Raw genomic sequence first — 60,982 nt, 5'->3', positions numbered from 1 at the left:
CCCGAGTTTGTCACCAAAGCCTTCCACATTAATAATTAATATTTCACATAATACATACTAGACAAAGTTGACACATTGTCCTAAGTTCGTCCTTCATTAGCATTGCAACATCCTAAATGCATGAACTAAATTATCAAAAAGACCATCTTACAAATTTGAACATCATATGTTTCATGTAGCTATGAGATTCTTGACCTTCTAAAGCCCTCACCTTCAACCTCCTAAAGGTTTGATCTCAACAAAGATGGCATGGCATTATTAAATTGTCCTTTACCAACATTGCAAACCATGTGGCCTAGTTGATTTGTGCATGTTACCACTAGATGTCTTATAAATATTTCACATCAAGGGAACCTTTCAAAAGGTGAAGAAAACCACAAAAACACCAACCATGCACAAAGCAAAATAGTGAGCTAAATGAACAAAGCACATAGCAAAACATCATCTTTATATGCAAGCCTTTCTTTGCAAACAAAAGAGGTGAGGTGGTATGGAGATTATATCTCATTGTAGCACATAGAGCATTATAGCTCACGATATGAAATCCTTTTAGGTGCAAATAAAAGAGATGATACAATCCTAAGTGGATCTTGTGACCATTTTTCCACCATCAAGTGTTGTGTTTGCAATTTTCCTCGTTTGAGTATAATGAGGATGATTGTGAGAAAGGTGAACTAGGGAGTCACATTTTGGCTATATTTGATAGGTGCTAAAGACATCAAGTACATTGGAGGTCACAAAGAAGACATGTTCTTTGTCATGCCACAATAAAATATGTGCTTTGCACATGTACCCCTCCTACCAACTCCAATGATAGGATGAGTGCATGTGTTATGAAAGGTGTAAGGTTCAAAACCTCCTGGTGAGTGACTCCGAGATTGGGATTAAGCATAGGAAGGTAAAGAATATCTACCTCATCACGTGGACACCGATAATTAGCCCTCAATGTCTCCTTTTGTCACCCTTTGAAAATGGCCCCCTTTTTAAATGGCCAAAACACATGGCCTTGGTTCACCTTAATCACCCTCAATAATCTCAAACAACAAAATTCAAAACACAACTCTAATGGCATGATTTGGATTTTATAAATCTACCGAGCAACAAGTTCCAAAATCCTTCATTAAGCAAATTATCTACAATTCACTTCCTCATCATTTAGTACTTATATCATGTCAAACCTTTTATCCAATATTGCAAGAAATCCTATTCCAACCCCAACAACACTTTATCTCTAGCAACCGATGCAAGTCAACGACTACGAGGGGTGCATCCTCTTCCACTCTTAACGCTACCCTCGCAGCCATTCCCCCTCTTTGCTTCTGCTAAAACCAGCCTGTTGCCCTCTCCAAATAGGCCACCTCCTAACTCAAGCTTTCCCTCATCAAAAAACCCCCCAAATCCAAGACAAAGTACACAAGTGCTGCACCCTTGCAATTGCTGGCCCTTCACAAACCCTACCAACATCAGTATTTCCTTTAATTATTAATATGGTTGACAGAGTCAAAGCTGTCAATCATCCTCATTAGTTCCTTTGACCGAACTTATACTTGCATTATCAAAATTTTTTACTCATGACAGCAAAATACATCCCGCTTCATTGCTGCAAAATTTGTCAAACGGCCTGCTGATTGTGAAAATTGAATAGCCACCAACATGATTTAGGGGGTCATTGCTGCTTTAAAATTCGGGTTCACACTCTTAATTTTTCTCAATTATGATTGAAAAGCAGTGCAGAAGATGGGGCCTTTGCGTTTGTCTGATCATAATAAACAAAAATAGAAAAAACACTGAATACACTGTGGGTGTACATTCAACCAGAGACCTGCCACTAATTACTCATTTTGAGTGAAGGGGGTGATTGCTTGATTTTAAAGCCTCAAATCCTGTTAGAACTTGTTAGGCTTCATCTGCCAAAAACTACGAATCTGTCTTTTTGAGAATTGTATCAACTTTCTTGATGATCTTTAGATATTACAAGGAATAAGGGGCAACTCTTGTCCCCACAATTACAAGGAGAAAGGGGCAACTCTTGTCACCAGTACCCTTTCCATGTACAGTATTTTCTATGAGATCCAAGATCGTCCATCTTCTAGTACACTTGGACCATCAACTCTTCCAGTGCAAGTGCTCTCTTATTTCAAATACTTGCAGACAATCAGATGAAAGTAAAATGCCTGTCTGTCACAACACAAACACCCCGAAAGAATGAAGGATAAAGGGTTACATTGACCAGATTTTCTGGCTGTATGAAGTCGCCACTTGTAAAAGGCAGCTTGATTTTGTGCTGGGAGGTGGCTTAATTTTGTTTGAGAGCCACATTATACAAACTGACAGCTTTTCTTGTAAACTACTTAAAGCTCAATGCTTCGCAGCCATGCCTCATGTACCTAGCACCTCTCGATGCACTTGAGAATGTGCTCCAAAGCATGGCATGACAGATGAAAAAAGAAAACCCAGGAGACCTGCCTGGCGCATGATATAGTCATGTTGATGTTTCAAAGTCGTCCCTTCAAGATGCAATATACACAAAAAATTCTAGGAGAACGACCTCTGCCTGTTGTTAAACCATCACATTTGTTTGAGCATTTACAACAAAAATCCAGCTTGATTAACCAGATTACTTCGCATGGTTTTGCCACTCCTCTGTCAATCTGTGTCATCCCACAAGTCACAGAAGAGTATAGATGATTCAGCCTGATTAACCAGATTGCTCCTTCTGGTTTTATGGCCCCTCTGTCAATCTATGCATCATCCCACGAGTCACAGAAGAGTTAAGAAATGCTGAAGGCCAAGAAGGTGGATTCACGTTGCCTTCATCCTGTTCCTCCTTAGGCCTGAGAATCAATGTTTGTCCAAAAGATTCAGGCCCCTGTAAACCTGGCAGTACATTCATTCCTCCACTAATAAAACTTACTGATGCAGGGACCAAGATTGATGCAGGGACCAGCCTCTCTCCTTGGCTTTTGCTTGCCTGAACTGCCTGAACAGAGGATGCTGAGGTGTGCCTCAACTGTGCAGCCCCTGGATCCAAACCAATCGACCTTTCATCAGCCTTCAACCTGTCATCCAGCAACTTTCCCATGGAAATTTGATCTTGCACTGCAGAAGGTGGTCTATTCACTAGATTCGTATTGTGTGGAGGGAGAGAATTTGTGGTTGCATTTGATCCACCACTATCATGATTGCTGTTTCGTGCAACTGGAACATCATGATTATGTTTGCCCTCATAGGTAGTAATAACAGCTCTAGGATCTGCCGAAGATCGCTCTACATGTTTCCGCACCGAGCATCCAAGATTTGTACACTTGTAATAACTCCTGCAAGCACCGACAGTGTTACCTTCAACTAAAAATTACCACACAAACACCAACAGTGTTACCTTCAACTAAAAATTACCACACATCAGCATGCAATGTAAGCTTTAAAGGACTTTTACACATTCTCCACTACCATGCCCCAGAACCAAAGAGCACTGATTTACAATTTCTAAGATATTCCAGGAATCAAAGATTTGGGCTTTACAAGTATATCTCAGGTCGATAGCAACTCAAACTTACAGACTTAAATATACTTTCAAACACTGGCCAAACATCAAGCACCATCAAAAACATTACATTTACAGCAGAACAGAAGCTCTCGATGACTATCAGCTCAGTAAATGGAGATATCTACTTTTATCAACTATAAATGTGGAGGGAATGTGAACACATAATAATAACCTCAACCCATCAATGTATTTTCAAAAACAGCCACCAGTTCTGGTCGTCTCAATTGATGACCGCATTAGCTGTTGATGCCTGTAATCTGTCTATCCTTGTGTGTTGATGAAACATGCCCTTGTAATGCTAATCTGCATACTAATGTTCGGTTGGCATAGTTAGTGCCCCAGTTCTAGGTTCTTGTCAGTTGATGCAGCACTCTGCCTCATGCTGGTGTGCGCTTTACCAGTAGGTAAGCCTGATGCAAATGAGGTTAGAGTGCCTCGCGAAGAAAAGGCAATGCAAAAACTCCCTTGTTATGGAGATGACAGCAAGGATCTAAATTGATTTTCAGATACCACAAATAGCTTTGTATTGGGCAGGAAAGGCTTGATAAGGCTTAACTTCACCAAAAAAACAAAACATTTACTCTAAGATTAATTGTGGTTGCCTTCGCATGCCTTAGATACAAGTTGCCTTTTGCTCCTCTGCTTTCATTTCCAGGTGTTTTGAGTTTGTACGCTTTGACTTTACGGTTCACTTTCAAAGCTTTGGCACAATTTTTTCAAAAAAGAACGCGTCAGCCCTGAAAAGCACTCCAAGTTTGGGATCTTGGAACTACGAGTCTTCCTTCTTGATGATACTTTACAAACCAAAAATATGATTTTCAGGGCTTTGACAAATACCTGACCTTCAGATCCGATTTGTCAAAAATAAACAAGGTGATAAAAATCACAAGGGCCTAACTCGGAAGATATGGAGGGGTCAAATAAAATCATTTGAATTAGTCAATATCATGTGTATAATGTGACATAACATTTTGTTACCTATGCATAAAATACAATGTTCCTCGAATAAATATTTAAATGTTCCTCCCAACTTCATAACAAGTTTATGTATTGGAAAACTCAGGGCTGGCCTCTTCATGTGCAGCTCAAAGTGGCTCAATCTATCATGATTAGTATGGCCTCTTATTTTTACCCTTGCTTCCCCGGACCAAAAAAACTTCTCCCGGAATTGGTGCAGCCTATCTGCTTTTGTTGTGGAAAAGGAAAGGCAATGATTTGGGCCAGGTGTGGATATCTTGGCAGCATGTTACTACAAAACTATTGGGGAGAACTGCTTTGTTGGATGTCAATCTTCATATCATAGCCCTGAGAATGGTACTTTTGCAAACCCTATGTGTACAAAGTCATCCTTGGACTGATGAAGTAAAAATTTTTATCAAAGAGATTGGTACCTCCCATGGTCACATGGCTATCTGAGCATCTTGATGGCATGTGTTGAATTCTGCACAACCTCTTAAAATTTCACAATTATTTTTCCTAAATTGTTTGATTGTCTCTTGGCAAGAGTTTCTTCACTTTATAGTTTGGCAAGAGACTATTTCGTTATAAGAAAAAGTGTTGGCCTCTTTCAAGCTACTCGATTGGCCAAATAAAGAATTACACCGAGACAATTTAATCAAATGGCTAGATTGGGGCTGCCGATGGTATGTGATGATGTCATTCCTAGGCAATCCTATCTTTATTCTTCCATCGCATACGCCAATACTTTCGGGTGCCTTGAGGCTATAACCAAATTTGGTCAACCTTGCAAGAGCAACCTAATAACCTTTAGAAAAGGTTGGCTTATCAAATCTACCACAAGATGGTTGAGGATAAGAGCTGGGTAATTGAGAAAGACAATAAGTTTGGCTTGCTCAAGATAGCAAAGAGAAGTGTTGAGACATATTTCTTCAATTGTGGAGGTCCAAGATTCCTTAATAAGGAAAAGTTTTTATATGGAGACTACTTATCGTACGTCTTCCCACTAGAGATATACTTCGTACCCGCAAGATCTCACATGGTTGATGTATCTTTTGCACTACATGTAATGAGACACCAATTCATCCCTTCAGCTCTGCCCTCTAACAACACAGATTTGGAGCTTTGTTTCCCATGTGTGGACCCCCTATCTCTTCCATTTTCTCAATTGGACAACTCTTTGGCACATTTGGCGCACCCATGCTGCCTTTTATTTTGATTCAGCCTCGAGTATTCGTGGTCATGTGGCTCATGTTCGAGAATTACTATCATGGTAGATCTCTTCCATGGTTTCAGCAGACTTGGTCCTCCCCGATGTGGCTGCTCCTTGGTTGGATACTATTCGCTCTACTCCAATTGTGCCACCTACATTATATTTGTATGCTATGTTTTGTTAGCATTCTCGCTTGACTTATAATTGCTAGGATTCTCATGGCTGGTTAAAAGGTGTGATGTAAATACTTTTATTTAATTTAAGCTCCTTCTCCAACCCACCCACACCCACCAAAAAAAAAAACAAAAAAAAAATATTTAAAAAAATCGCTCTTGACTAAACAAGTGTAGCTCAGTTGGCTAAGTTGAACAAGTGGTGACCAAAAGGTCTTGGGTTCAATTCCTACATTCCGCACGGTCATTTAGTATAGGTTTTTAAAAAAAGGGAGATTTAAACCCAAGTCAATGGGTTAATACAATAAGTGGCTTATCTCCAAGGTAGCCACTTGATTACGAGATTAAAAAAAGAATAAAAGTAAATATCTTATGGATGACAAGTGCAAAAGATTAGTACTTTTTACTAAGTTCTCCAAACATTCAGCTAATGAGAATTTTAAAACTAACAAATCAATTATGATTACAGCAAATACATTGCACATAAGGAAAGACAAAAAATCCCAAGAATCAATGCAATGGTCCTACCTTTCATAGGCCCAAAATCTTGAACATAATAGTTTTGCATAGGTCTTACAAATCCACCAAAAAAGAAAGGTGATAGTTGCAACATTGAAACAAGCCATTTTTGCAAACATCAAACATTTCAACAGGATATATGTTAACCAAAATGCAAGGCTTGATCTCTAAATAAATATCCAAATAAATCCTTTACAGTACACTTTGGAGAGAGAGAGAGAGAGAGAGAGAGAGAGAGAGAGAGAGAGAGGAAGGGAGAGACATGCAAGGCTCATTTACGGAAAAAAAAAAAAAGACATGCAAGGCTCGATCTCTAAATTTGTACGTGTAAACAAATCTTTGTAGTGCACAAGTTGCGTGCATGTGTGCATGTGTGCACGCATTTTGGAAAAGAGATGTCATGGGAAGAGGGAGGTGTGTAATAAGAAACCTGAAGAGAGAAGATCCTACCATGCGCACTTTCTAATTAGAAAGTATAGACTATGTAAGGAAGTAAACCATTCAAATATTGGTTTTACCATTGTCACTTTTTTAAAAAGTAAAAAATATGAGAAGGCATTGCACGAACCAATCAACCATTTTCATATTTTCAAATTTTCTATTTCCTATTCTAAAGGAAAATGGTATGTCCCCCTTTTCGACTATAACTCCAGAGGGGCTAAACACCTAAGCTACCAAAAGCATTTGGGCCAAGAGAGCACATAAACAAACATTTTGTGTCACAACTCTCGCCCATCATGGAGAAAAGATTTATAACATCTTCATCGAGCGTTCTTCATCACCAAAGCCATTGTTACCCCTAGAGGGAACCTCCATCTATTCAAGCTCTCAAGGAGTGGTATAGCACACAAAATCATCTCTATCTATTGTGCCCATGATTCCTCCTTATATTCCTTTAGCTTCAGCTCCCCTTACTATAACATCTTGATCTATCCGAAACAAAGTTGGAGGGAGTTGCACCTTGATCAAAGCACTCAACTAGCAAGATTAAGTAGCTCCCACTTGGGAAAGGACAACCCACTCTTGCAACAATTGATGATCCTATGCCACAAGTATAAGATATTTCACTTGTACAAAGCTCTTTACTAGCTGAATCAAGCTCCCAATGCTTGACAAAACAAGAACAATGTAAAGATATCATACAAGAAATGGCATCTTATCATTTAAAAACATGAATACAATTGTATGTATGTGTGTACCAAGGTTCACGAGAAAACGTGCTTGTGTTTGTGAGAGTGGCAATGGTAATCAGCACCCAACCGATTACATCCTTGGACATCTAGATGGGCACTATTGACATTGGTCACAATAGTCATGAATTGACTTGGTGGAAATGCACTAAGGGCACTTTAGGGTTACAACAACAAAAGTAATTATGGGACTCAAGGCTCTATTGTGCACATCATAGAGTGATCATCCCTCTTGGACTCTTGGCCTATAGGCCAATGCATCTATACACTAGGGTGGTGTGGTCTAGTGATATGGGACACCCGCTTGTGGAAACTGGTCATGACTTGAAGTGTGGCTAGCTCCCACGCTTGGGAGTGAACTTATTTGGCACTATGGTAAGGAGGTGAGTCTGATGTCCAATCCCTTTATATTCATGGACATAGCTTGTGTCGTGTACTATCCTTGGATATCTGGATGGGTGCTAGTAGCATCGGTTGCAATGGTCATGAAGTGACTTAGTGCAAATGTACTAAGAGCACTTCATTTAATAGGACTCAGTTGCCCTAATCCTAAAGTGCCCTTAGTGCATTCACACTAAGTCAATTCACGACACTATGACTAATGCTACTAGCAGCCATCTGAATGTCCAAGGACATAACATGTCTATCTCTTGTGCAAGTTGGATCCTCGTGGATGTTTTATTAGTATTAGAGTGTCAACCTGTTATTTGGCACACGATTCAATGACATGCACAAAATCACTATTCGCTCATGGAACTGTGATGGTTCACATCTAACAAGTATGATTTTATCTCATTTAGGGTGGTATGGGACATTATAGGCGAGAGACGCATGCACAAGAGGCACATCTTGTAGGTGGTGGATGGGATAAGGTACACTTCTTGTTCAATACTCATGTTCAAGTTGGTGGTGGGGAGATGCTTGTGCACAAGGATTTTCACTTGTACTAAAGGTTGGAGCTTGGAAAAATGCCACTCCAAGGCTATGATAGACCATTACAAATAATTCAAATCTTGTAGCCGAAATAAACATCAACAAATTCATGTGACATTTAATGTTGTTATATCATTAACATTTAATGTTAAGTTCAAAATCACATTTGATTTTATTATTATTATTATTGTTTACAATAGTATTAATACTATTCATAATGTCATTAACATTATCTTTGACATTAATGTTTGGTTAATGTGTCAACGAGAGAGAGTGAAAGTTGGTGTCAAAGAGAGGGAAGACGTAATTGTCGAGGAGAGACAAGATACAAGAAGAGGTGACATAGAGAGAGAGAGAGAGAGAGAGAGAGAGAGAGGATTGTGCCTAATGCCTATGTGGCAAGATAATTGTCCAAGAGAGACAAGATACAAGAAGAGGTGACATAGAGAGAAATAGAGGGGGGACAGAGAGAGGATTGTGCCTAATGTCTATGTGGCAAGAAAATTGATGGGAAAAAGGGCTGCGTGCCTAATGGGAAAGACTTGGTGATAAGCTATTGAGCTATTAAATAGTCTTCAATTTCTCAACTCTCATCTCTCAAACATCTCCTACCCGTGTTTTCTTTTCTAAAATAATCTTCCACATCCTCTCTAACCCTCTCCATTCTCCACACCACTCTCTTCTATCCATACCATAGGATGCCTTCTTTTTTATGCAACTGTGAGCAAACCTCAACACATGGAGGATGCCTAATCAACTTCTTCCAAACCCGAATACAAGCACGCACACCATCCCAAAAGGATCTTCTTTCGTGAAGTCTGATGCAAATTCATCCCTTCTGGTAGTTCTGCAAGCTCAAATCAAAGACATTAAATGGCAATTGACAGAGTTGTGTACTCTTCATTTTCCATTTGAGCCCACAACCGTGAGAATGTTCCCTCTCCAATTCCAACTAGTCCTTTTAAAGGGGAAACGAAGAAATGCAATAAGACCAACATTTGACTTGTGGTGGCTGGCCAAATGGACAACTTATTTTATCTCTGTCAGTTTAACAACCCTCAAAGTATTGAACAAATATAGATTATGTTGCACGGGAAGGTGTATACTTAGTGGGCGTAGCTACATCCCAACTTGAATACATGGGTAGACTTTCAATCTCTTTTTCAAAAAGAGTTTGTGACCGATGACTAGATTGAAAATTTTTGCAAGTTGTTTGAGTTTGATATGGGAAAGAAGAACCTAGACATACATTCACAAGAATTTAAGGATCTTCTTCATAAAATAAAGGCCTTGGAGAACCCAGCAACATGCATTACTCTACATGCACTATCTCTTCGGGTTGCCGCCGCACTACCAAAACAAGGTGCTCTACAACCCTTTAAATTCTTTACAAGACATCTATAAGTACGCCAAGAATTTTGATAATACTTTGGATGCAAGTAGGGGCGATCGACAACTCTCATTGAACCACCTCTAACTTCAAGCCAGAGAAAACTTCTTCCCCGGTAGCATCTCATTAATCGCCTTCAAAGTCACCAAAGAAAAATGATGATTGTGCAAAGCCACTCGCAATGAGAATCACACTAAAGGTCATTGTTTTATATGCCATCAAACTGGGCATTTTCATAGAAACAAAGAGTATCCATGGTCCACAGAACAAAAAAATGAAATTGATTTCAAAGGCTTTGGTAAACACTATAGAACCTCCGAGTATTTCTTTTGAATTTTTTTACAAGAGGATCGCCCACTCTTAAAGAGAGGAATTATAGTATTGTCTGAGTAGCTCATAGGGAAGCCCTCACATACCGCTCTATTCAACATATATGCTAGTATGTCGCAAGCATGTGAGAAATGTTCAGCCACTAGCTCATCCTCATCCTGTGCTGCCCTTCCATTTTGTGATATGTAAATCCATTTTCCAGGTGAAGAAGGACCATGTCTTGGCCTATAGGCGTGTGGGGGCTGCATAGCTAACTATCCTTGTAGATCATACAACTATCTCCCATATTGAAGCCAAGCATCTAGTGATGTAATCTGTATGGGGGGGGCGGGACTGTCTTTCATGAAACATCTTCCATGCACTCTTATTGTCTCATCTCAAACCATGGTTCTTTTATAAATCCCCCTTTTATACATTGATTAGTGTGACCCAAATCCAAGACAAGCTTCGGCAAATGCAGTCTGCCCTTCCAGAGGCTCATCTTATTGGACTTGTAATCTCCAAACTCCATCCAACGTTCAACGAAGTGGCAAATGTTTTGAGGGCACAAACATCATGGACTCCTGTCAGTATTACATATGTGACCTTGATGTTGCTTGAGCATGAGGCATCATTGCAATTACAATGGAGGCTTTCATCAGGTTCTAGTGAGGCTCTTGCAGCTTCAAAGAGGGATTTGAAGAAGAAGTCGAGGACCCAGTGTTGCCACTGTGGGAAGGACGACCGTTTACGAAAGGGCTGCAAAGAGTTAGCGCCTTCCAGGAAGAAGGAGAAGAAGAGGAAGCGGGATGTGGACTAGACCGACGGGTCGTCTTCTGCCTCCAACTCAGACTCCGATCCTCTGACCAAGGAGAAGTCTAAGGCGCAGAAAGAATCAGCTTCTTCGGATCGCGGAAAGGGACTCCTGACCCCTTCCTCAATTGCTTTCTAGCAGTGGTGATGACGGCGTCCCTCACTACTCTTCGGTGCCAGAGAGGGAGTGTGAGAGGATAGTGAGATGGGGCAACCGCGCCTCATCTATACATCTATACATATGCATAAAATCCAAAGAGAGACTTCTCTGACGCATTGATTGAAGTCTGGAAGGTTCAAATCCCGAAGCTAGGATTGACATCCAAGTTCATGATGGGTTGTTTCATTAACAGAGAGCGGATTTGGTTCCTAGTCATGAGCTCACATGAGGGGACACTTTGGCAATCTAGCTAAAGGTGGGGAATCCATGGTCACATAAGTTCTAGAGGCCTTTTTGACAGGATGGTCATGTATGCTACTAAGAGACATTGGGACAGACATAGAGATATACTATGATCTTCTCTATTTTCAAGAGCTGGTACGATCAACATCGACCTCAAATTCTCTCCGAGGCACCTTGGCGGTGGCTTCATCACCCACTACTTAGATATCCATGGTTCTACTTTGTGGTTCTATGTTGTATGGTTCATGACTCATTCTCATTGTACCATTGTATTGTATCAGATCACCCACGATCTGAGAGAGGGTATTTGCAGATATGTCAACTCATGTGTGAGTCTGTGCATGTAGAGACTGGGGACATTATTTAGGATATTTAGGCATTTTTATTTGTGTCATTTTATGGTCATATTAAGCATTTATTGCTAACCAACTAGCGATAAATGTTGACCGACCTGATCATATTGAGGACATATTTTTATCCTATATAATCAAGCTCCTCCTCCTCACTCAATGACTCATCTATCATCACATGTGTTGAGACTCTGTGGAGAGAGGAGCCAGTGCCAATGCCCACGCAACCAGTGGCTCACTCTTGTATATGATTGTCTCATGTTGGATATATAAATTCCATTTCCCGAGCATACATCTGAGTTCTCAACTGTATTGCGTTTTTCAGTGCTCTTTCTTTCTCTTTCTCTTTTGTCTTGTATTTTAGTATTTTATTACAGCATATATTTATACTTCCATTGCTACTCCACTTTTGACACAACGCATTTCATTTCTAGCACAACAAACATTTTGTCAATGGATTGGCAACTAAAAAATCAAAAGAAAAGAAAAAGGTAAACCCACAAAATATAAAATACTTGGGCTCGCAGGGAAAGATAACCATTGCCTCTACAATCTTGGTAGGCTCTTGTATAGCTTGATGTACACCCATTGGTCGATGCCCTATTAAGCTCAAAAAAAAGCATTTCACATCAATCCTTACTTAGCTCATTAAACTACCCAAAACTCAAACTCAATGCACCAAAAGCTTGTGTCCAATAAGCAATCTTTCACTACTAGATTGGCTCCACATCTATAATAGATGGTGTACATAGTCACTTCGCATCCTACACTACTCCAAAGTCTAATCTACATCAACCTCATTCTTTCAACTGCTGTCATAGTGATCCTCAACTGACACCCATTAGTCTCGCTACTCCTGCAACCTACATTTCACTCTAGTTTCCTATCACCATCATCTAGAACTCCTACAGCAATCATCCTTAGTTATTGCCCTCATCTTTGTGACTCACACAACTTGTGTTTTTCAAGTATCCCTGAACACTTGTTGAACATTAGACTGGCATTAATTGATTAATTAACACCTAATCTCTAATGTCACTACTAACATTAGTGGCCAATAAGTTGGTCTAGGCCAAAATCTAACACCGAGTACCACCAAGTACTTGTCACACATAACTCATTACAAATTTTGCCTTTGGCATCAACTAATATTCCAAAGTCTTAGGTCCCACACTGTGAAATAATTAACTTACACCTCACATGTGCAAGTCACATTAGCACATTTGATTAACTTTTATCAAATGCTAAACAAAGCAATAAAAGTTCTTTATACCATTTCTTGTTGTCCTGTCTGTCCATTGCTTCCTTGAAGCAAGACGGTTCACCACAGTCTGTCAACATGACATACCTCAGCCACATTAATTGCACCGGGAACAAACCTGTCAAGTTGTCTAGTAGCCCTAGACGATCTCCTAACCCAATGGTCATTGTTTACTAGCTGTTCTTGCAAATTTCCATTTTCAGCATGCTGTCCTGGTATTTCACCCTACAAATCAGCATTAACAACTTGCTGTCCTGGCTGTTCCTGCACATGTAATGGCTTATTTTCATGGGCAATAGCTAGCTGATCATTTCCAGCATTTACAAGTTCATTTACAGCAGGTATTTGCTGCTGTACAGCGGGCACATTTTGCTGTCCAAAAGGTATTTCTTCCTGGAATACAACCCTACGGACCTCCTTAGTCTTTTCGGGTTGTTTGTGCATGCGATCTTCCCGGAAGATAACGTCATTGCTACGTACTACTTTCCTTTTCTCGGGATCCCACAATTTATACCCCATTTCACCCTCTTTACCATATCCTAGGAAAATGCATTTACACGACTTTGGCTCAAGTTTGCTGCGTTGTTCTTTACAAATGTGCACAAAAGCCTCGCAACCAAACACTTTCAGATGAGCATATGAAGGTGGCTTGCCCGACGACACTTCTTGGGGAACTCCCCCCCCCCCCCCAAAGACCTATTTGGTGACTGATTAATCAAGTGAACGGCTGTCATAACAGCCTTTGCTCAAAAACCATGGGGTAATGCAGCATGAGACAGCATCGTACGGACCTTATCCTGTATGGTCTGATTCATACGCTCTGCAACTCCATTTTGGGGTGGATTATGAGAGGCAATGAGCTCCCTCTTGATCCCTTTGCTGTCACAAAATGCCTAAAAGGCCTTGGACACATATTCCCCACCATTGTCAGAGCGAAGATACTTAAGTGTCTTATCTGTCTAATTTTCAGCCAATGCCAAGAATTTTTTAAACTTATCAAGCACTTCATCCTTGCTACGAATAGAGTAAACCCATACTTTCCATGTAGCATAATCAACCAAAGTGACAAAATATTTCTTTCCCCCTAAAGATAATCCCGGCATTTGAATAACATCTGAATGTACTAACTCTAGAGGAGAATATTTCAAAGAAAGAGACTTTTTATGTGACGTCTGTGCATGTTTGCCATAAATGCAATGATCACAATGCTCAAAATCAGCATAACGAAGACAAGGCAAGTAACCCAAACGAGAAAGCACTTTCATTCTGTTTGACTCATGTGTCCCAACCAGCCATGCCACAAAGAAACGCTTGGCTGCTCGTTCACAGAAACAACATGGTCACGCACACTTGATACATGAAGTGAATACAAAGTATCACTCTTGCATCCTCTAGCAATAACCCTAGATCCCTTACATATCTTCCATTTTCCATCACCAAAGGTGGTATGAAAACCATCATGATCTAGCTGCCCTGTGCTAATCAAACTCTTCTTAAGCTCAGGTACATGCCATACATGCTCAAGTGTAAAGACAGAGCCATGCTGAAACTGTAACTGCACACTGCCAATACCTACAATCTCACATGCATAGTTGACCCCAATATGGACAACACCATGTCGACCCCCTGTATAGGCGGAAAACCACTCACGATGAGGAGTGACATGAAAGGAAGCACTTGAATCCAGAATCCAGGTGTGCATGTCATCATCTGTATCTGCAAGTAAAGCATATACACCAAAGTGTGAAGAGACAAAGAGTACATCACTCCCACTGTCACTATCATGAGTGACTACATTCACCTCTTCAATTTTTACACTGCACTTCTTAGGCTGACTGTCCTTCTTCTCTTCCTTGCTATCATCTGTCTTCTTGCCTTTTCCTTTCTCTTTCTTTCATTTGTAGCAGTCACGTTTAAAGTGACCCTTCTTTCCACAATGATGGCATTCAACATTTTTGCCACATGATTTACTGCATCCCTTGCCATTATAATTGCCCTTTTGTTGTGATCTGCCCCTAGTATGCAAAGCACTGGAAGACTTACTGGATGCATTGTTCTGTCGATTCATCTCTTCCATAAGTAGAGTACTCTCTACATCAGCATACAAAAGGATTACATTAGAATTGCTCATAGCAATCCTGAATGTGTCCCAACTCTCTGGTAGAGTACAAAGCAAGAAAGTAGCCTTAAATGCCTCATCAATCATGAACTTCAAGGCAACCAGCTAGCTGAAAATGGAGTTAAACTCAAGTGAGTAGACATTGCTGTACCTTCTTTCATACGCAAATCCATAAGCTTGTTCAGCCAATACACTTTGCTTGCAGCACTCTTCTGTGAATACAGTTCTTCCACTCTAGTCCATATAGCATATGCAGAATCCAAACCTTCAATGTTGAATAGCAAGGCATCAGAAATCGACAGCTCTATGATTGAGCGTGCAAGCTCATTCAACTCATCCCAATCATCCTGATCCATGTCCGCGGGCTTTGCCCCTTTGGTTTTGATCGGCTTTGCCTGCTTCTTTTGTAACAGGATATTGTAGCACTGTTTTTGCCAAACTGCAAAATTGTGTGCGCCTTCAAGCTTCTTTATGTGTATCAGATTACTGCTGTCATTGCTGCAAGCCATGATTTTCAGCCCAAATGTGACCAACAAACCAGCAAATGAAGGCCCAAACTGTCACCCAAGTGACCAAGCTACAAACAAGTACCAATTAGCAATAAATGACTACGCAGAAGCACAGATTTCAGATCTGTAATTAAATTTTCAGAAGCGCCAAACCAAGTGATACATCATTATCCAACTGATTACAGCTGTTCCAAGGGCATGTGCATCACATTACATGAGAAATCCCAAAATTTCAGCTGCAATTTCTGTTGTACATGTACCCACAGGCATAAAATTTGACACGAACAGTCAAAAGCCCCAAAATTTTGTGCTCAAAAGCGTCAAACACACATCTACATTTCCTTTGTCACGCATAGGACTATCCAATTTTGCCAAAATAAAGCAATTTCAGCAAAACCCCCAAATTTTACCAAGTGTTGATGTCCAAATTGCACGGAATTCAACCTGCATGTACATAAAATGACCAAATGCTGCACAAATTTTGCCCAAATCGCAAAAGCCCCAAATTGCACGGGGTCCAATGTGCCTCAGTGTCAAGAAATTTGGTTAATTTCAGCCCAATTTGTGCATGTACATGAAAATCCCCAAATGTCGAGGACAATATGTCACAAATTCCTACAATTTCGAAGACAGATATCACTGTTGCATCTTGTTCACATCAAATCGGGCAAATCCCCAAAATTTCCAAGTTCTATGTGCACTAATTTCAGTGAAATTGAAGGAATTTCACTAAAATGTGAAAAGCCCCAAAATTCCCAGGCAAATGTGCACCGACTTTGCAATTTCTAAGTCAGATAGTCCAATTCTATGTTGAGATCCCCAAATTCGAGAAAAGCCCCAAATCTCTGGCTCAATTTTGCACAAATCTGCACACAATGCTTGCGCGCGCAAACACTCGGAGGAGAGGAGTTTTTGAACAAAATGATTTTTTTGAAGAAGAAAAGAAAAATTGGATGACGGGTTTGTTGACCCGTCAGGCCTGTCCTTGCCCCGCTGGTTCCGTCACGCGCTGGACCACAGTCGTTACCACGCCTGCTCTCTGTTCTGGTCGCTGCCCGCTGACCTTCAACTTGACGTTGGTTCCCTAGTTAGTTGGACTGCCCAATCGCCACACACGCCAGTTCCTTTTTTTTTTAGCACGACCTCAGCTACACAGGCCTTTTGCCTCACGACCTATTCAATGGATATCTACACGACCTGTCCACTGCTGCTCATCGAGTCCACCTGAGACTCTTGCAACACCTGAGCTGTCTCTTACCCGCTCTGATACCAATTTGTAGGGACCGGTTAGACACGGAGATCAAGGCAGACAGTCGTTACTACTTCCAAGTTGGCCTCGCATATGTATGAATTGCTCCACTGGCATCATTTGCTTATGCTCATTATCCATATTTGGAACATCATGCTACCATATTGACTCTTTCTTCAAAGAATCTTGTTGTAGCTCTTGGAAGAGTATTTCCTTTTCTTGCCTTTGTTGCCCTCTTTTAAGATGTACAAAAAGCGCATGAACTGAGGATCATTTGCCAATTGCATAAACATTTCAATTGTCATCCTTAGCTAATCTTCAAACTGATCATGAAATTTCCCTTTCTTTTGCTAATCATGAGCTTCAAGAGACCTAGAAGAACCCACCTCTTGTCCAATTCTCTCATTCTCAGCTTGTCAATTCTACATGCCTTGTCCAAGATCAAGCATTGCATTTTAGCAAACACTCAATTTTCACAATAAAGGGCATCATCCTTGCTTGATCACATCTTACTATCTCAAGACATTCTTGCTGTAACACTCAACTAAATACAATTTCAGCACTAGAGCAAAGCTTTTGACCTTCAATCAAGTGCCTCAAAGCCCACCAATTCAAGAGAATTGATGGTATCCCAGCAATGGAACCATGAAACTAGCCACTTACTGTCAAAACCACAAAAACATGAAACAAGCAACAAAAATGGGAAACAGGGACAAGGACGGTGAGGACGGGAATGCCAAACCTAGGGAATGGGAACATGGGAATAGAAACGACATGAGAAAAAGTAAAATTTATGGAAAAAAATTAATATTTCACTCATAATCCATGTGGAGTATTAAAACCAAGATATATTATCCACAAGGACAAATCATTTTAATTTTAACTTTGAAGATATCATGCATCATTCTAAAACTAGTCATTATAAATTAAATTACAACTTACAAGGCTCAAGAGTCAAGCTAGTCGATTATAAAATGCATATTACACATACCATAAATCAATGAGCAATGAACTAAACTTTAAAGTCTAAGCTGAAAGAATATGCTCATTGCCAAAAAAGACTACAAATATGAAGTCTAATCTCTAGACTGAAGCAAAATGCAACATGCCAAAACAGCCCAAAGGGCAAATGTAAAACTACAAGTACAAATATAATGTCAGTATGGCATAATGGCCCACGTATCACACTGTTATAAATGATCATATACATGTATCATGAGATTCATGATAAGCAAACTAAATCAAAGATCATCATCGTGATCTAAGGTTGCTCTACGTACTCCTAAAGAGCCAACCTCATCATCATGTCTACCATGAATTACTCCATCTCCCTCAACATCAACATGTGTCTGCTCTTTTTGTTGCATCTCCCACTCTGTGAATGAATCGGACTTTATTGTCATACTGTTACAACTTACATAACATCCTTAAATAAGCACTAATAGATACCAGATCATTTGCCCTCTCCACACCACGACAATTTCTCTTCTTTGAAGCAATGTGAGCGTATGTACTCCACAATTGCTCCAAACAAGAGGAGCTAACTAACTGACCCAAAATACGGATGACTAATTGCTACAACTCAGGACCATCCAAACCATAGTCCTCCCACCACCACAAATCTGCCCTGATATTGCAACTAAGAGAACCCCAAAAGGTCTTATAAGACGAAAGTTAGTCTTTAATCTTTCGTCTAATACCATGATCAAGCACTAGATGAGACAATATAAGTCTCCATGCATCCATAACCTCAGTGTCATTCTTTTGACCCTTGCCCTAGACCTCAAGATTCACAACAAATGCAAATGCATGCACGGGTGAGCTATAGGAGTTTCACCTTGTCACCACTAAATGACGTGTCTCCTCATATGGCTCATCATCTGGTGCCAACTCCTATAGCTTTTCATTCAGCCTATCCATGACCTCATATACCTTGCCAATGCGAGGCTACATAGTATCCATAACCCTCAATAAATTCACAATAGATGATACCATAGCATCTATCTGCTTTACATCATCCCAAAAAGCTAAGTTATTTGCTTTCTCCAAGCATAAGATACATGTAAGAGTATCTGCCAATGCTGATGAGGTGAACCTTATCACTAAGAAATAATTGCCTTAAGGCACCACTGCATTCTCTTAATCCACCTAGCTTCAAGAAGTCAAAGGCAAACCTAGTATCAAAGTATTTTAAAAGCATCTTCTTCAACCGCAAAGAGAATTGATGGCAAAGAAACTAGTGATTTAGAACAAAGCTAACCATTTGAGCACCTTGCTCTATGATAGGTGCAATCCATGACAAGTTACCAATAGCCTTTAGTAGGTTATTCAAGCAATGAGCCATACAATAGCACCCATAATAACTAAGAAAAGGGTTTCTTTGAGTTTGAAACCTACGAAACGTTTCTTAAAGTAGGAAACGTTTCTCAGAGTAAAAAACGTGGGTGTTTTTTTTTTTTGTGAGTTGGAACTCAAAATATGGTTTTTTTGACAAAAACTATTGGGCAATGTTAAACATGATGATTATAATCTGTAATGACTCGTGAGGGCTCAAGATTTTGGATAAGAGACTAATTTTTTTGTGATTTTGTTTAGTTATTGGACTTTGTCAATCTAGTATCTATTCTTTTCTTGAGATTTGAATATTATACAACTTTAGTCTCATTTATCAGTTATTTATGATATATTACAATTCATTCTTGATTTTGACATTTTGTCAATTTGTTTTGAAATGAGAATCATGATGTTGCAACTTGACTCAGTTCATATTATAGATAGGCTATCTACAAGTTAATTTCAATTTTCTTTGTATAATATTTATGAATCATAATGTTTGAGTTCTAAACAATAGTATAGCTTGTTCAAAGACTAACTTTGACATAAGTGAGAAGTCAATAATGGATCGTGGATATGTAACGTATAATGTATTATTCTCAATTGACTCTATTATCACTCCAGCTTAATTAGCCATTCTTTGTTTAAGAGAGAGTTCCATAGAGGTTTAGAACCTCTTTCCCCAATCAAAACTATTAAAAATCCCTATATAAAAAAACCCGCATTTCTTATTTTATCCCCTCTTGAAAGAAACTTACGAAACACATTTCAGACGTTTTGTTTTTAAACGTTTCTAACGTTTCTGGTTGCTATGATAGCACCTACTGCCCTATTTGCGAACTCTCCATTTGCAACAAATCCCACAACATGCTCTGAGCCAATAAGCTCAATACCTATAACCCACTTTGCAGCAAGTACATATGCGGACTTTCCTATCCCTGATACATGATATGAAGATATGAAATACATCTCTCTCTACGAGAATAAGCAACCATGCCATGAATGGATCGTCTACATGTATCACTCCAATCATCAGCAATCAATGAAACTCCATCTTTAGCCCACTGGCTCTCTCTAGTCACTGCTACTTACTCAACACGGCGTTTCTCCTGGTTTGTCGAGCAAGTGGTACACAAGGTCTCTAGTGATGGAGTACATACAAAGAGTCATACTCACCAATCTTGCACATCAATTTAAATTACTCTAATCTTGTTGAGAGTCATCCCCTACCATGCTAGTAGTGCCACATGGCAACAATTGAACTGTCCGCCGACTACAATCGGTTGCATTAAATGCAACCAATCTAATTATTTCGAGTATTTTTCAAGCATTCTTTTAAGCCTTTATAAGGCTGAGTTTGCAACAATCTTGGACACTCGTATCTGACAGATTTCAATCTGCTAGTGACGGAGACTGCACTCGGGGCTGACAAAGATCGAAGTCCTCAAGGTAGAAACATACGCAAATATTTTCTCTGCACCCATGTATAATTATGCATCCTTATAAAGCATTCTTCATTGCAGATTTTCTGTGTTTCACTATCTCTTTCTCTCTCTCTGTTCACTCTATTACACATACTCACTAACTCAATACATGAACTAGGTCATAGTGACCAAAAGAACTAACAACTGACTAACTATGGTTAGGTCAAGTACCAACTTATTGAAGGCACACACATGCTAGACAATTACACACACACCTAGGTGTCATGTCGGTATAGGTAGTAGGTAGATTGACTAAGCTTGCATATCTCAAACCTGCTCCTTAAGCTCAAGTCACTACTTGTATCCTGAGTAGCGATCTAAAATGAGTAGGCTTATATCTACCAAGTGAACTTAACTCTAGGTGTAACCACTGTAGATATACCAAACTTGCTGTCAAGACTCTCAGAAGAGTCATAACCTAAAGTCAATGCTTCACTGTCTATTTCTTGGCGCTGAAGTCGAAGGCTTTCTCCCACTTCGAGGATTGGCTTTTTTTTTAGAAGAACCGATTGGGCCTGAGATTGAAGACCTTGCAATCAAACCAAGGTCTTGAATTTATTTCTAATGAGTTTGCTCGTTTTTGTGGAGATAGAGGCATTCACCAAGAGTTTGCTAATATCAATACTCCTCAAGAGAATGGCATTTTGGAGCGGAAGAACCACAGTGTCATCGAGATGGCATGCACCATGATGGAGCACCAACAAACACCTCAGTTTTTGTGGGCCAAGGCAGTGGTTACTACAGTCCACATCCTCAATCAATCCCCCACTTCGGCCATTCACAGGATGACACCTTTTGAGGATTACTTTGGGACTAAGCCTGATGTCTCTTACTTCAGGATCTTTGGGTGTGACGCTTATGTGCATATCCCAAAGACGCAACGTGACAAATTTGAGGCAGCTTATCGACGACAAGTATTTGCTGACTATTGGGAATAAAGGCCTCGTGCCTTTAAATGTGCTCGGGTGTGAACACACCCTTAGCACTTGTACTTACACATATATATCTATCCAAAAAACCTAAAGGTACACACTCGTCATTGTACCTACAAACGTGCTCACTCTCTACTCTGCTCTATCTCACTCAATGTCTCTCGTTGCGCGTAAAGACTGACTGTCTCGATCTCCATGCCTAACCCGTCACTACAAACTGATATCAGAGAGGTGGTTACAAGGTTCGCATTTCCAAGGAGTGTCAAGCCACAGGACTGACAAAAGTCCACTCAACAAGTGAGGCAAAGTGGATCAAGTGGAAACGACATGTGTAGCATAGGTCATGCAAAAGACCAGCATGCAATCAAGCAGAAAACTAACAGCTCCAAAAGCAATCGGTAACCAACACGCGGATCCAGCACATGACGGGGGCAACAGTCGGCGCTTGACAAGCAACAACTGACGGCCAGCGAGCGCTAACGATGCGCGACGGCAAGCACGCGATGGACTACAACCACAGCAGGGCTCACGGTGCACGACTGACGGATCAATAGACCCGTCATCATTTTTTTTCTCTCTTCAAAATCTTTTGAAATTTTCCCCCTCTAACCAAGGTTCGTGCGCGCAAGCACAAAATCTCAGATCTGTGCAAAATTGAGCCAAAAATTTGGAGCTTTTCCCGAATTTTGGGATCTCAACACCGAATTGGACAATCTGACTCAAAAATTGCAAAGTCAGTGCACATTTGCCCGCGACATTTGGGGCTTTTCAAATTTTAGTGCAATTCTTTCAATTTCATCGAAATTAGTGCACGCGAGACTTGGAAAATTTGGGGATTTGTCCAGATTTGGTACCGGCAAGATGAATAGTGATATCTGTCTCAAAAATTGCAAGAATTTCGTGACATTTTGCCTCAGAAATTGCAAATTGGGCTGAAATTTACATAGTTTCTCGACATTGATGCACATTGGGGGGCTTTTGCAATTTGGGTAAAATTTGAGAAACATTTGGTCAGTTTATGCACATGCAGGTTGAATTCCACGAAATTTGGACATCAACACTTGGTAAAATTTGGGGGTTTTGCTGAAATTGCTCTATTTTGGTCAAATTGGCTTGTTCTATGCATGACAGAGAAAATGCAGATGTGTGGTTGATACTTTGAGCACAAAAATTTTGGGGCTTTTGACCGTTCGAGTCAAATTTTATGCCCGTGGGTACATGTACAACAGAAATTGCAGCTAAAATTTGGGATTTCTCATGTAATGTGATATATATGCCCTTGGAACAGCTGTAATCAGTTGTGGAATGCTGTAGCACATGGTTTCGTGCTTCTGAAAATTTATTTACAGATCTGAAATCTGTGCCTCTTCGTGGTTATTTATTGCTGGTTGGTACTTCTTTGAACCTTGGTCACTTGGGTGACAATTTTGGGCCTGCATTTGCTGTTTTTTGGTCACATTTGGGCTGAAAATCATGGCTGGCAGCAATGACAATAGTAATCTAATGCACATAAAGAAGCTTGAAGGAGCACATAATTTTGCAGTTTGGCAAAAGCAGTGCTACAATATCTTGTTGCAAAAGTAGCAGGCAAAGCCGATCAAAACACCAGGGGCAAATCCCACAGATATGGAACTGGACGATTGGGATGAGTTAAATGAGCTTGCACGCTCAGCCATAGAGCTATCAATTTCTGACGCCTTGTTGTTTAACATTGAAGGTTTGGATTCTGCATATGCTATATGGACTAGACTGGAAGAACTGTATGCACAGAAGAGTGCTGCAAGCAAAGTGTATTGACTGAACAAGCTTATGGATTTGCGTATGAAAGAGGGTACAGCAATGTCTACTCACTTGAGGGAGTTTAACTCCATTTTCAGCCAGCTGGTTGCCTTGAAGTTCACGATTCATGAGGAATTTAAGGCTACTTTCTTGCCTTGTACTCTACCAGCGAGTTGGGACACATTCACGACTGCTATGAGCAATTCTAATATAATCCTTTTGTATGCTGATGTAGATCCAGTAAGTCTTCCAGTGCTTTGCATACTAGGGGCAGATCACAACAAAAGGGCAATTATAATGGCAAGGGATGCAGTAAATCACGTGGCAAAAATGTTGAATGCCATCATTGTGGAAAGAAGGGTCACTTTAAACGTGACTGCTACAAATGAAAGAAAGAGAAAGGAAAAGGCAAGAAGACAGATGATAGCAAGGAAGAGAAGAAGGACAGTCAGCCTAAGAAGTGCAGTGTAAAAATTGAAGAGGTGAATGTAGTCACTCATGATAGTGACAGTGGGAGTGATGTACTCTTTGTCTCTTCACACTTTGGTGTGCATGCTTTACTTGCAAATACAGATGATGACATGTACACCTGGATTCTGGATTCAGGTGCTTCCTTTCATGTCACCCCTCATCGTGAGTGGTTTTCCACCTATACAGGGGGTCGACATGGTGTTGTCCATATTGGGGACAACTATGCATGTGAGATTGCAGGTATTGGCAGTGTGCAGTTACAGTTTCAGCATGGCTCTGTCTTTACACTTCAGCATGTACGACATGTACCTAAGCTCAAGAAGAGCTTGATTAGCACAGGGCAGCTAGATGATGATAGTTTTCATACCACCTTTGGTGATGGAAAATGCAAGACCTGTAAGGGATCTAGGGTTATTACCAAAGGTTGCAAGAGTGATACTTTGTATCCACTTCATGTATCTAGTGTGCGTGACCATGTTGTTACCATGACCGAGCAACCAAGTGTTTCCTTGTGGCATGGCCGGTTGGGACACATGAGTCAAATAGGAATGAAAGTATTTTCTCGTTTGGATTACTTGCCTTGTCTTCGTTATGCTGATTTTGAGCATTGTGATCATTGTATTTATGGTAAACATACACATACATCTCAAAAAAGTCTCTTTCTATTAAATCTTCTCCTCTAGAGTTAGTACAGTCAAACATATGTCAGATGCCAGGATTATCTTTAGGGGGAAAAAAATATTTTGTTTTAGGTTTAACCTATTCGTAGCAAGGATGTAGTGCTTGACAAGTTCAAAATATTCTTGGCATTGGTTCAAAATCAGATTGATAAGACACTTAAGTGTCTTCACTCTAACAATGGTAGGGAATATGTATCCAAGGCCTTTCAGGCATTTTGTGACAGCCAAGGGATAAAGAGGAAGCTCACTGCCCCTCATAATCCTCCCCAAAATGGAGTTGCAGAGCGTATGAATCGGACCATACAGGATAAGGTCCGTACGATGCTGTCCCATGTTGCATTACCCCATGGTTTTTAGGCAGAGGCTATTATGACAACCGTTCACTTGATTAATCGGTCACCAAACAGGTCTTTGGGGAGGGGAGTTCCCCAAGAAGCGTGGTCGGGCAAGCCACCTTCATATGCTCATCTGAAAGTGTTTGGCTGCGAGGCTTTTGTGCACATTTGTAAAGAAAAACATAGCAAACTTGAGCCAAAGTCTTGTAAATGCATTTTCCTAGGATGTGGTGACGAGGGTGAAATGGGGTATAAATTGTGGGATCCCGAGAAAAGGAAAGTAGTATGTAACAATGAGGTTATCTTTCGGGAAGATCGCATACACAAACAACCCGAAAGACTAAGGAGGTCCGTAGGGTTGTCTTCCGAGAAGAAATACCTTTTGGATAGCAAAATGTGCCCGCTGTACAACAGCAAATACCTGCTGTAAATGCAGAAAATGATGGTAGAAATGATCAGTCAGCTATTATCCATGATAATGAGCCACTACATGTGCAGGAACAGCCAGGACAGCAAGCTATTAATGCTGATTTGCAGACTAAAATGCCAGGACAGCATGCTGAAAATGAAAATTTGCAAGAACAGCCAGCAAACAATGATCATTGGATTAGGAGATCTTCTAGGGCTACTAGACAACCTGATAGATTTGTTCCTAGTGCAAATAATATGGCTGAATATGTCATGTTGACAGACTGTGGTGAACCGTCTTGCTTCAAGGAAGCAATGTACAGACAGGATAGCAAAAAATGGTATAAAGCCATGTTGTCAGAAATGGAATCTCTTGAGAAAAATGGCACTTGGGACTTGATGCAGTTGCCTAAGGGCAGAAAATACTTCCATGAAAATGGGTTTACAAGATGAAGGTCACTTCTGGTTCCTCATCAAAGTACAAAGCAAGATTGGTTGCAAAGGGGTACAAGCAAGAGCATGGAATTGACTTTGATGAGATTTTCTCTCTTATAGTCAAGATGACTACATTGAGAACCATTTTGGGCTTGGTTGCAGTTAAAGATATGGCGCTCATACAGATGGATGTAAAGAGTGCATTTTTTCATGGTGATCTCCGTGAGGACATATATATGCAGCAACCTGAAGGGTTTGTTGAACAAGGGAAAGAAAACATGGTATGTAAACTCAAAAGGAGTTTGTATGGGCTGAAACAAGCACCAAGAGAATGGTATCATAAGTTTGATACATTCATGCAGTCCCAAGGCTTTCATAGAAGTCAAGTGAATCACTGCTTGTACACCAAGAAGGCAGCAGATGGCAGCCTGATTATATTGGTTTTGTATGTTGATGACATATTGATTGCTGGAAGGGATACTCATGCCTTGGATTCACTGAAGCAAAGTCTTCATGGCACCTTTTACGTGAAAGAACTTGGTGATGCAAATCGCATTCTTGGCATGTGAATATTCAAAGATAGATCAAAAGGCTTACTCTATCTATCTCAACAGGAGTATATCTCCAAGGTTTTGCAGCGTTTCAATATGGAGGGGGGAAAAACGATTGGGCTTCCATTGCCTCCATCTGTGAAACTCAGTGTAGAGGACAGCCCTACATCTGATGATGAGAAGGCTGAAATGGCCAAGATACAAAGAAGTTGTGCATTTGCTTTGGGAAGCAAAAGGCATTTGTTGTTGGCTTTACGGATGCAAACTGTGCTGGTCATGCGGACTGCAGAAAGTCCACTTCTGAATATGTGTTTACTTTCACGAGAGGAGCAATCTCTTGGATCTCCAGGCTTCAAAAGTGTGTTGCATTGTCTACTAGAGCGGCACAATATGTGGCTACCACTGAGGCATGAAAGGAGGCTTTATGGCTTTCACATCTGGTGGGAGAGCTTGGTATCAGAGTTACATGTTCTCCATTGTGATAGTCAAAGTGCTATCATGCTAGCACGGAATCATGTCTTTCATGCAAAGACAAAGCACATACAGATAAAGTACCACTTCATTAGAGATGTACTTGACAGCAAGAGCATTGAGCCTGTCAAAGTGCATACAGATGATAATCCTACAGACCTTCTCACAACGAGTCTTCCAGTAGAGCGGTTTGCTCATTGCCGACAAATGATGGGAGTTGGATAGATATATGCATTTCAGCTTTGTACATACTAGACTTAGCTAATTCTTTTCTCCTCTTAAGGCACATTGCCTTTAGGTAGGAGGTTGTTGGGAATAAAGGCATTGTGCCTTTAAATGTGCTCAGGTGTGAACACACCCTTAGCACTTGTACTTACACATATATATCTATCCAAAAAACCTAAAGGTACACACTCATCATTGTACCTACAAACGTGCTCACTCTCTACTCTGCTCTATCTCACTCTCTCTATCTCTCGCTGCGCGTAAAGACTGATGAGCCGAGGTTATCGCTCCCAATCCCAAGGTTATCGCTTGTATGATCCCTAGGCAAGAGTGGGGTGAGAAGCACCCCATTCTTGGAGATGCAGGGAAGAGTTGGGCTCCCAAGACAGTTTCTTTGGAGCCAGAGCCTCTTGATGGAGATTCTTCTTCAAATTCCAAGTCTTCTCTTCCACCGGCCACCCCAGTGGAGATCCCACCGATGGATGTACATGAGTCTTCAATAGATAGAGAGCAACAAGGTGAGATTCGACCTCCTTCTCATTGGGCCCGTGACACATTCCGAGATTCAAGGATCGAGGGGGTCCCTGAGGAGTGGAAACCGCACAATGGATCACGAAAGTCACGGAGGCACCATGCACATTCTACGAAGCTTGTTTGCTCTAACTATTGTTTAATGTCCCGTGTTATGCAAGATAGAGAGCCTACATTAGTGAAGGAGGCTTTACAATTTGATCATTGGCGGAAGGCGATGGAAGCCAAGTTGTAGGCTATTGAGCGAAATGGCACTTGGTTCCTTGTGCCTCGTCCCTCTCATAAGAAGGTGATTGGTATCAAATGGGTCTTCAAGACCAAGTACCATAGTGCTGGCTCTTTGGAGAAGCACAGGGCTCACCTTATTGCTAAAGGTTTTGCACAGCGCCCAAGCATTGACTTCCATGATACTTTTCCCTTGGCTGGTCATAGGAGATGGCTTGTTTTTAAGTTGGATATGAAGTCGACCTTCTTGAATGGTGATTCGAAGGAGGAGATCTATGTAGAGCAGCCTCCTGACTTTGGTTCCTTAGATGGCAAGCTCCGCGTGTTTGGAACGAGAAGATTGATTCGTTTCTCCAGGCCAAGTTGAAATATCGACGCTCTAGGGCCGATCCGCAACTTTATGTGCACACTTCAGAGGATAGTCATGTGTTGTTTGTTTTGTATGTTGATGACTTAATTATTGCAGGTGATCATACCCAAAAGGTCGATGAGACGAAGACAGCCCTACATCAAAAGTTCAAGATGACGGATTTAGGACTTCTCCATCTCTTTTTGGGCCACGAGATTTATCAATCTCAAAGGGGGATTTTCATCTCTCTGCTGGAGCCCTTTAGTGACTTTTGAGATAGAGGATTGTCGGTCCATTTCTACTCCTATGGATCCAAACTGGAAGGCCACTTTACACGCAGATTCTCCTTTGGTGGATGCTACCCGCTATCGTCAGCTAATTGGATCTTTGATTGGGCTCCTGAACACACGGGTTGATCTATATTTTGCTGTAGGTCTCTTGGCTAGGTTCATGAGTGCCCCTCAACAAATGCATTGGCAGGCTGCTCAAAGAATACTTTGGTTTCTGAGGGGGATCTTCGACCTCGGGATTTTCTATCCAACCGGTACAGGTGCTTCTGATCTTGTTCTTACTGGTTGGAGTGATTCAGATTGGGCTAGTGATGTGGATCAAAGGCGGTCTACAACAGGTTACTATTTTACCTTGGGTGCTGGTGCTATCTCTTAGAGTAGCAAGAAGTAGCCCACAATAGCCCTATCTTCGATTGAGGTAGAGTATCAAGCTGCGTCTTCTACCACACATGTGAGGCAGTTGTTGAAGGAGCTTGGCTGCACCCACACTCGTCCTACTATTTTGCGATGCGACAATGAGAGTTGCATTGCCTTGGCACAGAATTCTATATTCCATGTCCGAACGAAGCACATAGAGATCCAATATCACTTCATCAGGGAGAGGCTTCTAGATGCAACCATTGATGTGGAGTAGTGTAAGACTGAAGACAATCTTGCAAATTTGTTTACAAAGGCACTTCCCCAAGCTTTACTTCATCAACATTCTAGATTCCTCTATTTGCTGCCTTGTCCAGGATCTGAGAGGGGGTATCAAGCGTCATCTCCTCCCACGTCAGCAGTGCCACGTAGCAATCTACCACCTGGCAGCAATCGGACTGTCCAACTACAGTCGGCTCCATTAAATGCAGCCGATCTGATTATTTCAGGTATTTTTTAGGCATTCTTTTCAGCCTTTATAAGGCTGAGTTTCCAGCAGTCTTGGACACTTGTATCTGACAGATTTCAGCCTGCTGGTGACGGAGACTGCACTTGGGGCTGACAGAGATGGAAGTCCTGAAGGTGGAGACAAACGCATATATTTTCTCTACACTCGTGTATAATTCTGCATCCTTATACAACATTCTTCACTACAGATTTTCTGCGTTTCACTGTCTCTTTCTCTCTCTCTCCTCTCTGTTCACTCTTTGTCACAGTCATTTGCTTCCGCATTGCTTCACTCTGACAGATCTAACTACATGAAACTAAATGTGGTCATGATAGAAAAAGCGTGCCACTAATATATCCACCTCTTGCTTTTTCATGGAATCCCAATTAGCATCAAGTGTACTCTATCTACATGCAACATGTGGCGTTGCTAATATCATGGCCAATGCAATGCCAACAATAGATGTGGAGGTAGCACTTCTTGATACTGATCCTACTCTAGACACATCTAATGGGGGTAGCATCACAGAAGTTGTAGGGTTAACTACAACATGTCGTGGTCTAGACAGAATATAAGCTTATTGACCTCCTACATAGTCACGAAGCTCCCTTTGCTTCTCCAAGGTTACATTAGGACAAATTTGCACCTCTAAATTTGGCTCATATAGGAGATGAGCTCAAAGCTAATTATGCATAAGACGAAACAAGCAACCATTGATATTCCATATTCTAATATTTAAGTAGCCTTGCCAAATCAAAATAAATAAATTTCAAAATAGAAATGCTATATTCAACAAATTGCCTTGTTTGCTCCACTAGTTCGCTTATCAAGTAAAGCTTGCAAGCCCATGGTCGAGATTGTCCACCACTCAATGGAAGGTTAGCATTTATTTTTTCCCACCATGACCAATCATCAGACCTTCTTCCTCAACCACCAACACGACATGTGAGATGAGAAGATGAAGCTATTTCAAGGTAAAATTTGAAATAAAAATGACTGAAGAAAAGCCTATAGGATTGACTGCTATGAAGAGAAAAGAAAAAAGGAAGAAAAAAAGAGGAGAAGAGAAGAAGAATAGAGAAGTGAGAGAAGAGAAAAGTGGAGGAAGAAAAAAGTGGCAAGTGGCAAGTTCGCAAAAAAAGAAAGAGAGAAAAGGAGGTGATGGCACTGCAGACGGGACCAGAACAGCAAAAAGGAGTGAGAATCACAAGAGTAAACAAGACCTATGGAACAGGAGCTAACAAGACTGATGGGCCGGCAAGAGCATACAGGCAAAGTCAAACAACAAGCACAAAACAAGAAAAAGGCGAAAGCCGGAGCCAAGTGAATTTCAGGGTAAGTGGCCTGCCACATGGCGTTCCCCATCCAAATCGGCTTCATGGTAAATGGCCTACCACATGGCATTCCCTATCCGTGCCTGACAAGGAACGCTATAGGAAACACAATGCAACAGAAAACGTATTCCCTGCTACCTTCCCTATTAGGAACCACATTCCCTACTCCATTGTTAGGGGTCAAAAAGCTTTCCCTAAATTAACCCAAAACAGACATCTCTCTGATATAAAACAAATTTAGATTGCAACTATTATCGGCCTTTCTGTCTTTGTCAAAACACACCATTGAACATCACTTCAACATACAGACTATCTTTTCACCAAACAGAATTCATTTCGCAATTCAGATACACTTTAAGCCGAGACAGGAAACATTGTATAAGACAGATCGAGACACAACAAGGTTAATCTGTTTTATTCTGAACATTAATTCTGAATCATTCCTTCCATCAACAAGCTCATTTCCGACCACACAGACTCCATTTCATAATTCAGATAGTCGATTACTCAAAACAAATAACAGTTTTGTATACAGAGAGAAACACACGCAGAGAAATCTGTTCTATTCCTTCATAATCACAACATCATTTTCAGAGTCATTTGTTTTCATGACGTGAACAGATACGGACAGATCTCGCGACTCCTCCGTCTAACTTCCCCAAAGAGACTCATAGTCTACTCATGACTTTTCACATCTGAACAATTACAAAGGCTCAAAACTACACTTAAAGACTACTTAATAGACCCCTAGGTTATGCCCTTACCCTGCATTTAACACTGGCACACCCGGTGGTTACTATTTTTCCAAAATAGTGGACGTGAACCCACAAAATCCCTTGATGTCATTTCAGTCCTCAGAATTTCATTCCTACATTAACATAGCTCCCATTGCAATATCAGAGGCATCTCCAAACACATGGAATGGTAAACTCCAATCAAGAGGCTGCATTATTGGTGCTACTTGTAACATCTTCTTCAATAATCTAAATGCTTTTTCATGTTCTTCTGTCCAGACATACTTCACATCCTTCTTGGTCAACTTGGTCAATGGAACACAAACATGAGACAAATATTTCAAAAATCTATTATGCCACTTGATCTGTCCAACAAATTTGCTTAATTCCTTCAAGTTTGCTGGTGCCTTGGCCTTTGGAATAGATACCATTTCCTAGGATCAACCTACATTTCTTCTTCTGAAATGATATGCCCCAATAAAATCCCTCTTTTAACAGCAAAAGCACATTTGGCTAGATTAAGACTCAACCTAACCATTCTGCATCTTTCAAAGTATAATTTGAGTTGATTAAGGTGATTCACAACCTTCCCAAACACACTAAAATCGTCTAGAAAGACTCTCATGAATGTTGTCAAGTATGGAGCAAAGACTTCCTGTACCCATTTCTGAAATGTAGGTGGAACATTTTTCAAGCCAAATACCATTACATTACTGGCATATACTCCCCACTCTGCAACAAAAGCAATCTTCTCTTTGTCTTCTTTTGCCATCAATATCTGATTATAACCACCGAATCCATCCAAGAAACTATACATCTGATGGCTTGCAACTGCATCCAACAGAGTATCCTGAAATGGTAATGGGAAAGGATCAGTTATAGTGGTTGCATTTAGTTTCCTGTAGTCAACACAGATTCTAAGTTTGCCATTCTTCTTTGGCACCACCACTATAGGTGATAACCATGTCACCTTCTCCAAAGGATAAATAAATCCCACTTTCAGAACTTTATCCAACTCCTCCTTGACAGCCTTTGCATAATTTGGGTTCATCCTGTATCTCTGTGAAATAACAAGGATTGCATCTCTTTTTAGGTTAATCCTGTGTATACAAAACCTAGGATCCACTCCTTTCATATCAGTGTATTTCCATCCAAAAATATCTTTAAATTCCTATAATAGCTTACTCATATCTATTTTGAACTGGCCTTCCACACGAGCACTAACTTTGACCATCTGAGGATCCTCTGCAGAACCTAAATTAAGATCCTATAAATCATCTTCTTAGACTCTAGCAGTTTTAGCCATCTTTTCCTCAAAAGCCTTTTCAGCTTGAATAATTTGCTGAATATGCATCTTTTCTTCCTGTTCAGACAACTTCCTGTTTATGTCTTCCTCTTCTAAATTTTCCTATTTACTTTCACTCTATTGTTGTGAAATTTTAGGTTTCTTCTGCTCCTTATAATGTTCTAAAATTTTGATCACATCTATATCAAAAATAGGTACTACTGATTCATTAACTTTAAGGAAAGCATCTTCTTCGTCATCATCAACTTCCTTCACCGTGTTAATACCCTATGTATACAAGGCTCTGGCTTCTTTGGGCAAGGTTGCACTAGGTACCATATTCATGTGAACTTTCTTTTTCCCCTTCCTGATTGTAATTTTAGCAACTTCCCAATCTTGTTTAACCTTAGCTTGCTTAAACCAGGGCCTTCCCAACAAAATTAGATACGGGTTGTCTCCTTCATCCATTTTCAGAACCACAAAATTCATTGAAAATGTGAGTCCTGAAACAATAATTTGTTGATTTCGAAGAATTCCTAGAGGCTAAATCCTCCTCTGATCTGCCATCTTCAGTTGGAGCTTCTTCTAACTCAGGTAGCTTTAATTTGGCATACAAGAATTCAGGTAGAATATTCACACCTGAACCTCCATCCAACAATGTTCCCTGTATTTCCTGATCCTGAAAATTAACAGTGATTTTGGGCGCTTTGTAGTCCACATCTTCAGCTTCAATCTGACAGGCTTCAGGTTCATCCACCTGTTCTTCCTCCTCACTCGAATTTCTGAGTACCTGTCTTTTGAACTCAGGAACCAAACTTTAAATCTGATCCATTGTAACAGTGGTATTCCTCAAGACTTCAGTTGTCAACTGAGCCTCCCTTGTTTCCTATTGCTGAATCTCCTCCTAAATACTTAATTATATATCAGGTATTTGCTACTACAAATTCTGTTTACCATAGTCAGTTCTCCGACTCTTCTGAATTTCCTTCAAACACCCCTGTCTAACCTGTCTTTGATTCTTCCAATACTGAGGGTGTTTCAACTCTTTATGAGATATAACAGGTTCAGCTACATATTGTGCACCTAATCTTGTAATGACCAGTACTGATGCTGATTTGTCAGGAATCTCCTCCATCTGCATACAGTCGGAACAATCACACTCTACATTCAGCACATCAAGATAATCATTATGTTGTCTCTACACCACAGCTTCATGAACCTGTTTGGCTTCTTCCACAATAACTACATTAGCCTTTGGTGGCCTATTCTGTTGTGCATGTGCAAGTGGTCTCGGATTGTTATATCTGATAATAGGAATACCTCTCTCCTCTATGTGTTTACACCACAATGAGCAATTAGGACCCTGCCTGTGATTCATTTCTCCACAATATGTGCATGGGTCATCATTAAGATTACCATTTCCTTGAGGATTAGGTTGTCCCTAGTTATTTCTCCCCTAAAATCTTCTAGGTGGACCTTCCATTGCTCTATTTCCGTCTCGTTCGATTGCATTTGCAGCTAGTGCATTTGCCCTTGGCACTTGCTGTCTCGGGTTTGCCCCACTATTAGGATTATACCAACAAGTAGCATCTATGTTCCCATGCTTCTGGCATGTATTACAATATAGTTTGTCCTTCTTCTGATGTTGAAATTCCCATACTCTTCAGAGTTGCAATAATCTACTTATTGAGATTCTGACCTTGCTTATTAATTTTCTGTTTACTTTGTTGTCCTTCTTTCCTTTACTTTTACTCTTGTGTTTCTATTTCCTTTTCTTTTTCCTACTTTTGGATTTCATGTCATCATCTTCTTAATCTTTAGAGTCTGAAGCTGAATTATCATCCTCTGAATCTGAATTTGAGTCAGACTCTAAATCTGAGTAGGAGTCTGAGTCTGAATCACTGTCTGAACCTATATCACTATCATACTTCTTCTTCTGTTTGATGGTTCCCAACCTTTTCTCTGCTCTTCTAGCAACTGCTACCAATTGATTAAATCCTCCTGCACCTCCACGAATATCTGTACTAACTACTGCAATTCTCAGGGATTCCCTCAACCCATTATAGAAATATTCCCCCAGCATCTCGTTGGTTGGCCTTTCGGGTGGTGCAAGTCTTCCATTTAGATCCAAGAGCTGCTGTGCATAATCTTCCACAAGTTGTTTTGGCTATGGCTACCATAAGGTCAAGTGGAGATGAAAGTGAAAAATGAAACCATGAGTTGGAGTTGAGTTGACCTGAGGTTAAGAGAGACTAAGAGAGCAGAGATGGCAGGAGCTATGGAGGTTGAAAGGTGAAGACTAAATTCATGTTGACATGGACAATGAGTAGACAACTGTTACACAAGTGAATTAGGTTCCAAGATGGAAGCTTGGACTCATAAAGACAATCTTGTGTATTAGATTGTCAATGACAATGACACTAGCTGAAAGAGGAAAGCATCATGATATTGTATTCATCATTATAAAAGTGATAGTCAAGTACAAAGCTTTATAGAAGTTGGGTTGTTCCACTCTTTTAAGCTTCTTCAGAATATCAGTGGGTGTTTTCTACCTTCTGAATCTTGCCAAAAATGATGTTTGTAATGCTTGTGTATTAGCAAAATGGGTTGCACCATACTGTGTAAACCAGTTCATAGCCTTACCCTCCAATGTCGCAGCAAATTGCTACTTTTTCACGTCATCTCCATACAATACTCCTAGTCCACTTGCTTCCCATTTTGTACTGAATTGAGCTACATGGGCATCAAGGTCTTCCTTTTGGACTCACCCTTAAAGTTTGCAAATTTGACTTTGAGATTTGTTGGATTAGGGAGTTATGCCATTGATCGTGGCTATTATGTTACTGCAACCTTTTTTCTTGCTGGTGTTTTAGGCAATGGTTGAAACCTTAGTTTTCTCCTTGCCTATCTTTGAATTTGAGACCATGCTAGTAGTCCCACAAATCTGTTTCTGTTTCTCTCCTCCTCACCTGGTGTAACCTGTAAATTCTGATCAGTAACATCTTTTGTTGCATGACTAGGGCCTACTTCTTCAATCTGTACTTCCTGATCATTCAAATACTCTAAATCCAGGATATCCACCTGACTACCACTGCTGGACCTCTGTTATTCTTTCTTCTTCTGTTTCTCTTCCTGTTCTAATTTTACAGGCAATCTAGTATAATAAATTCCAAAACCTCCACCCATGTATTTTTCAGCAGACATACACCATACACCTGTTCTGTCATCAAATTATTCTACTACTGAGACCCAAGTACACAATGTTCACAGTGATGACTTACACAACACGCCAATTTTTTTGTCTTCCCCTGACCAATTTAGGTGTATAACTTAACCCATATGGTTGACGAAATTGCCAAAGATATTGATCATGCCAAATTTGCCTGAACACACTACCTGTATACTTCAAGCTAAAAGGAGCAACCTGTTTTGTCTGTTCTTTCCACACTACCTCCCTAATCTTTTCAATAATGTCCGAAGGTAAATTAAGAAACTCTGTGTTCAGAAATACCTGACTATATGCCTCAAACTCCTCTTCTGTTGTCCAATTCTAAAACTCCTGTAACAGAGCCTATGCAAAGGATTTCCGTTCCTCCTCTTCAGTAATCCAATACTAATATTCCTCAAGCCAAGAATCCATTTCTAACTATATCCTTTAACTCATGAATCTTCTGCACCTGTTCCATTCTGAACCATCCCGCCTAATGCCCAAAGGCTACTTCGCAAGATCACCAAGTGTTAGGGATCAAAAAGCTTCCCCTAAATTAACCCAAAGCAGACATCTCTCTGATACAAAACAAATTCAGATTGCGACTATTATTAGCCTTTCTGTCTTTGTCAAAACACACCATTGAACATCACTTCAACACACAGACTATCTTTTCACCAAACAAAATTCATTTCGCAATTCAAATACACTTTAAACCAAGACATGTATAAGACAGATCGAGACACAGCAAGGTTAATATGTTCTGTTCTGAACATTAATTCCAAACCATTCCTTCCATCAACAGGCTCATTTTCGACCACGCAGACTCCATTTCATAATTCAGATAGTCGATTACTCAAAACAAATAACAATTTTGTATATAGAGAGAAACACAGGCAGAGAAATTTATTCTATTCCTTCATAATCACAACATCATTTTCAAACTCATCTATTTTCCTAACGTAAACAGATACGGACACATCTCACAACTCCTCCTTCTAACTTTCCCAAAGAGACTCATAGTCTACTCATGACTTTTAACATCTAAACAATTACAAAGGCTCAAAACTACACTTAAAGACTACTTAATAGACCCCTAGGTCCCTTACCCTACCTTTAACATCCATTCCCTATCAAAAATGGAATAGAGAACATTTCGCCAGACTGGGACACAATTCGAGATGGATTTGCAACGAGATCAGCATTTCAACATGCCAAGGAACCATTTTCTATTTCTATGGTCAAAATCGACCAACAAGCCTTCAACCAATTTACCCCTTGGTTTGCTCGAAAATTGACCTTCGTCTTACTCCTTGAAAGATAAATTCAGCCCCAAATCTAATATTGGCTAGCTGGCCTCTTGAATCTCTTTGAAATTCCTCAATTTCAACTCCTAGAATTCAAGTCCTAGGCCCTCAATTATACGCACATCGTGAGTGGTTATTAGACACTAAATTATGCAATAAATTAGGGTTGACAACAAAGATTTTTCAATGACTCAAATGGATGAATTCTACTAAGATAACTTAAGATATGGCAACGAGATGAGAGAGAATGCTATAGAGAGAAATGTCAGAGTTTCATTGCGAGATTGTTGTAAAACTACTACTACCTTGTTCAAACAATCATGTAAGCTATCATCTATGACTTAGGACCACCAAAAATATTGTTGCCCCCTCCTATAAACTGTCACCTACACCAAAAGAACCTTGGGGTGCTTTTATTTATGCTCTTGGAGGGCTCCAAATTGTTGTTACCTATTGTACAAATGGTCCCTCATGGCTGCATATCACATCAACAATATCTCCTTGCTCTCTAACAACCTCCTTCTCTCTGACAATGGCTTGAATAGACTTCCACCAACTCCCAAAAACGTTTTTCCTACTTGGATGGGCAAGTTTTACCAAGTAGCAGCCTTCTAATCCCATTCTCTAGCATTATCCAATTTATTAAATTAATTTTTAAAATATTAATTCTGAAAAGTAATTTAATCATTATTCTATTACTCAAAAAATAATTCCACCAACCAATATTTAAATTGGCTAGGCTAATTTGTCTTTCATGTATCCTTGAGTAATTATTGATCCTTAGACTAGCATTAATTAATTAATTAATGCCTAGTCTCTAATGTCACCACTAACATTCATGGCCAATACTAATATTAGTCTAGGCCAAATCTGACACCAAGTACTTGTAAGACATAACTCATTATGGCTTTTGCCTTCGGCTTCAACTACTATTTTGAGTCCTAGATCCCACAGTGTAATGATTAGCTTACACCTCACATGTGCAAGTCACATTAGCACATTTGATTAACTTTTAATCAAATGCTAAGCAAAGTAATAAAATTTCACGTAGTAACAAGTGACTTCTCCACTTGTTAACCCAGCCTGCTGCCATCTCATCATCAGCTACTGGCCATTGCATTTTCTGCACAGAAAGCAGGCCTACTGCCACCCAGCTGTGGTGTCACCACCTGTCAAAATTTCCAGTCCCCCTGTTTGGCACTTCCAGCATCCCCTACAACTGTGTTTACTGCCAATCAGGCCACTCTGACTGACATCATTGTTCTGGACAGTTTGCTGGCTGTTTTCATCAGTTTTATTGCTGCCCCAGTTCTTGGAGTTTACCGACAGCTGCATTTTCTCCTCCAAAGGCTACGTTTGCTGACTGCTAGAGCTGTGTTTTCCTCACCTCTGGCTGTGGGGCATCCTCCGACATCTGAGCTTTGGTGGTGCACTACTTTGGAATCTTCTAAATGTTGTCTCCATTGACTCCCTGGCTCAGCTCTCTCCTTGAGAGACAGTGGTCTGATTTTTTCTTGCTGTTTGGGGATACATTGCATCATTCAATTCATTGAGTTGTTGCAAATACCTTGCATCTAAACGCAAGAATTGACGAAGAAAGCAAGGTGATAAGTGTACAAGCTGGCAAAAGTACTCTAGACTAGAAAAGCTTTAAGATCATTGATGGGAGCATTTTAATTAACCACTATGGTCTAGGAGGCATTCCTGCAGAGAGAGATAGGTAGATAGATAGCGAGAAAGGAAACTTGCTTTAAAAATCCAGCTAAATGAGGTAGCCTTTTTATGAAAATCCTATCACTACTTGCTGAAGAACAACCTGTTGTTCAAATACTGACTATTGTTTGATATGCACGTTTCTTTATATGTACATCAAATGAAACAAGAGAGCAAAAGTGGAAGGAGTGAGCAAGGGAGAACAAAAATGCTTTCTTTATATTTACATCAAATGAAAAAGAAGACTAAAAAACAAAGGAATGAACAGTAGAGAACAAGGAAAATAAGTACAAATGAAAGTCAAACTAATTTCCACTGCACAATCGTCCCTATGGTAGAATCTGATGCATCATACATACCTAGGGTAGGGATTCCCTTTGACTACTTTCTGTCCATATTTGCGCCATCTATAGCCATCATCCAAAATATCAACCTCGCTTGTAGTTTGTACCACAACACGAGGCTCACGAATGGTTCTCAATGGTGGGATGGCCGCTGCATCTGCTACTCGCTCTCTCTTCCTGCACATGAGTGTCCTAACATCAGAAATACTGCAGAATTGCACACCAAGCGAGCATCCAATTCAAAGACCCTAAACATAAACCTGCGCTTGGACTCTGGATCTAAATCATCTCCATCTTCAGCTTTGCTCCCTTCTGCATTACCCTCATCATCACTTGTGGATCCTGAAGATGGTTCTGGAGTCTGAGTTGCTCCACTGGATATACTGACCAGTTGTCCCCTGGCATCACTGCTGCTTTCAAAACTGCCATCAACTTTTGATCCCTCCCTATTACTCCCATTTGCGGCATGGGCAGCTCCCATTGACATCCTTCTGGTTGACTGTGGCTTTGGATGATTGTGCTCACCCTTATACACAATCTCTGTAACTTGGCCATCATGTGATCGCTCCACTTTCTTTTTTACAGGACAATTAGGATGTGTACATTTATAATAGCTCCGAGGAAACTCACTCCCCTTAACCTGTTTTTGACCATACTTTCTCCAATTATACCCATCTTCTGAAGGCCTTTCAATGACTGGAGGATGCGATGATACAGGTGGCTGAGCCACTGATTCTGTATTTTCCACAACCTCATTAGTATTCTCTGTTGGACCCTTACTTTGGAGAGGTATGGCAAGTTTGGGCACATCCCAAAATGATGATGCTGTACCCGTTTGAGGAGCACTTGCCACATGAATAGCAGCCGAAGTCAATGATAAAATTTGCCCTTGTGCTTGCATCTGGGGCGACTGAGAAGCACTCTGCTGAAAACATTGACAATTTCTGGCAACAGTCAAATTGTAAACCACAAAAGAAATCACGATTTAAAAACTCTAGCTATCCAAACAGCATGCAAAAGGACAGCAATGTAGAAAATAGGCTTGATAAACCTGCAACATCCAAAGAAAATCCATTGAGCAACCAATTGACACTGTGTTAAGAAATAGAACCACACAGCCTGCCAAGCCTCACAGCAACATATTCGCATGCATGAGAGTCAAAAGGGAAGAGGGAAAGCCACTGACTAACCATCTTGGCAAGAGGTGAGGGAGGACTTCGTCCAATCTTTGGTACCGGCTTGAATACAAACGCTGAACTACCATCTTGATCTTGTGACTTGTCTTGTGAAGAATCTAGCACACTCACAGCTGTAGTTGCACTTCCTTGACTGATGGGGGGTAAAGGGAACGTCCCAGTTGTTGGAGATGGCTCGGCCTGCTGGCAACATCACGTCAGCCAATCATTCATCAAACCAATCATTTAAAGCTGAACACCAACCAATATTTGCAACACACTTGCCTGGCCAGTTGAAAGAAGCACAGGGGATTCCAATAACGTTGTGGGGCTGAGTCCAGGAGGGATAGTAAGATAAGGTGATCTTGGGATTGGCAGCCGTGACGGCATCATTAGCTTAAAACGTGCGACATTGGGTCGTCCAGGGCCAGTGCTTGCAGATCCAGCCGGTCCCTTTGGTCCAGACGTTCCTGGTAACCCTGATAGTACTCCAGCACCTGGCTTCTCCTCGACTACATCTAAGGATGCCGATGAGACATTTTCCGAAGCAGTCCCTGTGCTGTGCGAAACAGGCGGAGACATGGCTCCAGCTAACATTTGTGAGTATGTCTCCCCTTTGAGATCAGGCTCTTGCTCTGCAAAGAAACTAGGAATAAAAGTGGTCACATCGGCGCTTGTTTGGAATGCTTCTGAGAAGTTTCTTGGAGGAATGCTTAAGATAGGGCGGGATGGAACAGGTTTTGATAACAATGGCTGTGCTCCGCCTCCTCCATCCCCTTCACCCTCTTCCCCTCTATTCGACCTGCCTTCCCCGGATTCCATGTAAAAATCCTGATATTGCACTGTGGAGCTGCTGTCGCCGCTAAATAACTTGATCTCTGCAACCAATCCCTTGCTACTTTAAGACCTGTACGTCATGATCTCTGCAATGATGTCTTGCTGGTTTCGACATAGAGGTAACCTTTCGTGCAATTCTTCTCCAACAACATCGCAGTCTTCAATACCTAATGAGGCTTCTCGCAGCAGAGTCCAGGACGACGGGGCTCTTCTACAAATCCGGGAGCGTTGTATCGAAACAGAGGCCAGAATTTGAGTCGCTCTCACGCCAACAGTAGATCGGCAATAACACAAAAAGAAGTCTGAAAATCGAAGTGTGAGGCGGAAAATCCCAGAATTTAGAATTGGGAAAAGGGGAAACGACGTAGCTAGGGTTTTTGCAGAAAAGCTGCTTATGCTTCAAAGTGAAAAACTCGTCAATGTATGGGGTTGATGTCGCTGGCTGTTATGAGGGACGGGCCGGGATACTTTAGATCAGGGGAAGAGGGAAGAGGGAAGAAATGAAACTACAGAAGGCAGAAGTGGCGGCAGAAAACACGTAGTGGTAGTAGGTCAACCCCACTAGAGAAAAGGAGGATCAGCAGGAGGGGAAGAAGGAAGGAAGGGGATGTGATGATGATGATGGTGGCACAGAAGGCTTCGATATATGACTGTTGTATGAAGCATGTACTACCACAGACCTCGTCGAATTCACAAACACATGAGAATGATGTGTCGTTTGCTTTGTGTGTATGATGATGATGATGATGATGATGATGATAAGAGGGAGAGTAAAGTGATGCTTGCTCAATATCTGTGTGCGCGTGTGTGTGTGTGTGTGTGTGTGTGTGTGTGTGTGTGTGTGAAAGGGGGAGCTTTGCTCTCATTGAGCTTCTATTGGGACTTTCCTAACATAGCTCTAACTGAAACAAGTCCCTTGAGCTCCTTTCTTCATAAAGCTCTACAAGAATTTACTAGTAGGAGCTCTATGTTGCCAATTGCCCAAGGAGAACTAAGGTTGGTTATACATTGCAATGGGAGAGAGGAGTGCAATAAATGCATTAATGAAGCTTACCTCAGCTTAACCTTGTGTGCTCACCCACTTAACACATTGACAAGCAACTCCCTTGCCTATTTAAAACAATTTTGATTGATCCTGGAGCCATCTTGGCCATGACTCCCCTCTTAGGAGAACAAGAAAGTCTACTTTCTTATCAAGCCTCAAATATAGGCATCATTTTCCTAAGGTTATTAACCATCTTGTCCTAGAGCTCCCTAGCCACAAGTAAGAAGTGCACTCTCAAAGGAAGAGCATTATTGGCTATCTACTAATCAATGAGTGGAAATATGGTTTCCTTCCAAATTGCAATGCCATGGGTTTGGTTCCATTAACAAGCGTGGTAATCACATGCTTTCAAAATGTTGAACATTTGCTAGCAATTTAATTGACCTTGTAACAAGTCATGTGCATCAAATTTTAGCATATGCCACCAATGGTTCTTCGAGCCAATCCACAAGGCCTTGATATGGATCAACACTATTTAGGCCAACTAGCTATTTAGTACAAACCTTGTTTTTTGTGTTTCATCAGTTCCTTCTTATGTAGGGCCATATGAAGATTAGTTATTATTGATAGCCTCTTTCAACCACCATTAGGGCTTCTACTTGACAAGGCCCTTAGTGTCTAACATTAGTTCCTCCAAAATTTCTTTTCCACGAATGTTGATGCAAGAAGTCAACTCTTCGTGCTGAAAGCAACACATGAATTTGAACAAGCTCCTTTTTTTGGCCTTGAAATAAGCCCCTTGCTAGCATCTCAAATTATGGAAGTAATAGAAATACATGGATGCCCTCAAAAGCATGGATGGAGGTTTCATCTACCTTACAGGGTCATAGAAAAAACCCCACCGATAGTTCACATGCATTATGGCCTTCTTGCTCACTTACAAATTATGTAAATTTTATGCCCTCCAAAAAGTGTGAAGTGATGCTTCTTTCAATATTTTGCATGTTATGTTTGCCAAATCTATTATCAATGGAAACAAAGATAAATCCTTTCTTAAGCACCTTTGTCCTTTGTCTTGTTTAAAAGAGTTATTGAGTATTCCCTCAAATCTTCTCTCTTCACACTCCCATATGTAGAGAGGACGTTGGAGTAGCTCTAGGGGAAATTAGACATGCATGTCAAGGTTTTTGTGGTGGTAGATGGGCATCAACGTTGATTTGGGCCTAATGTCATTGGCGCCTTTAATGTTAATTTGGGTTCGGCCCCTATAGAATGGCTTAAGGAACAATGTGAAAGGAAGGATGCTTCAATACCTTAATAGGGGTAAAGGGGGATCTAATTAATATTTTCCTTTTCCATGAGCTAAAATCCCTCCATTTATGAGATGTATGGAATGCCAATACTTTTTTTAAAAGTTAAATATGTAAATGAAAGGGCTATGAGTTATCTAAACATATCAAATGGAAAAAGGCACAAAAGGACATCACAAAGTTTTCACACTAGCACAGACTTTGGGTTTCTTTACTTTAGCAACCATCGTTGTTTTGGTATTGTTGTGGGCATTTGAACACATAACTATTATCATTAAAATACTATTTTCCTTTATTTATTCAGAATCTTCACTATTGAAGCATGTTGCAACCTAATTTAGTTCTTATTTTCTCATGAAAGACGTAACATAGTCGAGTTGACATGAACCAACAAATATGAGCCGACGAGAAACCCAAGTATACAAATGGATGGCATCTCGAAGTTATGACAAAAGGTTCACAAAATTCCTTTGACTTGGTAGAAAATTTGTGAATGTTCTTAGAGAACATACTCTATGTGTTGAACTCTTCCAATTAACCTTTTTTCTCTTCTCTTTAGTAGGTTATTCTACATCTCAATGATGTGCTCGTACTTCTTGCTAAAAGCTTGAGTTTCTATAGTTTGGCATATTTTCGATTATAAAAAGTAGCAAATCCAAGGGAAAACTTTTGTCTTTTATGTGGTCCCTTTAATAAGACACCTATTTTGAATCAGGCTTTCTAGTTATTCTAACTATCATGGGGTTTGATGTCACTTTAATGTGTTGTAAGCATGTTAACTAAGGTTCCTCCCTACTTCCGAAGTTTCACCTTTTAAAATTCATAACTTAAGATTTGTTCTTGGTTCATAGCCACTATCCAATCAACACAAACAACACATTGCTCAATACAAATAGATAACACCATGAAAGGCATGTTACCTAAGTTCCATACTAAATAATTGGGTGTCCTTCCATTTAACAAGCTAATGATTGATGGTATGTAAATGAGTCTTTGAATGCTAAACTTTTTTAGATAACCACATAACATTGGAAGGCAATCTAGAACTTTGATGATAATGTAAAAAAGTAAGGCAAAAGTTGTAGAGCTAGCTTTCACAATGTTTTTCTATGGCATTAGCAAAAGATTCACAACCAAAACGAGCTTTGAGATAAAACCCAAAGGGATTTCATTACAATCACTCAAAATTATTCCACTAGTATAAATGCAACATTAACTATGTAAAAACATTGTAACCATGCACCATATTGTCGCTTCAAGCCTCTATGCCTTCATTATTAGAAGCTCACATACTATGAAGCTTATTTCTAATGCATTTCAAAACGAGGAACTTTTCTTAGCCTCATTGTGTAAGTCCCTTGTATTGTCTAGCCCTTTTCGAAAGGGGAAATCTTCCCATCATCAAAATAAGTATTTTTTCATTTGTCATCCAGGTGTGCATCTCCTTCATAGAGCTCCTTCTTTCATAATCCTCAAACTTGTGCATCTTGATCATCATTTTGTCTCCCCTGGGACTCAAACACAAGCATTCACAAGGGATATTTTCCACCACAAATGGATTTGCCCATCGAAATGTCGTCATTAAAAGTAAGAGAAAAAGTGTATAAGAAATGCAATGTGAATTTTGGATTTTCATAATATACGCTACAAATTTGTAACAGTTCTTGTGCACAAGTAAAAAGTGGCAAAGGGCGCAAGTCGTGGCCATGCTATTATTGACACCTTTACTTTTAAATGATTGTAAAATACCCCTAAATGTCTTACAAATTTCTCCTTGTGACCTCCAATATTTGTTTGAAAGCATCCTTTCAACAACCTACAATTGCTTATATTCGAAACGAGAATAAGATTAAAATTTTAACATTTAAAAAATGCTTTCATCACCCAATAAAATCTTCAATTTTCAATTGATGTTGCACAATTGACTTCATCTCGAGCTCATGTACCAAATCAAGTTTAGAATTCGGGACTCACTCAACATTAAAATTAAACCTGTTATATGTGTTATTGTATTCTATAGTAAGTATTTGCAATAATTTCTTAACCATACAAGACATCAAGGGTCAAGATATAGAAATTGGGTGTCCCAAAAATCTAAGCGAGGTTTTTTTAGCAAAACCCACAAAGAAATACATAAGAAATCATGCTCAAATCACTTAGGCAGAAACACACATCTACACATCAAAATCCTAAAACATACTATGGAATACTAATATGATATCAAACTTCTGTCAGCACACATATCCCTATGGGAATACTTAAACCATGAAAAATCTACTGACATAAAAGTATGAAGCACGTGCTAATGCCTATGCTATGTTGATAGAGAAGGAGATAATTAAGTGGAATGCAATAATGCACTGTGTAGTAATGACTTCCAAGACCAATGATAACTCCATAATAGTTGGGTCCATCAAGCCTATGTGTGTCTAGATCTCATCAAACTTCTTATACCCCACAATTGTTAACATCTCTAAGTCCCTCACAATATTATTGGCATGTCATCTAGCCCTATCTATCCTCCAACCAAACCTTTAACTTTCATGACTAATGTAATTCCATGACACCCAAGTATTACGCATGTCTAACACTTCAACAACTTCTTGTAAATTACTATTGTTAGCATGTATAGCTCCCTCAAATGCATAAAAGTGTTAATCTCTAGTCTTTGCACGTATCACTTACCCCCTCTTTGTCCTCCAAGCAAAACTTTCTACTTTTAGTGAGGACTCCCTACCACTTGGGTCCTATTTTTCCCAATGAATGAGTGAAGTTGAGCCCTAATTTTATTCTTTTCAGAGTGCACAAGAGCTCACAAACGATTATGTCAACAATTTTTTGCAAGTGCCCCCCATGACTCGATCAGAGGAGATCATATTATAAGAACAACTACCATGCATATTTATGAGCATTAAGATGACCAAAATCAAGCACACACATGGCTAGAAGTGTCATGCAAGGAATCATCTCTTTACTTTTTTCTACTATCGTGCATCTTTGTTGGTTTGCTTTGCTCTACTACAACATTTCGTAGTGCCGATTTGCTTTGCTCTACTACTGCCTTCCGTCTTACAATTAACATTACCCTCCTCCTAGACGAGTGCCAGTCCCATGGCACTCTTGTCAAATGTAGCATGCTTCAGCTTGCATTGAAGATGTAGAATGTCGTGGACAGTTGAAGGATTCATCATGAGGAGAGTGATGGTTGTGCTAGAGCTTGAGTTGGATGTTGAAGTTGTTGGAGGGCTATTGTGGGCAATGAAGTTGTTTTGTGCTTTGGATGCCAAGCAAAGCATGGTAACATGGATTGAATGCAGCTCATGAATTTAGGATCTACTAGTGGGAGGTTGTTTGGAATCAATTGGACTAGTTAACACTAGGCACCATGAAGGATGTTGGGCGAAGAAGAAGTCGCAAGCTACTATATTCGCTTGTACCTACAAGGGCAAACTTATTGTGCTCTCTCCCCCTAAAATAGTGCTAGGGGGATTGCATGCATAAGACATATATATGGATTGGGAGGTGGATCAAACTCTAGGCAAAAGCTAGAGTGTTGTCCCATGCTTAAGAACCTGATTTGTGTCTAGTTTATGGTGCAATTATTATGTGAGTGCACTACTCACATTAGCTATTATGTAGAGAGCGTGATGGCTTCAGTTTATTGACTATTAATGAAGTAGGTCACATGTTGTTAATGGGTAGGTGATGGGAAGTATTATTATTGTTGTTGAGGGATAGATAAGCTAATGGGGCATCATGAGGAAAAACTTGAAGTACCATGTGGCGGATGGGCCACACATTCATGGACATGATGATAGAGGTTTCTTTGAATAAATAGAGATTGTAATGCTTAGTAGGAGTGTAGCATTGAGCAATGCCCAAATGACTTACTGGCTGTCGTGCTTCTTGTATTATGGCCATAGTTGTGAAAGATTGGAAGATTTTGTACAAATGACTTGAGGAGATAGGTCTAACCACAAACTAAGGTTTCTTGGGTGTGTCCTACCCTTGATGTGCCCTAAGTTTACATGGGGGACTAGAAAGCAGGGCAAGGGGTTTAGGGATAGAGTTGGCTGACCAAGGCAACCAAGCATACCTAGCATAAGGACCCCTAGGTGTGTTGCCATGTTTGTGTGCGAGTATTTTTCATTCTCTCTCTCATTCTCTCTCTCTCTCTCTCTCTCTCTCTCTCTCTCTCTCTCTCTCTCTCTCTATGTTTCTTTTGTAGTACAATATTGTATAGAAGGAATTTCCTGCCTTAATAAGAATAATAAGATGGCAAGATCAAGAGACTTGAGTGAGCTCTTAAAAAGGGATGACATGATCAAGAGCAAAGAAGTAAAGATGGTGTGGTTTATGGGACTCAAGACAAGGTATTGCTAAAATTATGGCTTGATTGATAAAGGAGCTCTGACCACAGATAAGAGCTTGTCTTCTGTTTGTATTATACTTGGTTTATTGGTAGAGAGAGTAGCTAAAAGAATGCCAAGGGAGGCAAACTTGTAGTGGATCAAGGAACTTTCAGAAGCACTCACAAGTTTAATGCTTTTGAGAGAAGCAAGAATGGGGATGTCTATGGGTTGGCGATGTAGGGCTATCGGCTTCCACTCTTTTCCTTGGATTCAATTTTTGTAGCTTCCACAACAACAGCTATTTGTGGTTGTTGTTGTTTCTTTTGTTTTCTTTTCTTTCTCTTGGATGATGAAAGTGTGGACTTAGAGGATTCCTATGCCTTCATCTGGTTTGACAATTGTAACATTAGATGGCTCATTAGCAATCTCTTCTCCTCTTGTCTCTCATGGGGTTTCCCTAGGTCAAGCTAGATAATATTGCTAGGCTACAGTGATTCAATTACTTTTTGTTTTGAAGAGTTGAGCCTTTTAAGTGTCTCTTCTTCATCAAGTATATGGATTATGGGTGTTGGCAATTGTTCCTACTTAGTGTCAGTCCCTAGGGCTTTAGCTTGTCTAATTGTGAATAGCTTATATGTGTAGGGATTATACTAAGCATTGCCTCCTTTGGTTGTTTCTTTTCTGGCTGTCTTTTATCTTTAGTTTTTCCTTTCTTCTATTGAGGAGGCACTTGTGTGTGGTGTGATGGAGATGGTCTTGTAGGTGGTTTGGGCAACCACAACCAATGATTTCCTACATAGTATCCTTGAGCAAGTAGGAGGGATTATGGAACCCATTGCTGCATACTAGCTCTCTATCAATATTTTTGCGAATGAGGCTTGGGTTTTTTATATGGCATCTCATGTTTTTTGTAAATCCATCTTGTATTGTTGGCCTTCCTTCTCAAAATTTTCATTTGGAGAATGGTAAGTTCTCTTTCTTCATTTTGTGCTCAAGTAAGTCCTCAAGTGCTCCCCTCCTTCTCTCAATAGAGCCAGTGTCTCTTTTAGGTGAGGGATTTTCTTCTTACCTTTTCCTTGTGGTTTGACAAGATCACCCTTGATGAAAGTTGTAATTATCCTCACATTCGAGTGTCAGATATATCCATTGCATTACATAATGAACCTCACACTTTATTGCTTGCTTGAAAGCTCTACCAATAAGTATTTCCTTTCCTAGATCCTCATAGATTAGGAAGGTGGGTAGGCTTTCCATTTCAATAACTCTGAGGATTTTGCACTTTCCTATGAGAGAATATGGTCTTCCCCCATAGGGATTGAAGATTGCATTGATCGGTGTGAGCTTTGGTTGGCATATTTTAGTCCATGCCTTGTAGGTCAAAAAATTGAAGTCTACTACTTTGTCCGATAAGAGCATCAACAACACGTTCTCTTTTTGCAATAAGTTTTACCCTAAGATAGGCAGGAGGCATTATCATTGTCTTTTGGGTCTAGGTCTATAAGCTTAACCTTTCCAATGGATCCTTAGACTCCTAGCTGCACGACCTGATGCAAATTGCATATTAGATTGATGGCTTTTTAATGTCATGTTGTGTTTATCACATTCAAGGTTAGAGATGGTGTTGCATTCTACTTAGACTGAATGCAATCTGAATACAATGTGCAGATGTTCTTGCATGGCCTAGTTTCCCTTGATGGCAAGCATGGCCCATTAGAGTGATATGGTCTTTATTTTTCTTTTGTTTGGGCATGGGTTTCCCTTGATTCCAATTTGGCAATCTTATTAAGTTATTGAGATCCATTGCTTGGATTCAATTGCTCCTCTTGGCCTTGTCTCCTGCATATTCTTAGTTTGTCATCCCCCTTTGTCAATGCTTAGCGATAGATCAGTCTCTCTTCTATCTATGTTTGTTCTAATTTAGTTCCCTCTTTCCTTATCATTATTTTGCAAGTGCAGGTCCTATGTTTATTTGTTAGTCTTGTTTGAAGTAGGCACAATTTGTTTTCTCGTGCGCTCGTTGTAATGGTTTCTCTTACGAGATATGTGGTGTTATCTAGTTCTTTTCCTAGAATCTTGTGACCATGAGAGCGTGCACAATGGCTTTTGCTTTCTTATCAAATGGCTCACACTTTCCATTTTTTCAATTAGAATTACATTATGCTCAAACCAAATTTCAACCCTGAGTAACATGGTTTTTGTCCTCGACTTGAAACACACTGTCTCTCTCACTTGAGTGTGATCTCCCTCACCATCTTTTAGTTCTTTGGGTAGTCTTCAATGTAGTGCAATCCCTCTAGGCTTCATTTTGCCAAGTCATTGAATCAAGGCCATATGTACTTTTTCGAGGTGGGGTTATGACCCGAAGTTTTGAAATACTTCTTGAGCAAGTGTCTGTTGGGTCTTTAGTAGAGCTTCCCTAAGAATCTAGCCTCAAGTGTAGTTCCCAACAAGTCACCAATATTTTCTTTCTATGCACTAGGTCGCCCTCTAGTTAATTCCAATAGCGCCTATAACTATGGAGATTCCCTCTTTGTTGAATATGTGAGTCCAATGAGTTTCATTTGCCTAAGGGCTCTTGCTAAGCACTAGACTATCCAATTATCCTAGAGTGATGATGCTTCGAGTGATGTATATTAGCTTGAGTCTCATTTAGTTCAAAATATAACTTAGAGGTTGTGCCCTAGGACAAAATGGCATGCTAGTATCACTAGAGTCTTGGCTCTGAGATTCTTAGAATATGCTAGATAGGTATGGCTTCTTAGGACCGTGATAATGTAGCAATGCCTAAATTAGCTAGGTGTCCCTAAAACTTTGCTTGTAGAGTGGTCAATGGTGAAGGCAACCCAAGCTGATGCAAGTGTCTTTGACTCATGCAATTTCTTGAACCCTTAATAAGCTGAGCACAACCCTTGGTTATAGTTAATGCCCTTGACCTTATGATGTCTCAAGCATATGTATTCAAGAGCACTTAGCCTCTCTTAATGGAATATGTCTAGTTCTACATAGTATTTCTTGCACCAATTTCTTTAAGAAAAGTTGAAAGTTAAGGGATGGAGTGCCACAAGCTTCCAAGTTTCCTTAGCAATGTTTTGTGTGACCTAACTCCAAGCGCTGATAGCTCTTTTGTGGGAGAGGCTCAAGGTTTTGGTGTGCTTAGCTCTTATGCAAGATGTTCTCCTAGTTCATGGGTCTAGAGGAATCACAACCTTTAGATGCAAAACAGTTGATGTGATGATGCTTGTTCAACCCTTCGTAGGTCTACTAGCTTAAGGGTGTGTATGGCCTCTTGAGAGTCTTGTATATTTTAGTTACTCTTGCATCTGTGTCTTGAAGGACTCGTGGTCCTAGGTTGGATCTTTTGATCAATTTGCATGGGCTTGGGTGCATTCAATTTCACAATGCTTTCACAAAGGCTATAGTCTAAGGGGTTGAGGTGTTAAGTGTTGTGACAACCAAGTTCCTTATGTAGTAGATTCTTGTTTGACTTTCAATTTGAATTAAGCCCCTTGAAACTAAGGTCTTGTGCTTGTTGGCTCAAATAATTGGGTACCATGGAAATGAAAATTTGGTGACTAGAGCTAGTTGATGTGATGGCATCATGGAAACAACTCGAGCTTCAAGTTCGAGAGGTACATTGAATGCAAAATTGTGGTGCAAGGCACACCTATTCTCAAGGCATTGTTCATGTCAATATCAAGCTATAATGGCCTTCTTGTTGATCTAGAGTGATAAATAGGGATCCTTTGGTCTTAAAACAAGACTATGATTTTAACTTACAAGGTCTATAGGTAGAAATCTCAAGTAGTTGTAGTGAGCTAAGAATGTTGAGTCTTGCACTCCAGCTCATTGCATGCCTTGCGAGCCAATTCACAAACTACTAAGATGACCTTTCATGTGATAACATGCAAGGTATGATCATATGTTGCCGTTTAGAAGAGCAATGATGATAAAGAGCATGAATTGGTACGAGAAAAGAGCAATGGCCAGAGAGCACCCCTAGACGTGTCCTCTCAAACACTATGCAATAATTGTCTTGTTTTCTCCATGCCCTAGTGAGTTGGAAGGCTTACTTGTCCAGAAGATCCATCCTTGAGGAATTATTCAGCCAAACAACCCCTTGGTTAGAACTTGGATGACATTAATGCAAAGGTTTAATCCCTTAATTTGGTCAACACAGAGGCTTTGAGCAAGCCTTAAGATCTTAGACAAGACTTCAAATAGCACCAAAGGCCTAAAGCCTTTAACAAATCGATTTCAATAGGATAAACACTCATTTGGGCACCTTCAACAAAAGGATTAATGCCTTAATGGCATTTGAAAACGGTTTAACAAAAAGCATTAAGCATTTGGACTTGTCTATACCTTAATTTGGTTGGATGGCTCAAATTTTGTTTACTTAAATGCAAGATGCCAAATTCAAAGGCTTAATGCCTTATTTTCTTTAAACTTGGATGAATAAATTTGCCATAATTATTCGGATGAAAGGCTCAATGCCTATAGGCGAATCATTTGCATTTGAATGAAGACTTGATGAAAAGCATTATGCCTAAATGATTCAAAGAGATCATTAATGCCACGACTTCAAGAGTTTAATACGCTTGGCATTTAGATGGACCAATATGCCTGATGACTCAAGTGCCAAATTCAAAGGCTTAATGCCTTGCTTTCTTGGATTTGGATGAACCATTGTGCCATGCCATGATGATTTTAGGCTTTAATGCCCTATGCCCCTATCATTTGAATAGACCAAGCTTCATGAAATGCTTTAATGCCTTAGTTTCAATGACAGAAAGGCTTAATGCCTCACTTGTCATCACATACCAATTCTGACAGCTTATTACTTATGCTAATTCGAATCAATCAAAATGCCCGCACCCTTGCTGAGCTACGGGGGGTCTTTCTACCTAGTAGAATATATTACAACTTACACATGTGCTATAGTTTGTCTTCAAAATAATATTGCACTTAATTGTATGATTGCAAGCTTTGTTTGAAAATTATATGCCTTGCACCCTTCGCTTGATTTGCACTTCTCTTTACTTTTTTTTTTTTGCTTTTTGTGTATCTTTGCTTATTTGCTTTGCTCTACTACTACCTTTTGTAGTGGATATTTGCTTTGCTCTACTGCTATCTTCCATCCTATAACTAACACACACACACACACACACACACACACACACACACACACACACACACACACACACACACACACACACACACACACACACACACACACACACACACACACACACACACACACACACACACACACACACACACACACACACACACACACACACACACACACACACACACACACACACACACACACACACACACACACACACACACACACACACACACACACACACACACACACACACACACACACACACACACACACACACACACACACACACACACACACACACACACACACACACACACACACACACACACACACACACACACACACACATAGGAGGATGGCAAGGAGCTCATGAGGCTATCACCTAGGGTTTCCACCTTGTGTGCCTAAATATTGCATGTCCCTAGTGCCCTAACCTGTCACATCCTGCTCAACTACTTGCTTACATTGTGCGTCGCCCTATCTACACTAAGAGTCACCCTACTGCCCTACCTGTTCATGGAGGCTGCCTTGCCTATTGTTGGGGGCTACTACTTATGTGAAGCATGTTTTCCTCATTGACTAGTCTTGAGCCCAAGCCAAAGGTATCCCATATGCTTGTTTTCTTCATCACTTGTCCTTGCACTGCATTAAAGGAATCCCACACACCTATTGTGCATGTTGCATGTAGGGGAAGGATGCCTATGGGAGACAATAGAAGAATGAGCTACAACCTTATTCTTTTAGCAGGCTTGAATCGAGATGCTATGGATTTGTTAGTTGCAACCTAGGGTCCATAAATGGACGTGGAAGAAGACATGTAACTTGCACCGATGAGATGGCTTCACCCTGTGTTGATGTTCATCTACCTCTTAAATGGAGCAAGCACCTCCATGATGAATTGCAACTCCTCATGAAGCCCTTGACTAGGGTGATTTTCTACCTCATTTGTACACTCAGGTGGCTTTCGCTTTGCAGGATTTGTAGAAATCGAATTGAGAACAATTTGCTTGAGCTCATGAATACTCTCTTGGAAGAACAACATAACCATAAAGCTATCACTACCTATGTGGAGGAGGAGATTTTAAATACATAAGTGCCCACTCAATAGTTTATTTTCTCATGTTCATCTTTTCATGAGTGAGACATCATTCTCTTGAAGAGTTGGATTGCTTGCTTCCTAGGATCTATAAGTGGCTGACCTATATCCTTTAGATTGATTATGTGGAGGAGATCTTTGGTCCTCTGTATGGGTCTTATGAGGTTGTGCTTCTTTCCACTTCGACCCACGATTTTATCCTACATAAGCAACCCCTTTTCTTTGAGGAACAATTTGTGCATATTGTCTCATGGAGTCCACTGCCAGAATTCCAATGTTTACTTAAGCAACAATATCCAATATGGGTGGAAGTGGAGAATTGCCCAACTAACTATTAGGCCCTTCTCAAGGATACCATAGCTACCAAAGGCCACATGTTGGTACCCCCCAATTTGAAGGTAGCCACCAATAGAAACAGACTATGCATATTGTGGGATACCGTGAGGAAGTCACCCAATTATTTGTTCCTCAATTGCATGGACATGTGGCCTCTTTGATTCCGACTCAAGTGAGGTACTTTTGTTGGACACTTTTTTGTGTGGTTAACTAGGTCATTTCATGGTTGAATGTCCAAATTGAAAGAACACTCTTGTGGATCAACCCATGGATAAGGACCAAGACCAAAGGATGACTCCAATCTCTGCCTAGCAAAGGATGGTCTAGCCTCCTCAATCTAAAGGCAAGCAAGCCACCTCCTCTTTAGATCTAAACACACATGGATGAGGAATGCTCAACATAATAAGGAAAAAGCAAAGGAAACTTCCCTATTCATAACGCCTATTGATATTTCCTTGCCCTTGTTGACCCTATTTGCACTTATTCTTGCCATCAAGATAAATCCTCTGACACACCTACTCCTCCAAATTTCATCCCCAACAAGGATTTGCCACTCCCCAAATAGCAATTGCAACAACCGAGCCCCAGTCTTCGCTACATGCCCAGGATCCTCTAGCTTAGCTGGCTTTTGATGATTAGAGTCATCACCCCATGGGATCGCAAATATCCACGTTCCACTGCTTGCCCTATAGATGTACCCTCTTTCTTGTAAACCAAGCACCAATGTTCCAATCTCATTGGAGTACTAGGTGACTTCTTTGAAGAAGGTGCATTGGAGACATTGGTAGTAAAGACTAAGGCCCGTGTAATCAAAACTCATTCAGACTCTTGGACTAGTCCCAATGTGCTCTTTGCACTCCTTTTTTGTATGTTCTAAATCTTTCATTTCAAACATTTCCACTAACCTTTTCTTTATGGCATCATCTCATACTTGTTTTTTCCTAGCTCTATAAACATATCATCCACATAAATGATCAACACTATCAAGCTCTTATCTTTAAACTTTCTAGTGTATAAGCAATGGTCTATCTTACTTCCCTTTTAGCCATGTGAGACTTCATAAAGGCATCAAAATGATTGTACCATTCCCATTGGGCCTGGTTTAATCTATCAAGACTGTGTTTTTGCTTGCAAATAAGTTTTTATTTGCCATATTCCACAAAACCCTTTGGTTGCTGCATGTAGATATTGTCATGAAGGTCATGGTACACAAATGTCATTTTGACATCGTCCATGTCATCCTTAGCCACCAATGCAACCACTATGCAAAGAGTAGTCAATTTCACTATAAGTGAAAAGATCTCACCAATGTCCACACTATTTTATTACTTAAAGCCTTTGGTCACTAACCTTGGCTTGTGCTTTTGTTTAGCATCACCTATACTATTCAATTTACAGATCTACTTGGATGCCAAATGGCACAACCAACTTTCAAGTCCGATTATTCATAATGAAAGCCATTTTAGATTACATAACTAGCTCCCACTTAAGTTTATCATGATCATGAGGCATGGCATCTTTGTAAGAAGATAGCTCCCCACGATCTATCAACATCACATAGTCAAAACCAAGCTAAAATCCCTTAGGAGGATGAGAGATACAAGTAGATATGTGTAGGATAACATGCTGATTTGGAGTGGAAATTTTAGCCTCCATTCTCACTTCCTCAAGACACCACAGGGCTCTCAATTTGCTGCTCAATCTCCCTACTCCTTGCTCCCTAGTTAAAACATTACTTGTGTAGTCTTTCTACACACTTAGTGTACTACCAATTGTCACGTGTGGCAAAATAATAGGTGGCACTACACTTTGGAAAGTAACATTTCTTGTTTCCAATTCCTTAATAGGCTACCTATACTACTTATCATTAAAGATCACATCATTACTATGGACAATCTTTCTACCTTTCTGCAAAGGCAATAACCCATCTGACCACTCTATCCATAGCCAAAAAAATATGCATTTAGTGATTTTTTCCTCTAACTTGTTGTGCTCTGCATTCGGTACATGCACATAAGTTTCATAGCCAAATACTCTTGTGATCATAAGAGGGCTTCTTGCCCAACCATGCCTATTCTAGAATGCTACCCTCCTAAATATTGTTAAGTGACATGTTTATCAAATGTACAACAATCACCATAGCCTTAGCCCAAAATCCTCAACTAAGACTAGCATTAGATAGTATATGTAGCATTCTCTATTCATACACATTGCAACACCGTTTTGGGCAAGATTACCAGTTCTCATGCCATTATTCATACACGATTATTCGTGAGAGATATATTATCAACCATTATTATTTCTCAAACAATTCAATCTCTTGCCAGACTTATTTTTTGCAAGTACCAACATTTTTTGAAAACAAAACAAAGCCTCGTCTTTCATACCCATAGTAATGGCCCACACATTTCTTGTTGGATCACCAATGAATGTGATAGAATAAACTAACCCCTATAGACACTGTAGGCATAGGCCTATATATATCATTGTGCATAAGTCAAGTGGCTCACTTATTTTTCCATTCGAGCTTTTCTTATGGGGCAAATGTGCATGATTTTCATATATACAATGCTCACAAACATAAAGATTAGATAAATCAAAAGAAGGCAAGTAATCCAAATGGGATAGGAACTCCATTCCTTTTTTGAACATATGTTTCAACTGGTGATGCCACAAATATACATTTAGCTTCTCAATTCTTCAATTATATTATTTTTGAAGACAAAAACTACATGCAGGAGATATAATGTGCCAAATTTGGATCCTTTAGTAACAACAAATGATCATTTGTGGACTTTATATGATTGACTCCCAAAAGTAGTAGAGTATCCCAAGTTCTCCAACTAACCAATAGATATCAAGCTCTTAGTAAGCTCAAGTGTAGGGCATACATTTCAAAGAGTAAAGGTGGATCCATTCTAAAAAGCAAAGTGCATATCACTTGCACCAACTATATCATATATGGAGTCACTATCAAGATGGAATGATCCATGCATGTTGTTGCCATATGAATAGAGCTACTTCTTATGAGGAGTCACATGAAAATATGTGCTAGAATCAAGTATTTGATATTGAGCCAGTTGTTTGTCTATTTGCTTGCAACTAGCATACATACAAGAAGACTATCAGTAAACAGTATTTCGTTATCACAGTTATGCATACTCACTATATCACAAGCATCATTATGCATGGTCACTAATTTTATTTATTTAATCTTTAACTTTCCTTTATCTTCTTTCTTGTTGGTATCCTTATCATCCTTCTTCTCAACTTTTTGTTATTAATTCCATTGTAATAGTACTTCTTGGTATGACCTATTTTACTATAATCGAAGCATTCAATATATTTCTTTGACCAAGATTTGCTGTTGACCGCCCCTGGTCCTAGTTATTGCCTTTAATTGTCTTCTGCTTCTCTCTTCCTGAGTTGCCAATGCGCGACCATATTTCCCTTGGTCCATGGATTTCTTGTGTATTTCTTTAGCCAATAAATTGCCTAGAATGTCATTAAACTGCAACTCACCATCTAGAGCCAAATGGGAGCACAATAAAAAGATTGCCTTAACCTCATCTTTGAACTTCAACTTTTGAGCTTGCATCTAATGGAATGTGATGTTGAATTCATTAAGGTGGGAGGGCAATAGTAGAGCCCTGTATCTGCAACTCAAATAACTTTTTCATAATATATATCTTATTAGAGGCACTTTCCTTCTCATAAATGTCGCATAGCTTCTTCCATAAGTTATATTTAGTGATCTCATTTGCAACTATAAAATATATAGATTCTAGTAAGTGCAAGCTAATAGTTCATTTGGCCAATGCATTAAGCTTTGACCAATCATCTTTAGAAATGTTTGTTGGTTTTGTATCTATGCCTTTTATGGGCCTCACCTACTTCTCATAAATAAGGACACCTTGGATCTACTCCTTCTACTTACAAACTGAAGTTACTACCATCAGACTTCCTGATATTATGTAGTTTCCTATCCATTACAGATGATGAAGCTATTTGTGCAAAACAACAATAAACTATCAAGTGATGGCAACAAAAAAATCAACAAACTACACCATAGAAATGATAGAATTTGTGCAACACTTGTTCAATATAATCATAACTGAGAGAAGACAAAAAATGGACCATTGCTCAATAATGAATATATAATTATCCACACATGAAAATAATTGCTCAATAACACATAATGCATATATCACTATCCACACATGAAATTCCTTTTTCTATAGTTAAACCATTGTATTACTACATCAATACTTCCTCAAAGATATAGCAACATAATACCATCCAACTATTTACAAGTACAATACAAGATAGATCTTCGTGAAACCATTGCATTACATGAAAGAATGGTATTCTTGCTCACTCATGAGCAAATATGCATGTATAGTGTGACAATTGTGCAGTTCAAGAATTGCTATAGCATCTACATTGAAGTATCTTTCCCAATAACACTTATTGCATATATTAGTAGCCAACAACAAACTCTAAAACAGTGAAACTTGTAATATGCAATGTATATCTATAGTGGGAGCTCATGCTCAACCGCCAAGACCCACGGACTGCTTATTGTTTCAAGCGTTTCAAGTGACTTCTCATGGCTATCTCTCACCTAGCCGACGCACCATCGATCCTCTCGGGGTGTAGTGAGCTTACCTTGATGCCGGAATGGGTTGCCTCCTCTCTCACACATGCCGGTAGCTCCACGATCCTAGATGCTAGCTCAAGCATCCTCAAGCCTCCTCCATCTCCAAGCTCCATCCACATAGCCATGCATGTGAGAAAAGAGAAGAGAAGAGAAGAGAGAAGAAGAGAGAAGAGGAGATGGTGAAGAGCTTCACCCTCTTAGCATGGAAACCTACTGGCAGGTCATCGGGGCATGGTGGTAGGAGTGCAGATGGTTGCATGACCAGCTTGGCTCTCATTTGTTTCCTGGTTTCTTCTACCAGTTTCTTCCTCCTTTCCCTGAGGGCGGCTTGTCTTTCCGTAGATGTGTCAATTGATGGTTGCTCTTGGGAATGTGGTGAGGGGGTTTGTGGGATAACCTCCTCTTTAAATATGCCCATATCAATTTGGAGCTCAGCTTCATCCCTCTGTCGGTCTGCTTGCTGTGGTTCCTCTTCAAAGACTAGTCCATTGACCTCCTGGGGGGTTAGGCCAGTCATCAATAAGTACTTTCGTTGATCATCAACGCTCAGCCCCACGACATCAAGTTGGGGTGGCATGTGCAGTCTTGCTTTCAGGGCTCTGCGGGCTATGCTTAGTTTCTTCTTTGCCACCTCCAGGGATTCCCCTTCCTCTGAGTGGGTGGTATTCATTAGTGTATTCAAGAAGGATTTTTGTTGAGTGTTGAAGGCTACTTGGGCGGCCTCTGCTTTGCTCTATGCGAGGATTTTCTATTTTTCCACTAGAGCCAGGCGACGGGCCAAGGTCTTCATTCTATGTTCATTCTGTCCCGCCCATTCTTCAGCTCTCTTCTTCATTTCCTCCATGCCTTCCCCTTACCTTTGCACCAGAGCTGTGAATCTTTGCTCTTGGTCTTTCAATTCTTTGCTCATTCTCTCCTGATCTTTTCTTTCTAAGTTTAGCTTATCAGTCACGGTCTCCATCTCATTGTGATGTTGTTCTTCCTCTTGCTTCTTCTCCTCTTCCTTGGCGGCAAACTCCTTCATGCCTCATTCAATCTGATCAATCTTTGTAGTCATCTCTTCATGTTGCATGATCAAGAGTTTATACTCCCTCTGCATTTTTACCAACTCCTGATTCTCATCTTCCAGCCACTGCCTCTAGCTTTCCTCCCTGTCGTCCTTAGCCTTCAACTCTTGTTTGAGATCAAAGATCTCCTTTTGTTGCATGGCTATTTGTCGGGTCTTCTTAAGCTGAAAAGTAGCTACTGACTCTTTTTCCATAGCTAACTTGGCCACAGCTATCTTCCTCTCCTCTTTAGCTTGGTCTAGCTAAGAGAGTAATTCAGCAACGTATTTGTCGTAGTTAGCTGGTGGCGTCATTGTTGTGTGGATCGGAGTGGTTGAGGCCTCCACTTTTTGGCGTTTTGGATCTTGTCTAGATTCGACGTCTGCAGTCGGCCTCTTCTGCCTTGTGGCCGTGGTTTCCATGCTCTTCCCTTGGGCTAATTCTTTGTTGATGAAATAATGTATCGAGGCCACCAAGTTTGAGACGTCGGTACTAGTGAGGATGCTTGGGGTGAGGGTGGCTGCTTTGGTGGTAGGCACCAGGAGGGTCGGGATAGGATGGATGGGGGCTTTACCCTTACCTTCAGTGACGGCTGGCAGTATGATCTCCAGCACCTGTGTGCTTGAGCCTGGCCCCTCCTCCCTGGGCAGGCTCAAAGCTCCTAGGTCATCTGCCCTACTTTGTTGCTCTATAGATTGACATGTGGCTTCGGCCGTGTCTTCCTCCTCCTTCCTTCTCAGCTCCTCCTCTTCCTTAGCGGCCCTTCTCTCCCTCTCTTCTTCTGCTTTCCTAGATTCTTCCTCTAATTTATCTACTTCTTCTTTTTCTT

General features: G+C 40.3%; 1 protein-coding gene across 2 annotated transcripts; it reads right to left on the bottom strand.

The window, feature by feature from the left end:
• Positions 1 to 1,844: 1,844 nt before the first annotated feature.
• Positions 1,845 to 41,980, bottom strand: LOC148027151 (putative WRKY transcription factor 4). Of its 2 annotated transcripts, none has more exons than XM_087691688.1 (5): positions 40,686 to 41,980; positions 40,416 to 40,601; positions 39,486 to 40,150; positions 39,241 to 39,402; positions 1,845 to 3,317 (listed from the first exon to the last, which is right to left on the bottom strand). In XM_087691688.1, the coding sequence occupies exons 1-5, from the start codon at positions 41,220 to 41,222 to the stop codon at positions 2,723 to 2,725; spliced, it is 2,145 nt and encodes a 714-aa protein (XP_087547814.1). In that variant the 5' UTR covers positions 41,223 to 41,980; the 3' UTR covers positions 1,845 to 2,722. The 2 variants fall into 2 exon arrangements, with proteins under 2 accessions (XP_087547814.1, XP_087547815.1); XM_087691689.1 differs by having other exon boundaries at positions 1,846 to 3,317; positions 39,486 to 40,147; positions 40,686 to 41,977.
• Between the last annotated feature and the right edge of the window lie 19,002 nt (positions 41,981 to 60,982).

Source organism: Lygodium microphyllum, chromosome 13, assembly GCF_053477565.2.
Source record: "Lygodium microphyllum isolate KBCC chromosome 13, Lygodium_microphyllum_v1.1.10, whole genome shotgun sequence".
Classification (NCBI taxonomy): domain Eukaryota; kingdom Viridiplantae; phylum Streptophyta; class Polypodiopsida; order Schizaeales; family Lygodiaceae; genus Lygodium; species Lygodium microphyllum.
Note: the sequence above shows the minus strand (reverse complement) of the source record. Positions and strands in the feature narration are given on the sequence as shown.

Coding starts and splice junctions, on each gene's coding strand:
- LOC148027151 (XM_087691688.1), bottom strand. CDS start 41,222: ATGGAATCCGGGGAAGGCAGGTCGAATAGAGGGGAAGAGGGTGAAGGG. Junction 39,403..39,485: donor GATCCAGAGTCCAAGCGCAG/GTTTATGTTTAG, acceptor ACTCATGTGCAG/GAAGAGAGAGCGAGTAGCAG. Junction 3,318..39,240: donor AAAGGGAATCCCTACCCTAG/GTATGTATGATG, acceptor CGGTGCTTGCAG/GAGTTATTACAAGTGTACAA.